This window comes from Artemia sp. Qi Xiang Cuo, chromosome 6, assembly GCF_049724085.1.
Source record: "Artemia sp. Qi Xiang Cuo chromosome 6, ASM4972408v1, whole genome shotgun sequence".
Lineage (NCBI taxonomy): Eukaryota > Metazoa > Arthropoda > Branchiopoda > Anostraca > Artemiidae > Artemia > Artemia sp. Qi Xiang Cuo.
In genome coordinates this window covers 57,244,238-57,316,326 of record NC_142799.1, presented here as the reverse complement: position 1 = coordinate 57,316,326, position 72,089 = coordinate 57,244,238, and the positions used below count along the sequence as shown (strand labels likewise).

The 72,089-nt window shown below is 35.6% G+C and overlaps 1 protein-coding gene across 3 annotated transcripts; it reads right to left on the bottom strand.

Moving 5' to 3' along the window:
• Nucleotides 1–16,836: 16,836 nt before the first annotated feature.
• Pgant5 (polypeptide N-acetylgalactosaminyltransferase 5) lies at nucleotides 16,837–70,200 on the bottom strand. Of its 3 annotated transcripts, none has more exons than XM_089090880.1 (10): nucleotides 70,182–70,200; nucleotides 58,535–58,984; nucleotides 52,983–53,149; nucleotides 45,252–45,459; nucleotides 41,081–41,191; nucleotides 38,837–39,014; nucleotides 36,444–36,624; nucleotides 30,253–30,392; nucleotides 29,243–29,461; nucleotides 16,837–18,441 (listed from the first exon to the last, which is right to left on the bottom strand). In XM_089090880.1, coding segments are annotated over exons 1-10 (1,851 nt in total). In that variant the 5' UTR covers nucleotides 70,184–70,200; the 3' UTR covers nucleotides 16,837–18,246. The 3 variants fall into 3 exon arrangements, with proteins under 3 accessions (XP_088947006.1, XP_088947007.1, XP_088947008.1); XM_089090881.1 differs by having other exon boundaries at nucleotides 70,059–70,192; XM_089090882.1 differs by lacking the exon at nucleotides 70,182–70,200 and adding an exon at nucleotides 70,155–70,173.
• Nucleotides 70,201–72,089: the final 1,889 nt, after the last annotated feature.

Sequence of the window (72,089 nt, the reverse complement as noted above, 5' to 3'; positions counted from 1 at the left end):
TATGACTCTTAACAACTGTAACTGTATGTTAGTGATATTCAGGACCTCTTATCGTATGAGAGATATAATAGGTCCAACCACCCTGATCTATGGGACTGATTTTACACTGTAAGCCCCTATCATGAAATTTCAGAGTGTGCATTTTGACTGTTCTATATCCTTTAATCCCCATATAGCTTATATCCGTTCCCTTGTCCTCCGCCAATCTTCAATGTTATACAAAGTTAACTCATTTGTTCCCCCAGATGTTTTGCTTTACCTTTCTTATTACTGTTCTGTCTGGGGTAGTACTAATAAATCTCTTATCTGCTCACTTCAAAGAGCCCAAATGAAGGCTACTGAAGGCTTACTAGCCTTCATTGCCCTAATGAAGGGCAATGAAGGCTACTTTTCTTCTACCTCGTTTTTACCCTTCCTCTGATCTTTATAATGATACTGGAATAGCTCCGCTGGATCGTATTGTGGGTAAAAGTTACCTTTATTTAGCACATTCTGCTTTTCTAGGTACACTTCCACCATCTCTGCAGCAATTTTTCTTTCTATCTGGCTCAAGTAGGTACTCTTCTTTTTTACGTAGCTCTTATCGCAGGTTCATTTTACCTAAGCGATCATCGACAGCAGGTCAGAGGTCTCCTGTTTATCAATCTATTTTACTATGGAACTCCATCCCTCCTGATGTCCCTCTATTTCTTTCTGCAAAGGCAGTTTCTCACTGGGTATTTCCATTATAGTATTTCCTCCCTTTTTTCTTCTTTTTTTTTGCATTCAATCCAAATTTATATGTCTTTTTTTCATTCAATATATTTTTCTTAATTTTTTTTTATATATTGAATCCTAATTTTCAATCTCTTCTTCGTTTATATATTTTTTTCAGTTATTTGTGAAGTTTCCTGTTAATTCTCCTATTTTCATAAATGTCTCTTGATCCATTTTTTTAAGTATGTTTTTTTCACAGTTTATAGAATTATCCAGTAAGTTTATCGCATATCATTTCTGGTCTTCATTCTCGGTACGAACAAAAAGCTCCTCCCACTTCTTTCTGCATTAGCGGGTTAGTCTGTTTCGGTCAATCAATGAGAAATGGTTAAAAAGTGCATTATTCGTAATAGCAGGTTTCCACTTGTTTCGTGTCCAAGAGAAATCTGACTTGTCTACCCGTGAATAGATATAATGTCGCTTATGTTTCTATCTGCAAAAATGTTCTCTGGAGCACTCGCACCTTGGCCCGGGTTTTTGTAATGGGTGAGATAGGGTATGATCATGCTGCTAATTCTATAAACTGTGGTTTTTTCTGTTTTTTTATGTGCTTTATAATAGTGTCTTATTTGTTTTGTTGGCCCTTTACAATCTGAGCTTCCTGGGCGTGTATAAACTTTAAGTTTGTAATTGTTTTGTTTTTAGTATTAATAAATTGATTGATAAATTGATTGATTGGTGCATTTTGAAGCCTTTGAATCTGATCTAGAATTAAGAAATCTGCTTGCATTATGTGTAGTGGGAAAAAGGCTTTAGTTTTTCGATAATTATTACCACGAAGCCTATTATTTCGATGTAGACTGTAACTTGATTCATTTTGTGGATAGCCTTGTACATTTCTAGTGTTAACACCAATGACTTTGGAAAGAGTGGTGGGGGAACTTAAACTTCCCGCTTCACCAATATTTTCATAAAAATGTTTCTAAACTTCAACCATTTTGAACGCAAACACGTAGTATAATGTCCACTACCCTTTTGCATACTAGTGGGTGATGATGATGACGTTGAGTTGATATCAATTCGTCTTCGCTTTTGTCTAGCTATCACCGGTGTCCTCGTCCTCGTCAAATCAATGTTTCTACTAAGTGTGCTAGTATCTTCTAAGCTTAATTTAAAATCTTCACCTGTTTCTTCTTCTTCTTCTTGTTTTAATGTTGATGCTGATGAAAATAAACTATGTTCATTAAATTTTTTTGAATTTTCCTACTGCTAATAAGACTTTTGGAGAAGTTTAATGTATTTAGAAAGCTGTATAGATGACTGTCAAATGATCAAAGTCCTTTAAGACTTGTAACCATATCATATATTAAATCAAGAAGATGATAACTCTTCCCTTGAATTATAATTCGGTTCCCATTGCTATCAACTTGAATATGATCTTTACCACTTTCCATGTGATATGTTATGAGTCATTTACTTTGTTCACGATATGAGTGTGGCATTAGATTTTCAATGCTCGACACTATTGAATTCAATTCCTCCTCCTCCTTCTTTAATTGTGTTAATGTTCCAGCAGTATCAGAATCTTGAAGAGATGTTTCTTTTTTGTCATCAATGACACTCACATTGACTGGTCTCACATGATAGAGGTTATCTTTGTCCATACGTTAAAGAGTATCTTGAGGTAAAAGTAGTTTTTTATCATCCCCAATATTCTCATTCCTAATGAATTTACTCAGATTGTGCTCAAAGTGTTCCACTGGTGAAAGAGCGAGTTCTATTGGAGTCAATTGATAGGATTTAGCCACCTAGAGAAAACTGTTTAACAGTCCTGCAATTATCGGCAGTAAAAGTGTAAAAAAGCTACCACCCGCTTGATTAAGACGTTTCCTTTTAAATTTGTTCCCTTCTTTTTACAAGCCAAGGCACGTACAATGGAACGATGTTGTTTTGCCTTTTGCTTAACTACTTCTGTCAGTTGAACATTGCCCTCGGTTAAATTTAAACAAAGTTCAGATATTAGATTAGTAAAATCATTGTCAATACCATGTTTGAGTATGGCTTCCTCAGAGGGGGTTTTGAAGTGCTTAGAACAGAAATTTCATGTAGTTTCTTCAGTGTCATGATGGCGACTAATAGCCTTATTTACTGTTTACGGGAAGATATACTGTAATTTCATTGTCAAAAATATCTGTGACTACACGTAAATCCTCGCTATTGAGAATTATTAGCGAGCTAGAATCACGAAAAACTCTGTAGATAAATATAGTAGGTACTGTTTAAAGCTAGTGTTGGCTTACATTTGCACTAGTGTAAGAGATCGTTTCAAACAAGAATAACGCAAGTCTGTTAACGGTATGAGCGAACAGTAAACAATTGTATTATTTGCTAAGACCATTGCTCAATGAATTTAGGTAAATAGTCACTAATCAGCTTAGAGTTTGGTTCAATAATATCGAAAACATCAAGTCCGTGCATGAATTGTATCTGCACAGATGTAGCAATAGCTTTTATTTTATCATATGCTTCCTGCCAAACACTGTAGCAATATTAGATTTTTTGGCTTTTCCATAAACATTTTATCAAAATTTTTAATTATTATAGTTAAGAGTGTTGTTTTGCCTGAAATTTATGGACCACACAGAAACGATCTGAATGGTGTTTTAAATTGATACATATTGCTGTTCGCTTCAACAGCTCACCTACAACTAACTGTAACCTTTAGATGTCTAATGAATGAATAATTTTTCTACTACTACTACTACTACTACTCCGTTCAAGAATAAGAACAAGAACAAAACCAATAAGGAATCATATTTTCTTTTATTTTTAACATTTTACAAATAAAACAATTAGAAAAAATACACTTAATTGAGATTTTTTTTATTTATTTATTTACATCAAAAACAATATTTATTTGAAATAGGCACCAAGAAAAAACACTTTTTTATTAAACAATGAATACACTTGAAATAATATCACAGTTTTTTTTATTTATAAAAAATTACAATGCACTTAAAGAACAACAACAACATTTTTTATTTGAAATGGGATAAATGGGGTTTTAATTTTATTAGCCAATCTGTCATCTAGTGATAGAATTATAGGATAGTGTGTATAGCACAGGTGTAAAATTGCGCCATTTGCTGTTTTAATAAGACTGGTCAATATCATGCGCATGCAGTCTTTCCCACCCAATGACTCAACTACATCTAACACTTGCATGGTATTACTAGAGTCTCTTTGGGCGTAAGCGTAAGAGACTCCGATGGCTTCATTTATCATGACACGATTTTTATTTGACGAATCGTACACGTCTGTGAGGTTGACTTCGCAGCCCAAAGCAATCTTGTTTCTCTGCAGGAGCGTGTTTTGGAAATTCTTAAAAGGCAAGATCGCTCTATCTCCACTAACCGTTTCCAAAGCCTGGTATCCATGACGTTTACAGTGTTTCATGTGATGCTTTAGCTTTAAATTAGACCGAAATCTGGACAGGCATGTTGGACAATAGTAGCATACACCCCACGCCCCCTTTACCCTCACAAAAATACCTTACTTATATCCGTAATTGGATTAAAATGTCCAATTGAATCAAGCTCTGAAGGACGCGTGCATAGAAGCCAGACCCAATGCTTCACTGATTCAATGGACAGAGCCCTCACTGGAAATATTGTACCTTTTTTATTAGTGCGATCACCCTCCTCAAATTCTGTTTCATACTGTAACACCGTAACACCAATCTTTCAATGTTCTTTATCCCGGTCAAAATATCTATCCCTTTTAATGTTACGCGAAATTGACAATTTAAACAATCGAAATCCAGTTTAGGAAACTTTGGCCCATCCCCATTAGCAGCCAATTTGTCCAACTTTTTCTTAGAAGCATTATCACACAGGGATTGGAATGCCGCAATCAAAAATGCATACTTGAAACACTGTAGCCTAGCATCGAAACAGATTCTTTGTATTCCTCTACAACCCTCTACATCTGAATGATATTTTTAATTCAATGTTTCCACTCCCCCCTCTTAAAATAAATTTATTTTTCTTAATCCAAAAATATTAACGTTTAAATTTTCAATAAATAAAAAAACCGACCCACTACCCCCTCATTATAATTATCCAGTTTCATTACGATACTACTGACCCAATCTAAAAACATCTCATAGTTTTCGAAATGCGGGCGAATTGGTAGCATCTCTGTATGCATATATATTGAATATAGATGGCTCGCATTTTCATTTAAATAAAATATTTTTAGTGCTATTGACGCTTTTAAACTGTCCCTTTTTCCCCACACCCGCATCTGTTGTTCAAGAAGGCCTCGAATCTTGTTAACTTAAAAGTTTATAATAGCCAGGGGGTCTGTTACTATGCCCTCTGACATTAAAGAATTAAAGGGGTAACCGAAAACGGCCGTGTAGACATTAGTATGGTGCAAGGCAGAGTTAGACAATAAAAAATCTGGTAGTGTATTTACTGGTGGCGGTGATATTTCACTATCATCACCACTAATCTCTTCAACCTCAACAGTGGGGGTGGAGGGTGGCATAAAATCTCCCGATTCAACAGCACCACCACCACTTTGTTCAATCGCGATAGTTGGGGTGGGGTGTGGTCTGAAATCCCCAAATTCATTAAGAATACCTTCCAGTGTGTTTGGGGATAGCTGATCAGCTATTGTGAATTTATCCTGAACTTTAATATTATCTATTAAAATAGTGGGGGGTGGGTTTTCGATTAACCCGCGAGTAAAATCGTCCAAGATAATACATGCGTTTGGCGAAAGCTGATCAAGCCCGCCAGCATCGTCTTGTGACACAATTTGATTTATGTTTATCATCATCAATAAATGTAGCATGCGAACACAGTTTAAGTGCACTTTGGGGAGTATCACCTAAATATTCGGTTATAAACCTATTTGACCATTCCGGGTCTTCAGTCATGTCTATGTCACAAGTTAAATCCTCTAGGCTAGTTATATCCTCAAAAAGATTGTTTAAGAAGCCCCTCTGCCACTCTATATTATCATCAATTACAAAACTGTCCTGAAAATCCACTGGTGGTGTTAGGATTTGTGCAGGCTCATTGACAATAATTGTTCTTTGAGCTGATGGAAGAGGCGATAATTCATCAATGTTAATCTATAAAAACAGGATTTATTTTTCATGCGGAATATCCACTATTTTATAAACTCTAAAAAAACTGTACCGACCCCCCCCCGGTCAAAACTTACTTTTCTCCTATTATTATGCTTGGTAAATACTTGTCCGCTTCAGCCATATAAAATAGCTGCACGCAACTTAACCAATATTATATTTCGCCTTTTTACGATATTAATTTCACAGAAAATAATTGAGCAGAAAAAATTCAGGTACTTATTTATTAGTTGGTAAACACACAAGAAGTAAAGTTTCGCTAATTCCAATGAAATAAAACAACGTATGATAAAAAATATTTGTCATGGAGTCAGTAATACCTCACTAGAAAGCGACAACCTATTTTTCGTATAGCATCTTTGATTTTTCGATTCGCTTCTAGTCGCGTGTTTATCGACTAGTAAATAAGTACCAAAAGTCCTATAATGTTTCAAAGTTAAAACAGTATCTGATTAAGATATAAATAGGGTTGGTTGCTCCACCCCCCCCCCCTCTTTTTCCTATAATTATCCCATGAGTTAACCCACACACAAATATCGTTCGTAACCTATTTCCAACCTTGCGGAATTGTTGGTTTATCATAAGAACTTGAACAAAAAAAGACCATGAAGGATTTTCATTTAAATAAAATAGAAATAGGGGTTTTTTGGGCCACCCTCCACCCCCTCCTCTTTTTCCCGTAATTAATCCACAACCTAATATAGGTAACTAGCAGATAAAGTCACTTACGTCAAGAAGTGGCGTCATCTGAGAAACACCAGTAGCTAACTAACTTCATAAATGTCCTGGTTAGCACATGGAGAAGCGTACGTAATCACGGATCCCCTGGTCATGTTCATTGAGGTAATCAAGTCTAGATTCTCTTTGTTAGGTCCAGATCTGTCGTCTACCTTTGGTCGTTTCAGGTCTGGACATTCAGCATCATTTTCCTTGAATAAAAAATTAAATTTTAGTTTTTTCACCAGCTAAGTCCCAAAGAGAGGGTTAGATAATTTCTTTTTCACCACACAGGTTAAAGAAAAAAAAATATATGCTTTTTCAACTAAGAGAGAGACACAATTAAAACTTATGGGGGTAAATTATTTCGTTCCTAATTCTATCTGTTTAAAATCTTAAATCATAAAAAAGAAAGAATTATGTCACCCTAAGAAGAAGTCTAAACTCTTGGTTAATAACACGAATACAATGTAACATAAAAAATATATAACAATTTGTGAAATAATCTGTCTCACGACACAGGATAAAAGAAAAAATATATGCTTTTTTCAACTAAGAAAAACATGGTTAAAACTTACGGGGGTAAATAATTTTGATCATAATTCCATTTGCTTAAACTCGTAAATCATAAAAAAGAAACATGACTCCCTATGAATGAGGGCGAGCTTATCCTATCAATATTTCAAATACGATGCGCAAAAAAAACACAACTTGCATATTAGTTTCAACTGATTTTGTTCAGAATATTAATGGAGGGCGCCACCCCCTCCTCAACACCAAAGCTCAACCCATACATTAAGGATATTTTGCACTTTTTAAAACACACACACTGTGTTTTTAAAACAATTTTAAATCTCAAATAGGCTCACGATAGATATCCCAATTATAACCCTTAAGTTTAATGGATTTTACATACCAGAATAGATTTAAAAGGAAGATACCGTCAGAACAATCATGCTGGCACTCGATTACCTGTCAGAAAGTTACATCCCAGATAATTATAGCTATGTATATGAAAAAAGTCTCGTTTTTATTATGAAGCAAGAAAAAAACATTTACTTACCAAAATTCTTTTGAAATTCTCCATTTCAGTACGAATAATTAACCAACAAGGCAAATAATATATTCAACTCGTTGAAATAGCTTTTTCAAACTGATGAGAAAGAGTTCCCTCACACATATTTTATAAAAGAAAACATGATTATTTTAACCTTCTGCCGAAACTCGTTATTTTTTCAAGGAAGTGCATTCACAATATGCATTAGACTTCGCATACATTAAGACAGGAAATTTAACCAATTTGGACCGATGAACCCTAGAAAACCTATCTGACAAGTCATGTTCGTCCCTGAATATCTAGTTCCAAAATATAGGGTGTTTGGTCGCATTATGCTATTACTCGTGATACTAATTGATAACATACTACTAGCCCAATGCCTTTTGATTTAGTTTTGAAGTCGTATTAAGTTATATGGCATAATGGGCCAATTGTATAATTGTGGGGGTTTGTCATGCCCAACATCCCTAAAGACATAGTTGCTAGACCGTCCTACTATGCTGAACAAAATCAAAAAATTTTCAAAATCTTGACTTGATGTGTATGAGAAATAAATCGGCTTGAGAGACGGGCTGATTATCTTCCAATCTCTTTCTACTCTTAAAAAGTACACTAGAACTTTTAATTTTGAATCAAATTAGCTTCTTTAAATGTTTCGATGGTATTTCTAAGTATTATAGAGCGGTGCTGCCTATGATATTGTTTATATACCTTTGTGAAAACCTGCATGCATAGTTTTTCGTTTAATTGGAACTCCCCCTAGACGCTTTCTAAAAGTTTCACCTCAATACTCTCAGCGTCATTAGTTACAGTAACTGTAGTCGTAGTATTAAAAGTATACATATAGTGCCTTCTGGCTAGTTCACAATCCCCGGCAACTTACTCTTAAAGGTCTAACTCAAGAATATAAGTTGTTATTGAGATATTGCTTTGTCACCTTTTTGAAGCTCCACATGCTTATATTGTGTTTTGATTTAGTTCAGCGTCCGCCTAAATGTTTCTTATATTTGATTACTGAAGACATTGTTATACTCTCTTTGGACTTTTGGTTTCAAAATGGCTATCTAACAATTTCGATCGAATGTGTTTGGGGAAAGGAGGATATCAGTGAGGGGGATGGGCTATTTTCTCTGCATCACGCTTGACTCTTAAAATGCAACTAGAACTATACATTTCCAATCGAATGAGCCTCCTCTAAGGTCCACAACACCACCCCTTCATACAAACCTTATATGCCCCCGAGGCATAACTTACAACCCTTACCCCCATACTCATGGGGATTGTGTCAACCCAAATGCCGTGTTATGAGATTTCTAGACTATTTTTGAACAAATGGCTATATCTAAATTTCTATCGGGTGTATTTAGGGAAAATATGACGTGGGGGGGGGGGGTATAGCTGCCCTCCGATAAATTTTGCTCTTAAAAATGGCCCTTAAACTTTCCCCATTTCCAATCCAATGAGACCCCCCCACCCCTCCCAAAGTTTATACGACCACCGTTTCCATAAGAACCTTATATTCCCTCGAGGCACAACTTAAAACCCTTGCCTTGGGGACTGTGGGGAGGTTCTCATCCTCGAAAACATAATTTCTGGACTTTTAAACAACTTCAAACAAAATAACTATCTCGGAATTTTTATTGGAATTATTTGGGGACATTATGGGCATGTGAGGGGGGGGGGGGTTACCCCCCAATCACTTTTGTTTATTAAAGAGGGCACCTTTCAGTTTCCAACCGAATGAGCCCTTTTTAAAATTCCTACGACAACAAATGGCCATCTTAAAATTTCCATCAGATGGGTTTCTGGAAAATACGACGTGTGTGTGTGTGTGCTTGTGCGTGGGTAGAGGGGTATCTGGCCTCTGATCACTTTGACTCTTAGAAAGAGCACTATAACTCCTGATTATTAATCCAATAAGCCCTCTTCGAAGTTTATACGACCACCCTTTCTATAAAAACCTTATATGCCCCCACGGCGTAACTTACAACCCTTGCCCTGAGGGATATGGAGGTTCATCCTCAAAGACATAATTTCTGGACCTTTCAACTACGCTGAACAAAATGGCTATCTCAAAATTCTTATTGGATGTGTTTGGGGAAATGATTGGTGTAGGGGGGCTGGTTGACCTCCAATAACTTTTGACTGTTAAAAAAGCCAGTAGAACGTCTGATTACCAATCAAATGTGCCCTCTCCGAAATTTATACGACCACCCTTTCCATAAAAGACCTTATATCCTCCAAGGGCATAACTTAAAACCCTTACCCTGAGGGTTGTGGGGGCGGGTGTTATCCTCAAATTCATAATTACTGGACCTTTAAACTACGCAGAATAAGATGACTATCTCAAAATTTTGATTAGAAATTTTTGGGAAACTGCTTGCCGTGGGGGGGGGGGGGGGTTGCCCTCCATGAGCTCTTTTTGAAGTTTCTATGGACATTTCTTCCTATAAGAAGTGTGCCCTCATCTAAACCAAACCAAAATAAATAATATATTGTGCTCACATCGCTCTTTACTTAGGCAGCACTATCATTCTGCCTATGATATTTTGCTTTGAGATTTCTATTATAAAGCATTGGAAGTACCAATTAGACGAAGTAAGCCCCCCCCCCCCTAAATCCAGCCTATGGGCGTCCATGAAAAATAAATATTATTTTCAAATAGTAAAACTAAGTTGATTGTCACCTGTATATTGTATCTGTGAGGAGAATTGTTGTTCTTGGAAACTCAAAATTTTTCCGAAAAAAAAACACTATTCAGAATATATTCCATTTATATTTAAACTTAAACTCCATTTTGCCTTAAAAATTCTTTAAGGGGGTGACAGTCGGATTTTTATTTTTTAAAACTATGTTTGTTATTATTTTTCGAAAATCTATATATTGCTTCGAATGTAATGAATTTCATCTTTAAGACAATTCAGTTTAGAAGCAAAAATTCTGTATATAAGCTACTCTGTAAAAACTTCTTCGTTTTAACTACGAATTTGATCCCTATAACTGATGTTGAATTGCTATATAGGGTATACGGCGCTTAGCGAAAATTTTGCTTCCTTTAAACAACTAAAGAGATTTGACATTTCTACGATAGTCAAGAAGAAGAGTAGCAGGTAACACCAGTGTAGAGAGTAGTAGTCGTTGTATTATGCATGTGTCATAGCAGTAATCACTATAAAAATATCGGTGATTAGTAGCAGCAGAAGTGGTATTCCTAGTTGTGCTGATATTAGTTACATTGGGGATACTTCCAGCAGGAGTAGTAGTGGTAGGAACATTAGAACGATCAGAAGTAATTTTGGTTGGAATATTTATTCTGGGGTAGTAAAGGGAGGAGTAGCCATCGTTGGAATTATCCGGGAGGGATTATCGAGAGAGAAAAACGCCTACAATTCTTTTGTGGGTTCAATACTTGCTGTAACACTAAATTCCCTTAAGTTATATAGTTGTCAAATAATTAATGTAATTGCCTTGTAATGATTAATATTTAATCATATGGCCATTCTCTAAGTTATATTTTGAATGATAATGACTCGAAAAAGGCAAAGACAAATAAAATTATTAGCGAAAACAACGCTTATTCATATCTAGGGAGTCGTAGCGTGTGGAACAATGAAGTTATTAAGCCCCTTTTTGGAGGAGGTTTTTAACCGACCTTTTTAAGCCTCTTTTTTATAACAAAAAAAACACAAAAAAACTATAGAGGCGTGGAAGTAAAAACAGTTAAATAACAATTTAAACAGCTAGCAAGGAGTCCGTAGGTATGGTGGGGTTTTTGAGCAAAATACTGAACAAGAGCCAAACGAGTCAATTTAAGGTTAGACACAATCGGAATGTCAAAATAAGCAATTATACAAGAAGTGATACAAACTTGATTACCGAGCCGAACAAAAAGGGCAAAAGGCTGGTGAGAACGGGGATCAAACACAAGCATTTCACTTTTTATTCTTATTAAACAAAAGCAAATAAAGTCATTAGCGAAAACAACGCTTACATCGTCTTTCAACAACCATCACGGAAACTCCTTGGGTTGTCTATGATAGAAAGAGGTACAAAATATTCATATCTACGGAGTCGTAGTGATAAGCATCGGGTCCCATGGTTTGATTTGTGACTTCCTATTGTACAGATCATCATAATAAACTTTCCTACGAACATTCATCTATAAATCTTCCGTTTTGAAATGCTTTATTTACATAACCCATCCCACCACACTGCTATCAATATTTCTAAATAGCACATTGATCTAAAATTGAAGACACTGAAAAAGAAAATCTCCGTGGTTTGATGGGGTTACTCCGAGACACTCACTCATAGCATGGCACAGTGCTTCTACATGAGTACTTAGCCTTGCTATTCCAAATGTGCAGTGTGCAGGGACTTCGAAGATACCTGCCAACTGTGACAGTTACCGCACATCCAATATCCAGAAGAAGGATCGAAATTCAGTGCTTTGTAGAAGCTACAGACCAATCACCATTTTGTCGATTATCAGAAAGGTATTTGAGAAGGTATTGCTGTCCCTTATTATCTCGCATGCTTTAATGGGAGACAACCAACTTGAATTCTGGAATGGATTGGGCTGTAGACACGCCCATTCGCTGCTAAAAACAATCATAATAACTACATCTATGATCGAAAAGCCGCTGTTTGCGTGAACCATCGCATTATCCAAGTTCTCCATGATTGCCATACTCACATCCGTCTTGTTTTGAGATGGGAAATAATCGGTTGACACTGTAAGAAAAATCTTTCTGAACCCACTGAGCTTTTCAAGGCAGTTCGGCAAGGGTCTGCTCTAAGCCCCATCATTTTCAACCCTGGAAATCATTCCGTAATATAGACTCTTACGAGGGACATTTTTTCAAATTTTTATTTCCTATGCACACAACTTGTTGCTCCTAAGCAGGACACTAAAGAGTTTACAAGAAAATCTTTACCTCCTAGTAACCTATACATAATAATAGGTCCACAAATCAACAGAGAAAAAACGGAATCTACCGATTTTAGCAGTATTAACTCGACCAATCCTGATCTCGCCCTTGACAGTACCAGAAAACAGAAGTCCCAGTCGCTGAAAATCCTTAGTATCACTTCAGACACTTAGGTCAAACCAGACGCTTGTTAACTGAATCTTTCTGTAAACGTATCCCTTCGGCCCATGGAAGAGCTGTCAAATACAAGTGATCAATCAGTTGGTTTGTTATGTCGAAATTTTTTAATGCCGCCGTCTCCCCCAAATCTGGCACATAATTTCCCTTGTGGTCAATTAAAACGGTCTAATTTGAACGGAAACCATGAGTAAGTGCCTTTGTCTAGAGCCAAAACAAATGGATGGCAAATAGTTCCCCTCCCAATCGTTTTTTGCCCCTGTGCATTTTATGACAAAACGTAGCGTCTGGCAACAATTATATGGTAGCCATTTTGGCAAAAAAAAGCCAAAATATGACTCCAAAGGTAGCGCGACCTTTTGTAGCACCCAGACAAAAGCTCAAAATATTGTAGCACTGATCGTTTTATGTAGGAGGATCCACTAACAAATCTTCAAAGGAAGTTGGTACAAGCTAAGACTATCTCAAAGCGAGTTATTGGTTTTCAAATTGGCATTCTCAAAGCCTATTATTGGTTATATTGGTATACAAAGCCTATTATTGGTATACGTAATAATTTAGAAAATATTTTGCGAAAAAGAAGATCTTCACAGAGGACTAAAAAGTCATATTGAATATTTTAAATATTAAACAAGTCATAGCAAATATTCCTAACATTAACCAACAATAAAAATATGGCAATTATAAATGAACAACAAAATAAATTTTTTTAAATATTTTGAAAAAGGAGTTTTTTCAAAAAAAAAATGTAAACGAGTTATATTTAACATTTTTAAACGAGTTATAATTGCATATTGCTATATAATGGTCATATTTCATAGAATTATTCACCAATAAACGCAATTTGGAATCTCAATACTTTTATGCCCCCTCAAAAGGCTCCATGGTGAGGGATACAAGGGGACAAAAAAAACAATATAAATAACAACCAAAAAAAAAAAAAAGATAAATCGCCAAACAACATAGGAGATTAAAAAGAAACCATACCTGAGGCCTAGGAGTCAAAGCACACAGAAGGCCACCATATATCATGAAATAAAGATTCAGGGGACATCATCTCCACAGAGGGAAAAAAATATTCTGTTTGATTCTTAACTAAATAGTCCTTAAGAATCCTTTTAAAAGTCCCAAACGAGTGGCATCCCTGTATTAAAGAAGGTAGGGAATTCTAAACCTGATGACAAGCAATGTCGGGGTTGAAATCTGACCGTAGAGTAGGGATAGAAGGAATGCAGTTTTTATATGAACGACGAAAGTTGTGTGAAGCTGAATCAGAAGTAAACTGAGTTTTTGAAGATTGCCACGCAAGCTGACGAAAGACAAAAGAAGCACGGAAAGGATGTAGGTTTTATAAATAGCTTTAGATCAATAGAGTATATCATAGCACATGTTATTCCTTTGTGGACCAAAATTATTTTTCTATGCCACGAAAAGTTAACACTCAGATAACGGTACAACAGACGGAACGATAAGGCAAACAATTTTTCTGTTTGTAAGTTTAATCAAAGAAGAATAAGAAGAATAAAACGCATTTTTTATTTTTGGTTACTATGCATTGTGGCTCGATTTTTACTAAGTTGCAGCCACTGCTACAGCCACACACAGGAAAAAACATCATTATTATTGGGCCGATCTAGTAAAGAACGAATCCCATAAAATCAGGCAGCAGTCACTTAAATGACATCATACTTAATATGACACCATCTTGTAGATGACGATGTAGTTTTCGCTAAAAATTATATTTTATTTTAAGATTATTTGAGATGGTGTATGCAAAATATTCATCACTATCAGTAGAATTCTGAGATATATTTTTAAGCTTAGCACGGCAGCGTAGCTAAGCTATAATAAAATAGAAATTCTCATTAGCGGGTTAAACATTTGCAAAGTATCTCAATAAAAATATCTTTTTTAACTAACGCCTCCTTCCTAAAAGTAAAAACTCAACATTCTGCTCCAGCGTAAATTTTATCATATTAGCTGCCATAAAAATAAACAAAATACAACAAATATCAAAATCCAGAGCCAAAACATTCCAACACCATATACCAAAATGTAAAGAAAAATGTAGCAGATTTAATAGAAAGAAAAAAAAAATCAACATGACACACATCTCTTCTCAAAAGGAACAACCAAACCAGACTAACAGTAGAAAGATACACTTTATAAAGAAAAAAGAGATAACAAAAGTAGCAGAAAAAAACACTGATAAAAAACGCGATAGAGAAAACAGTAAAATATAAATAACGACTCTTAATATAATTTTCGACTTTTTTTATCGAGAAATCTAGTACTGAATTAAAATATGCATATTTAAATGTTTTTCCTTTCTTTCATTATTAACTGTCATAACCATAGAAGTCATCAAAAATAATCATCTTAAAGTTGCTAAAGAACAGCCGTAATTAATAAAGTAATAAAACAAAAGTACAGACTGTCTTTAATAGAACTCAGTAAAAACTAAAAAATATTTCCACTTTATTTTTTTCCTTTGTAACTTATACAATAGCCCCTTTACGCCCTGTTTTGATGTGGTGTAATGGCTTGTCTTGATCAGTGAATAATAATAAAAAGGACCCTTCCTTTTTGGGCAATAACGTGAAAAACAAATATGGCTAAAGTAGAACTCTGTTTAACTTGTTCATATTGATGTAATACATGGTAGGTCCGAAATGGTTATTGCTTCAGAAGCAGACAGAGGCGTGGTCTTTTCTACATTCAATAAACCGAGGTGATTCGCATTTTGGTACCATTTATCGTACCTATATGAAAAATTATCTTCTTTTTTTTATTTCCATTCTTTTCTAAGTAATGAATGGCTTTTCTATTTAGGGACAGGTCAAATAATTTCCTAAACCTAAAGGCCCGCATCTGCCAAACTAGCAAAATTTGGTCGTAACAATGTTCCGAGCGTGTGCCATGAGGTAACAGAAAATTGTTGGTGAATTTTTATAGCAAAATAAAATGTTATTGATGGATTTTGATCGCAAGTTCAAATCACGATAAAACTTGTAAATTTCTTCTTCTGGAAAATAAATGGAGGTGGTCTTTATTTTTTACTACTACTACTACTACTACTACTACAACTACTACTACGACTACTACTACTACTACTACAACTACTACAACTACAACTACTACTACTACTACTACTACTATTGCTCTTGATAATGCTAATGCTACTGCTACCGATGCTACTGTTACCGCTGCTAGCCTACTACAGCTACTACTACTGCTGTTACCGCTGCTACTATTGCTGCAGTTGCTGCTGACGATACTACTACAATCTACTGTAGTAGTACAATCTACTGTAGTTTTTTTGTTTTTGTTTTTTCAGATATTTCTGCAATGATATTTCTAGCTATTATAGAGTTGTGCTGACTATGATATTGCTGATATGCCCTTTTGAAAACCTACATGCATAGAGTTTTTTCGTTTAACTTAAACTCCTAAACTTTCCCTAAAGTTTTCAACCTTAGCGTCATTAGTGACAGTAACTGTAATGGTAGTATTAAAAGTATATACATGGTACCTTCTGGCTGGTTCAAAATCCTCACAACTTACCTTTAAAGGTCTAACTTAATAATATAAGCTGTTCTTCGGACATTGCTTTTTCACCTTTTTGAAAGTCCACATGCTCATAGTTTGTTTTGATTTAGTTTAACATCCACCTGAATATTCTTTAAAAACTTTACCTTAATACCCTTAGCTTGAAAAGTAGCAATAGTTTTGTAGCAGCATTAGTAGCAGTATGCGCATTGCCCCTTTGGTTTCTTCAACATCCCTTTCAACACACGCTGAAAGTTTCAGCTTAATACCCTCAACCATTCCTGAAGCATTTCCGATACGTCGGCTTGACAACCTGTGTGGGCATAGTGCGTTTCGAATTACAGCCATATAGTTTCTATATATCCCGAATTTTACCCCTTGATATCCTTAGTTTTAATAGCAGTATTAGCAGTAGTAGTAGTAGCAGTAGCAGTAGTAGTAGTAGTAGTAGTACTAGTAGTAGTAGTAGTAGTAGTAGTAGTAGTAATTGTAGTAGTAGTAGTAGTAGTAGTAGTATTAGTAGTAGTGGTAGGAATATCTGTAATAGCATTAGTAGTAGTAGCAGTAGTAGTAGTAGTAATAGTAGTAGTAGTAGTAGTAGTCGTAGTAGTAGTAGTAGTAGTAGTAGTAGTAGTAGTAGTAGTTGTAGTACCAAACGTATAAACGGCTGAAAAGAATATTTTAACTGGCAGCTGGTATTCCATGTGAAAGGCAGGGGAAAACTGAGCTGATGAAACAAACTCGCAATAAAAAACTGTGAGTAAAGAGCAACTCGTGCTAATAGTAACCGAAACTCTAAAAAAAACAATTCCTAGCAATATGTACATAAAAAAAAATTTGCTTTTTATGTGATTATAAATATGTATAATTCACGAAGTTTAAAATTACTCAGAAAAAGGAGGAAATATCCCCAAAATGGGAATTATTATCTTCTTCATTAGTAATGATGACTTCTGTTGTTGCTAGAAATTCCGATTAGCTAGTAATAAAAAATAAATAAATAATAAAATCGAAAAGTTCACATGAATATATAGTGACAATAAATCTATGACCACATTTCAACCAAAAAATTACCGGCTCTCAAAATACTGCATTTTAAAATACAGTTTATCCTGTATTTTCATACAAAAATATTTTTTTAAAGGTTTGCTTGTAACATGAAGATGAGTATCTTCATTTAGGGCATTAGCCTAGTCAGCCGGCAACGTCCTGTTTTAGATTTTATAAGAACAAAACAAAATAGTTGGTGTCTTTCAATAGGTGACGTTAACCGAATTCCAAGCTTCTTTCTTTACTATTTTTGCAAAATAGAATTTTCCATAATTTTTCCCCAAATATCCGTATTGTATGTAGAAAAATTAACTTTCAATAAAATTTGAATTTTCATAAAGTTTTACCAATCAATGCAACTTCTGAAATTTCAATGAGCTAGTAACAAAAAAAAAGTTTTCACGCGAAAGTATAGTGACGTTAAATCGATCTCACAAACCAAATTTAACGTTCTTGCTTTATTATTTTTAAACAAATAAAATTTTCGACAATTATTTCCCCAAAATATCCGTTTTGTTGGAAGAAAATTCACTTTCAACAAAATTTAAGTTTCCATAAAGTTTTATCATTTTATACAATTTTTTAGGTTATCATATATATAGAAAAAAAAAACATATCAAGTAATTACAAAAAAAAAAAAAAAAACCAAATACCTGCATAATTCAGCTTCTCTCAACTCTCAAAAGAAATACATTTCAATAAAAAATACAAAGAACTTATCACGCATAAATAAGTCAGCCCTAAATTAAAATATCAACAACTAATTTATCTCACTAAATGGTGTGTTTCCTTAAGAGGAACTATTTTCTTGGCACACACCATAGGTCTATTGTGAGCACTGAACAGACCCACACTACTACAGCGGAATGTATTTGATTTGCCTAAAATATCTATCAGTATCTTTCAATTTATCATAGAGCGTTTTCCTCATCTTGGTCAGACTGAGAACCGGCTTGCCATTTAAGCTTGGATTTCATCACCCAGTATTGCCCATTTGAACCATCACATCGCTTTAATATGGGTAACGTAACATCCCTAATTTCAGGTTTAGAAAGACAACGTCCAGAAGATATGTGATGAATTGAACCCGTGGAGTCATCATACGTCTGTAAAAAGAATAGACTCGTTGATAAATAGAAGATTATAATATAAGTCCTGCTATTACACTGCATTATAATAAAAAAATAATGTTACTCGTGTTCGAGAAGAGCAAAATTTGTTTTCGAAAAGGAAACGAGTGACAGAAAAAGAGAGATCAAGACACTGAGGGAGGGGAAAAGAGTAGAGAGACAGAGTTTGAGTGTGAGAAAGGGAGGGGGAGACAGGGAGCAAATGAAAAAGAAGGGTAAATTATAACTATCCCCGTCAGAATTTATTTTCCTGTGTTTTTAAAAAATATATGTAATAGAATACAATAGAATAGTTTTTATCGAAATGTTGATCGTAAATTTTTGGGGAAATGATGGGCATGGGGGAGCGGGTGATTCTCCTCCGATTACTTTCGACTATTAAAAAGGTCAATAGCCTTCTCAATTTCCAATCTTAAAATTTCGACAAACCTTTCTATAAAAGCCTTATATGCCCCCAGGAAATATTACAACTTTAGCCCTAAGGGCTGTGGGGGGGGGGGGGGGGTTGTCATACTCAAAGACTCAAAGACCCTTCAACTACTTTTAACGCAATGGCAATATCAAAATTTTGATCGGAAGTTTTGGGAAAAGATTGGCATGGGGGGGAGGTTATTCGCCCTACAATCGCTTGTGACAAAATTTTCAAAATTTTGATTGAATGTGTTCGGGAATATGATGGGCGTGAGAGGGAGGTTAGTTACCCGACAATCACTTTCGACTATTAAAAAGGGCACTAGCCCTTTCAATTTCCAATCGAATGAGCCCTGTTTGAAGTTTCTACAGCAACACTTTCTATAAAAACCTTATATACCCTCACGGCATAACTTACAACCCTCGTCCTGCAAGCTACAAGGCGGAAAATAAGGTGAGTTGACAGATTCGTATAAATCTCTGTAAATAAAAATGACTATATGTCTTTACTTATGTATTACTTGCTGTCTTGTGTATTACTACACTGTTCTTTCGATAGCCAATAAAGTTTAAGAAGTTGTTGAGTACATTCTTGCGAAGGTTTTAGATATGGAATCCCCCCTCCCATAGGGCCCTCTTAATCTTTCGAACACTTTTCGTGCAACAATACCTGACGGGCAAGCTAAACATCCTAGCCTGATTTGTCAAATATTTTAAAATTAAAATTACGATCATTATTTTAACCAATGATAGGTTTCTATTTTAGTAAATATGGCACAGTCCACATTTCTGACCTATGAATAAAGTGAATATACTATTGGATGCCATTTTTTTATGTTCCTTGCTAATATAATAATCGCTTTTGTCGCAAATTTAATTTTAAACCCTTTTTGGATTCTTGAAAATAATAATTTTTTTCTGTATTTTTGGGTACAAAGAAAAGGTTTAAAACTTACATTGGTTTCAAACTTACGATTTTATTGTAAATCCATTTTGTTAGGGTTAGACAATTCACAAGCATTGATTTGCCACGATTAAGTTGATAAAAAAATCCAAAACAATTTCGTAATTTTTCCATCTGCCATGTTTCTTCCGTCGGCTTTGATATTTTTCGACATTAATTAAAAAAAAAATTTTCCACAAAATAAGTTTTTCAAAAAAAAGTAAAGAACTCCAACAAACCAAAATTTAACAAAAACTGAATCAAATAATCTACCAAGCATACAACTACCACAGATCAGTATCAATAAATAAATGAAACCCAAAACAAACAGAAATTAAGATAAAAAACAGAGTCGAACTCAAAACAAGCAAAAATTAATATAAGTACGGTTCTAAACCTCTATGCTTTTTAATGGCCGGAATATTATTTGTACTTTACTGAACGAAAATTAAAATCAATTTACTGAAAAAAATGTGCATTGTCAGTTTAATATACGCATACTGATATTTATTCTTTAAAATATTAATTAATTTTTGATTTCTTAAAGTTATAAGAATGAAAACATTTAAAAGAATTGTTTTTATTTCTGTTCGTTTTATATTGTCATAGTCTTTTTCAGGGAAAAATACTGAGCCTCTTCTAAAGTTAAACAACCATCCCGTCCATAAAAACCTTAAATATCCCCTGGGCATAACTTACGATCCTTGCCACTAATCTCTGGGGTTTGTTTCAACCCCAAAAGCCTTGTTATATGATACTTAGACTATTTTGAATATAATATCTATCTCAAAATTTCTATTAAATGCATTTCGGGACAAAACGACGTGTGTGTAGAGGGGCGGATAGCTGCCCTCTGATCACTTTGACTCTTAAAAAGAGCACTAGAACGAATTTTATATGACCATGCTTTCTATAAAAACCTTATATGCCCCCAGGACATAACTTACAACCCTTGTCCTGAGGGCTGGGAGGATTCGTTATCTTCAAAAACATAATTTCCATACCCTTCAAATACGTTGAAGAAAATGACAATCTCAAATTTCGAGTGGATGTGTTTGGGGAAATGATGGGCTTGGGGGGGGGGGGCATTTGCCTTCTTGATCACTTTCTACTAATAAAAAAGGCACTAGTCCTCTCAATTTCCAATCAAATGAGCCCTTTTGAAGCTTCTACGACAAAAATTTTATAAGAACCTTACACGCTCCAAGGGCGCAGATTACGATCATTGTTCTGAGGGCTATGTGGGGAGGGTTGTCATCCTCAAAGGGATAATTTCCAGACCTTTCAACTACGTTCAACAAAATGGCCATATCAAAATGTTGATCGTAAATGTTTAGGGAAATAAAGGGCATGGAGGGGAGGGTGATTCCCCTCCGATTACTTTCGACTATTAAAAAAGGCAATAGCCCTCTCAATTTCCAATCGTAAAATTTCGACAAAGCTTTCAATAAACGCCTTATATGTCCCCCAGGGCATATTCCAACTTTAGCCCTAAGGGCTGTGGGGGGGGGCGTGTCATACTCAAATACATAATTTTCAGACCCTTTAACTACGTTCAACAAAATGAAAATATCAAATTTTGATGGGAAGTGTTTGGAAAATGATTGGCGTAGGGGGGGGGGACCCGCCCTCCGATCACTTTTGACAAAATTTTTAAAATTTTGATTGAATACGTTCGGGGAAGTGGTGGGCGTGAGAGGGGGGTTAGTTACTCTCCAATCACTTTCGACTATTAAAAAGAGCACTAGCCCTTTCAATTTCCAATCGAATGAGCCCTGTTTGAAGTTTCTACAGCAACATCAAGGAGGCACACTTGTGCCTCTATAAAGAGGCGACCCACCACAATGTTAAGCGATTTCAGGTCCTAGAGGTCGCAGAGAGACGGCGGTAATTGCATTTTGTAGCCCAAGCTCAAACTAAGAAACTTGCAAAATTTCATCCTCCTCCGACTTTATCTTCATGGGGTAAACTGGGCCGGAAGTTTGGACCCTCCCACCACAGCCCCCCGTTAACGATGTCCGATTGGGCTGAAATTTAGAGGTTAAGCTTTCCTAGGGCCCGGGAGCTTATCCTCGAAATTTCAGCTCAATCCGATCACTCCTTCCCTGTTTTCAAAAAACCAAATATAGCCACTTAAAATTCATCTCTTTTTTTTTTCTTAGCCACGCCTACAGGCCACAGTTGGCAACGGATCCGGTTGAATGAGGACTCATTCGAAGCAGAATTCGACCTGTTAGGGCCTTTTGATATTTTCAGACCGAAAAAATTATCCCCCGAATTTACATTTACGAAAAACCTCGTTTTCCTATATTAGCCCATGTTAATTTTTCCCTCCACAACCCCCCTTTAACGTTGTCTGATCGGGCTGAAATTTAGAGGATAAGCTTTCCTGGGGCCTGGGAGCTTATCGTCGAAATTTCAGCTCAATCTGATCACTCCTTCCCTGTTTTCCAAAAACCACATATCAAGATTTTTGGGAATTTGCTTGCGTCGAAAATACCTTCTATTTGCTAAACAACAATTACGCGTGTGTGTGTATAGTCCAGCGGCTGAGACTTCAGACTGTCAGGCGGAAAACTCGGGTTAGATTCACCATCAGAGAAACTTTTTTATATACTTTGAAAAGAAACTCAGTTTCTTTTTTAAATTATTTGAAAAAAATTACGTTTTCTAAAGAGTTAAAGAGGCTGAGTTACAAGGTCGACCCTTAAAACGTACAGGGATTAGGAGGCACAGTTGGGGGGCTGTTAAAGAGGCTGAGTCACAAGTTCGAACCTTAAAACGTACAGGGATTAGGAGGCACCCTGTACGACGTGATTTGAGTATTCAGGAATTAAAAGCCTTAACACAAGAATGTTCAAGAGCGGGGGTTTGGGGGCGGCAGCCCCCCAACTTTAACTCCTGACACGATCAGCTAACAGTTAGTCAAGCAATAATAAGTAATAAACTGTACAAAAACGTGCAGAAATTATTTGAAAAAAACTACGTTTTCTAAAGAGTTAAAGAGGCTGAGTTACAAGGTCGAACCTTAAAACGTACAGGGATTAGAGGCACAGTTGGGGCTGCCGCCCCCAAACCCTCGCTTTCGCAGCCTTTAAATACAAAAAAAATTTAAACTGAAAGTAAGGAGCGACATTAAATCTTAAAACGAACAGAAATTATTCCGTATATGAAAGAGGCTGTGCCCTCCTCAACGCCTCGCTCTTTACGCTAAAGTTTTTATTGTTTAAAAAAGAGTTGTGAGAAAGTCAAACTTTAGCGTAAAGAGCGAGGCGTTGAGGAGGGCACAGCCTCTTTCATATACGGAATAATTTCTGTTCGTTTTAAGATTTAATGTCGCTCCTTACTTTCAGTTTAAATTTTTTTTTTTATTTAAAGGCTGCGAAAGCGGGGGTTTGGGGGCGGCAGCCCCCCAACTGTGCCTCCTAATCCCTGTACGTTTTAAGGTTCGACCTTGTAACTCAGCCTCTTTAACTCTTTAGAAAACGTAGTTTTTTTCAAATAATTTTCTATAAAAACCTTATATGCCCTCACGGCATAATTTACAGCCCTCGTCCTGAGGGTTTGAGGGTTTTCATCCTCAAAGATCTAATTTTCAGACCCTTAAACTAAATTGAACAAAATGGTTATCTCAACATTTTGATAGGATGTATTTGGGGAAATGGTGGTCGTGAGAGGAGGTTAGTTGTCCTTCAATCACTTTCGACTATTAAAAAGGACACTAGCCCTTTCAATTTCAATCGAAATGAGCCCTTTTTGAAGTTTTTGCGACAACGCTTTCTATTAAAAACCTTATATGCCTCCAGGCCATAACTTACACCCCCTGCCCGAGGGCTCTTGGGGGTTGTCATCCTCAAAGACCTAATTTCCGGAACTTTCAACTACGTTGAATAAAATGGCTATCTCAAAATTTTGATTGGACGTGTTTGGGGAAATGGTGGGCATGAGAGGAGGGTTAGTTGCCCTCCAATCACTTTCGACTTTTAAAATGGGCACTAGCCCTTTCAATTTCCAATTGAATGATCCCTTTTTGAAGTTTCTAAGACAACACTATCTATAACAACCATATATGTTCTCAGGGCATAACTTACCACCTGTGACCTGAGAGGTGTGACGGGTTTGTCATATTCAAAAACATAATTTTCAGAACTTTCAACTACGTTGAACAAAATGGCAATCTCAAAATTTTGATTGGATGTGGTTGGGGAAATGGTTGGCGTGGGAGGGGGATCAGTTGCCCTCCAATCACTTTCGACTATTAAAAAGAGCACTAGCCCTTTCAATTTCCAATCGAATGAGCCTTTTTTGAAGTTTCTACGACAAGACTTTCTATAAAAACCTTATATGCCCCCAGGGCATAACTTACAACCCTTGCCCTGAGGCAGGGGCGTCCTGAGGCTCATTTTATTGGGGGGGATCTTCGTAGATTTTACCGAATTGCTACCTGATTTATGCCGAATTTTCTGCAGAATTATAACCCTTGCCCTGAGGGGTGTGGAGGGGGGGGGGGTTTGTCATCCTTAAAGACATAATTTCCAGAACTTTCAACTACGTTGAACAAAATGGCTACCTCAAAATTTTGATTGGATGCGTGTGGGGAAACAGTGGCCGTGAAAGGTGGGTTATTTGCTTTACAACCACTATTACTTATTAAAAAGTGCATTTTCTGAATTTCCAATCAACTAAGCCCTTTTTGAATTATCTAGAAAACCGCTATCTATAAAAACTGAATATTATAAAACGGCCTAATTTACAATCCTTCCCCTTCCCCTGAGGAGTTTTGGAAGTTTATCATCCTCAAAGATATAATTTCCAGAACTTTCAAACGCGTTGAAAAAAATGGCTATCTCAAAATTTTGATTTGATGTGGTTGGGGAAAAGGTGGACATGAGAGGGGGGTTAGTTGCCCTCCATTCACTTTCGACTATTAAAAAGTGCACTAGCCCTTTCAATTTCCAATCAAGTGAGCCCTTTTTAAAATTTCTACGACAAGGCTTTCTATAAAAAATTAATATTCCCCCAGGGCATAGCTTACAACCCTTGCTCTGAGGGCTCTGAGGGGGTTATCTTCCTGAAAGACCTAATTTCCAGAACTTTCAATAACGTTGAAGAGAATGGCTATCTCAAATACTGATTGGATGTCTTTGGGCAAATGGTGGGCGTGAGAGGGGGGTTAGTTGCCCTCCAATTACTACCAACTATTAAAAGGGCACTAGCCCTTTCAGTTTCCAATCGAATGAGCCCTTTTTGAAGTTTATACGACAACATTTTCTATAAAAACCTTACATGCCCCCAGGGCATAACTTACAACCCTTGCGCTGAGGGCTGTGTGGGGGGATGCATCCTCTAAGACCTAATTTCCAGAACTTTTAACTACGTTGAACAAAATGGCACTCAAAATTTTGATTGGATGTGTTTGGGGAAAAGGTGGGCGTGGAAGGGGTGTTAGTTGCCTTCCAATCACTTTCGGCTATTCCAATTTCCAATCGAATGAGCCGTTTTCTAAGTTTCTACGACAACTCTTTCTATAGGTAGTGCCCTTGTCTAAAACAAAGAAATAAATAATACATTGTGCCAACATCGTTCTTTACTTAGGCAGCTCTGTTGCGCTGCCTAAGAATTAGACACATGGGGAGTCTTTAAGCAGCTTAACAGAATAAGAAGAAAACACGGCGGAATTCTTTTTAATTATTTTATATCCTACTTAAACGTGACAAATCAATACTTGTGGATTATATAATTTTAAAAAATGGATTTATAATCAAATAGCAAGTTTGACACCAAAGTTTTAAACCTTTTTATATTAAAAACTAGAGAGAAAATTATCATTTTCAAGGGTCCAAAAAGCGGCTTAAAATTAAATTTGCGACCAAAGCGATTATTAAATTCGAATAGACTTTAAAACAGGCATCAAGTGGTATTTTAACATTATTCGTAGGTTAGAAATATGGACTGCTCTATATTTGTCCCTATTTTAACCAAAAGAAATCGAGAACTTCACTTTTCAATTTTAGAACGTTTAATACAATTTTTGCTCGATCCCCTTTCTTTTCTATTATTTGAAAAAAAAACTACGTTTTCTAAAGAGTTAAAGAGGCTGAGTTACAAGGTCGAACCTTAAAACGTACAGGGATTAAGAGGCACGGTTGGGGCTGCCGCCCTCCAAACCCCCGCTTTCGCAACCTTTAAATAAAAAAAAGTTTTTTAAACTGAAAGTAAGGAGCGACATTAAATCTTAAAACGAACAGAAATTATTCTGTATATGAAAGAGGCTGTGCCCTCCTCAACGCCTCGCTCTTTACGCTAAAGTTTTTTATTGTTTTATAAAATAAAGTTGTGAGACAGAGTCAAACTTTAGCGTAAAGAGCGAGGCGTTGAGGAGGGCACAGCCCCTTTCATATACAGAATAAGTTAAGTTTGCTATAAAATTTAATGTGGCTCCTTTTTTTCATCTTAAAACGATTTTTTTTTATTGAATGGCTGCGAAAGCGAGGGTCATTGTCAGGGGTAGCCCCCCCAGATGTGCCTCCTCATACCTGTGCCGTATAAGGGTCAAACTTGTAACTTAGCCTCTTTAACTCTTTTAGAAAACGTAGTTTTTTTCAAATAATTTCTGCACGTTTTTGTACAGTTTATTACTTATTATTGCTTGACTAACTGTTAGCTGATCGTGTCAGGAGTTAAAAGTTGGGGGGCTACCGCCCCCCAAACCCCCGCTCTTGAACATTCTTGTGTTAAGGCTTTTAATTCCTGAATACTCAAATCACGTCGTACAGGGTGCCTCCTAATCCCTGTACGTTTTAAGGGTTGACCTTGTAACTCAGCCTCTTTAACTCTTTAGAAAACGTAATTTTTTTCAAATAATTTATGCATGAAGAGAAGACTTCCAAAATGTGGTGCACAATCAGTTTCAAGTGCAACCCGCAAGATGTCCCTTATCTGGGTGTATCTTACCAATCTCTTAAACTAGGAAAGCCTCTTTAACTCCTTAGAAAACGTAATTTTTTTCAAATAATTTAAAAAAGAAACTGAGTTTCTTTTTTAAAGTTTAAATTCAGTATATAAAAAATTTGCTCGGATAGTGAATCAAGCTAGAGTGTTCCGCTTGACATACTGAAATATCATCCGGAGAGCAAATAAAACACAATTATAATTGTTTTTTTAGTAATCCGGATCTTTTTTTGCAAATCAAATTCCCACACAACTTAATATTTGGCTTTTGGAAAACAGGGAAGGAGTGACCAGATTGAGCTGAAATTTCGAGGATAAGCTTCCAGGCCCCAGGAAAGCTTATCCTCTAAATTTCAGCCCGATCAGACAACGTTAAAGGGGGATTGTGGTGGAAAAAATTAACATGGGCTATTATAGGAAAACGAGGTTTTTCGTAAATGTAAATTCGGGGGATAATTTTTTCGGTCTGAAAATATCAAAAGCCCTAAGAGGTCAAATTCTGCTTCGAATGAGTCCTCATTCATCCGGATCAGTTGCCAACTGTGGCCTCTAGCCGTGGATAACAAAAAAAGAGAAATGAATTTTAAGTGGCTATATTTGGTTTTTTGAAAACAGGGAAGATGTGATCGGATTGAGCTGAAATTTCGAGGACAAGCTCCCGGGCCCTAGGAAAGCTTAACCTCTAAATTTCAGCCCAATCAGAAAACGTCAACGGGGGGCTGTGGTGGGAGGGTCGAAACTTCCGGCCCAGTTTACCCCATGAAGATAAAGTCGGAGGAGGATGAAATTTTGCATGTTTCTCAGTTTGAGCTTGGGCTACAAAATGCGATCACCGTCGTCTCTCTGCGGCCTCTAGGACCTGAAATCGCTTAACATTGTGGTGGGTCGCCTCTTTATAGAGGCACAAGTGTGCCTCCTTGATAAAGTCGGAGGAGGATGAAATTTTGCACATTTCTTAGTTTGAGCTTGGGCTACGAAATGCGATGACCGCTGTCTCTCTGCGACCGCTAGGACCGGATATCGCTTGCAGGCTGTTATAGGAAAACGAGCCCGCGTTTTCGCGGGCTAGCCCACTTATAGCGGGTTCTTATTGGAAAACGAGGTTTTTCGAAAATGTAAATTCGGGGGATAATTTTTTTGGTCTCAAAATATCAAAAGGCCCTAACAGGTCGAATTCTGCTTCGAATGAGTCCTCATTCACCCGGATCTGTTGCCAACTGTGGCCTGTAGGCGTGGCTAAGAAAAAACAAGAAATGATGATGAATTTTAAGTGGCTATATTTGGTTTTTTGAAAACAGGGAAGGAATGATCGGATTGAACTGAAATTTCGAGGATAAGCTCCCGGGCCCTAGAAAAGCTTAACCTCTAAATTTCAGCCCAATCGGACAACGTTAAAGGGGGCTGTGGTGGGAGGGTCGAAACTTCCGGCCCAGTTTACCCCATGAAGATAAAGTCGGAGGAGGATGAAATTTTGCAAGTTTCTTAGTTTGAGCTTGGGCTACAAAATGCGATTACCGCCGTCTCTCTGCGGCCTCTAGGACCTGAAATCGCTTAACATTGTGGTGGGTCGCCTCTTTATAGAGGCACAAGTGTGCCTCCTTGATTAATCACAAAACACTCCTTTTTTACGCATTCTGAAGAATGTAAAAAAAAAGACCCAGTAAGGCTTAAAATAACCTGAAAAGATTTAAACTCTGGGTTAAGCGTAAAGTTAGCAAATGTTCTAACTTCGCCGAAAATTGACGAATTTTGAATTTTAAACTTTAAACAGAGAATAAGCAATTCTAATTGATACTGAATCAAAAACTTTTTTCTGTTTCTACTTATATTTGTATAAACACGCTACAAGTGTGTGGAATATGCTTGGAGAATCTGTGTTTCTCATATGGACAACTGTGGGTGCTAGCTTCACGCGTGGAAAAACCTTCAATTTATTCGCATATACACCAGACAAAAAAAAATCGTACATCCGAGAGTACTCAAATGAATAGATGTAAAATAACTACAATTTATTAACCTGGAATTTCCTTTCTTTTGATATGGCAGCAAGCCACGATGGGTAAACTAGAGCAAAATAAAACTAAACCCAATACGGGGTGGTGGGGGCATCCCACTATATGCACTAGTGCATGAAGTCTAAAATAGCTTTCTTCTCTTTTCCTGCCTTGATGTCTTTTAACAAGTTCTTTTTCTTTCTTTTTATGAGCTTCCCACTTAATATGCCGCTAGTTTTGATTAGCCGATACAAGAGAAATGTTCTAGAGATAACATTCTAAAAAATAGAAAGGATGGCGAATAATTTCATAATTATCCTAAGCCAAGTTGGAGGTAACCATGAAATGATTCTAAAGTCAGCACTTTTCTACCACTTCACGCTGAAGCTCTCAACATAGTTACCAAACCCAGCTTACCTGACCGTAGGCAACTATAGCAGTACCTATTTTTCCATTTTGAAACTGAGAATGAACTCACCCATGCTTGATTTCCTCCGAGACCATGACATCGAACCAGCTTCACAGTGCGATCATTACCTGAAGCATCTAAGCAGTTATCATCGGACATTATCTGCTGCCGCTTAGTGTAGGCGAATACCTGATTCCCGCCAAGACCATGGCAATAGGACACGCCCACATTTTCATTACTTTTTCTTCCCATTGTATCCAAACAGGTGCCTGCATCAGCATTTCGGATCTAAAATATATTATCAAGTAATAGCCTCTCTATGTGATAAAGCCGCTCCAAATTATCCGAGAAGTCAATTTTCAAACAATGGCCCTTTAGATATATTTTAGAAATAGGTGCGCACACTATGCTTAGCTAAAATCTGGAAGTAGGGGGCAGGACCCCAAAAATTATTACATGTCTTAATATTTATAGGAATGTTTTTACAATTATAGCATTTAAAATTTCTTGGGATATATTGTACTATAGATAACTATATTAATAAATGTTAGTCAGTTTTTTTTATTTTTCAAAACAATGTTAAGATTATTTTATTCTTAACAAAGCCTATCCTAATGAAGAAAGTGTAGAAGTAAAATAAGTTAATTTAATAGAGAAACTATGGAATCAATGAGAACTATTATCATGGTTAACTGGGATCTTACAATTTTGACACAAAAAATGCATTTAATGAAAGGGATTTTTATTGATAGGTGATTCTTTTACTATCAAGGATATGCAAAAATGTTTCCAGCCGTATTGGTTCACAAGTTGTTTTGACAAGCCATTGTTCAAAATTCACTTTTAAACTAGGGGATTTTCAAATTGTAACAAAAGTAATTACTTGCTCATATATCAGAAAGAATGTTTTGAAGGGAGGAAATCAACTTTAATGGACAAAATAATTTTTGAGGTGTTATCAGATATAAGAACTAAAATAAGTTAAACAACCTCACCTCACCCAAACAAGAACTAATATAAGAACTACAATAAGAACTAAATAAGTAAAATAAGAATTAAAGTAAGATAAACAAACTCACCTCCCCTAAATAATAATAATCCAATGGCATCGGTGATTCCGGATATACAGTCTCGAGGAACCAGCGGAAAGAGCGACACTTCAGGTCCTTTCTTAACTTAACTCGATCTGATACATCGCCAAGGTCTACACTACGCGCAGCTGTGAAAAAAAATGGCAGGTTAGTCGCACATTTCAATAAAATTCTCTATCGACAGGAATGACAGGCTATATGAGATCAAGGCTGTTATTCCGTATTTGGTATTTTGTGCAATTTTTGTTGAAAAAAATAAATATAAAGACACTTTTACATCATCCAATTTTATATTTTACTTTACATTAAGTGAAGTTCTTGTAAATAATCATCTAACAACAAACTGATCATTAGGTTTAGACTAATTACAATGTAATGCATAAATCCTAAAGTAATACATTAAAATATTAAGAATCCATTATTGGATTGTCCTTGAGTTAAAAATAAAGCACTTAGAGCATACGAACATATCAATCTTTAACAACATATGTTTACTAAAAACACGAATTGTTCTTTTTTTTTCTCCGTAAATACAAAATTCAACAAAGCTGTATTTTTGTTGAATTTGCTTTGAAAGTGTTTTAAATCATATATTCTGTTAAAGATGGTGTTTAGTCAAGGTAAATCTAAAGGCGCTACAGTCTACTACTTTTTCAAATAAATTTTGATGCCCACGCCCCTTAGACCAGTGCTCATCTCGGGTTCTCCGAAACCCTAGAGTCCTGCAAAGATACTCATATGATTGCAGGAAACGGGTCTTTATATATATATATATATATATATATATATATATATATATATATATATATATATATATATATATATATATATATATATATATATATATATATATATATATATATATATATATATATATATATATATATATATATATATATATATATATATATATATATATATATATATATATAATATATATATATATATATATATATATATATATATATATATATATATATTTGCAATCAATATAATCACCGCATCTTCCAAGAATATACTTAGAAAAGGAGTGAAATTAGGAGCTAGATAACTCCTATCCAGGGTCTAATTTATGGGATAATATGAATGTCAAAGATATGTCATGATATATTTTGATCCGAGATCATATCCCATCTTTATATGATTTTATTTTTGATTCCTTACTCAGGTATATATTTTAAGTAACAAAGATTTTAACAAAAGGCGGAAACAGCTTTTCGCTAACTAAAAACAATTGTATATAATATGGATGAAATATTGAAGAATGGATTTAAAACCACCCAACTACAGTACCGGCAGGCAATTTTAAGCTTTTACCTTCACTCTTTCTCTACTTGCCAGACTTGGAGGATTTTGCCAAAACAATTTTTTTTAATTTTTTATCTGCCTTAAAATCTGTTTCCCTTCGACTGTAAGTCGGGTTGTCAGGATTCGGGTCAGATGGTTTAGTGTTAGATTTTCTTACAGTTTGCAATCAATATAATCACCGCATCTTCCAAGAATATACTTAGAAAAGGAGTGAAGTTAGGAGCTAGATAACTCCTATCCAGGGTCTAATTTAGGTTATAAACCCAATTCTATAAAAAAATTCTATAAAACAATTTAGTAACAACCAAACGTTATATTCACCAACAACCAAATATTTTCCAAGTTCGTGAGAAGTCCGTGTCTTAACACTTTGTACTGTGGATTTATCCCTGAAATTGAATTCATCTAGTTCAAAGGGCACACTCTTCGTGACAAAAATAATTAATCATGATTTGCTTTTCAAATACTACATAATAAATAAATTTGATCAATTCTTTAAGAATAGAAAGATCCCCTTTTTGATGGTTATGAGCATGTAAAGGATTTAATTTGCACTATGAGCTATTTCAGTGTGAAAGCACTACTATTACTAATAAAAATTCACTGCAGCACCAAGCCGCCTGGTGCCAACACAACAACGGAGACTTCTCCTCCATCACAATTTATTCGAAGTCTCTTTCTTTACACCCTCCTAAGAGGTTTTAATTTCCCTTAAAGCCTTCCTTACGAACTCCTTCCACCCCTTTCGGGGATTAATTACTTTTCGTTTGATCCTAGAAGATTGCCCGACAAGGACAAGTTTTGGCAATCTGTCATCCTTCATCTGCAGAACGTGTCCTAGTCACCCCAACCTTTCTCCCATCATCGCCCTAGAAGTATAGAAGTAGTACCAAGTAATTAATGATAACTTGCTTCTGAAACGTGCCCTAAGACTTTCCTAAATTTAAGAAAATTTGCTCTTTACCACCTCCTCAATTTTCGAATTATTGTCAAATTTTCAGGTATTTTAAAATTCAGACCCTCAAAAAGCTAAAAAAAAACAGAAATTTCTAAGCATTTCCACGGCTTAAAGAAAGAGTTTGACTTCATGCTCATGCTTAGATGACTGATTAAAAACCTGGGTTGATACTGTAGTAAAATTCCTTCCACCCATCCATCCAAACTTCGGCTAAACGGCCATTATTATGGTTCACAACCCGGGAAGTTCCGCCAGGAAAAGAATAAGGTGTTGATTTCCGGAATACGTGACCTACATGACTGCAAGTGGATATTTCAAGCGTCCCGCCACACATCCAAACCTGAATATAAAAAAAAGATAGCGAAAAAAGGGTTAGTTGAAAAGCAAGCCAAACAATAAAAAGAAGCTAATTACAAACCATCTCTCAAGATCAGTATTGTTGACATTAAAAGAAATCAGAAACACTGCAAGTGATATATCGGCTGAAACAATTTTAAGTATTTATAATTGACCTATTATTATACATTTCTATACTTTCAATTTTTATAACAAAAATACTTTTGAACTCACAAATTGAATTTTTCAAATATCTCATCTAGTTAAAGTTGCAACTATAGTTACACACGACCAAAATTTATTCGGGTGGGGATCAGGACACTACCTAAGAAAGGACAAAAAACCCTCAAAAGTGAATTTACAGGGTCTTCAATCAGACCGTTCACATGCATTTCGAATTATTATAAATTGCATTATTCCATATAATTTTTTCATCATCAGAGTTCTTATTGTTCTCGCCAATTTTGTTTTTTAAAAATAAGAAAAAAGGATTTACAAAGATATACAATTGTTTCTGAAGTTTTTTTTCTCTGAGATTTTGATTTTTGATGATTCTCTAAATACTTTATTCTTCTGAAAGATTTATTTTCTTTTTTCACTCAGAGATTTTTTTTTTCCATCGAGTTACACCTGTCACGTTTGACATATATTCATTAAAAATTTGTAAGGAAGCCTTGATCATTCGGTGATTTTGTTTCCATTCGGTTTCAAACGTCTCTGTTATTGCATTCATCAATTATAATTAATAAAGAACTCTCTTCATTATGTATCTAAATCCCATCACTGTCTTAATCACAGCAATCTGTCGGCTGAAAAACACATCCAATTAAATCATACTTTAACAGGGATGAATAAAAAATTTTTTTTTAAGAAACTAATCTTTAATTCTTAAGATGACAAGCGCCTCATTTAGAATGAAAGCGAAAATGAAATTGGTAAACTTGGTACTTGATTCCCTATTCCTCACAAAAGAACCAAATATGTTTGTAAAAGGTGGAATATATTTTTAATACTAGTGATGTGATATGCAGGATATTAGAGCTTTGTATTTCCGTTATAGTAAATGTCTTTTGTATCTGCCTCGTTGGTATAGAAACCGTAAGATTATTCGAATAATGCAACTGATATATTGACGTCTTATAATAAGTTGTACTCCAAGTTAAAAGAAGAGGCTTGCATGCGGATAGGTCCTTTTTATCCTCTCGTGCGGTTGTTCTGATTTGCATTTGTTGTTCTTTATATTTAATTATTTGAAAAAAAACTACGTTTTCTAAAGAGTTAAAGAGGCTGAGTTACAAGGTCGAACCTTAAAACGTACAGGGATTAGGAGGAACAGTTGGGGGCTGCCGCCCCCCAAACCCCCGCTTTCGCAGCCTTTAAATAAAAAAAGAAAAAAAGTTTTTTAAACTGAAAGTAAGGAGCGACATTAAATCTTAAAACGAACAGAAATTATTCTGTATATGAAAGGGGCTGTGCCCTCCTCAACGCCTCGCTCTTTACGCTAAAGTTTGACTTTCTCACAACTCTTTTTTTAAACAATAAAAACTTTAGCGTAAAGAGCGAGGCGTTGAGGAGTTTGACTAAGTTTGACTTTCTCACAACTCTTTTTTTAAACAATAAAAACGCTAAAGTTTGACTTTCTCACAACTCTTTTTTTAAACAATAAAAACTTTAGCGTAAAGAGCGAGGCGTTGAGGAGGGCACAGCCCCTTTCATATACGGAATAATTTCTGTTCGTTTTAAGATTTAATGTCGCTCCTTACTTTCAGTTTAAAAAACTTTTTTCTTTTTTTTTTATTTAAAGGCTGCGAAAGCGGGGGTTTGGGGGCGGCAGCCCCCAACTGTTCCTCCTAATCCCTGTACGTTTTAAGGTTCGACCTTGTAACTCAGCCTCTTTAACTCTTTAGAAAACGTAGTTTTTTTCAAATAATTTCTGCACGTGTTTGTACAGTTTATTACTTATTATTGCTTGACTAACTGTTAGCTGATTTGACAGCTTGCGGGCTCTTATAGGAAAACGATAAGAGTCCGCTTATAGCGGGCTCTTATAGGAAAACGAGGTTTTTCGTAAATGTAAATTCGGGGGATAATTTTTCGGTCTGAAAATATCAAAAGGCCCTAACAGGTCGAATTCTGCTTCGAATGAGTCCTCATTCACCCGGATCAGTTGCCAACTGTGGCCTGTAGGCATGACTAAGAAGAAAAAAAAATTTTGAACTTTAAGTGGCTATATTCGGTTTTTGGAAAACAGGGAAGGAGTGATCGGATTGAGCTGAAATTTCGAGGATAAGCTCCCGGGCCCTAGGAAAGCTTAACCTCTAAATTCAACCCAATCGGACAACGTTAAAGGGGGGCTGTGGTCGGAGGGTCGAAACTTCCGGCCCACTTTCACCCATGAAGATAACGTCGGAGGGGGGTGAAATTTTGCACGTTTCTTAGTTTGAGGTTGGGCTACAAAATGCGATTACCGCTGTCTCTCTGCGACCGCTAGGACCGGAAATCGCTTAACATTGTGGTGGGTCGCCTCTTTACAGAGGCACAAGTGCCTCCTTGATATTGTCATAGGAAAGTTTTTTCTTTTCTTTTTTTTTCTTTTTTCTTTCGTTTTTGTTACTCCACTTTATCACCGCATTAATGGCTCAGAAATAAATTATTATTATTATTATTATTGTCTTTCCAGCATTACCTAGCCTGGTTATAAAAATGTGGGCCTATTTTTCTCTTTTTAGAAATAAAGAGAAAAATTAAAGGTGTAAAAATAATGTGAAAGTAAATTGATAAAGGTGAAGAATGTAAACATTATTTAAGATTTACTTTGAGATATTGAAAAAGCTAGTTCTAGCTTACGCGAAAGAGATTTTTTACAAATACCAGATTACGAGTTACCAAGTCAAGTTAAATCAAGTTTGACAATTTCCCTTCGCCGATTCTTTCAAGGCTTCTCAATAAAGTGTTTGGTAAATTAGGCTTTCTAAAAGCCTAAAGACGACTATTATGTTATGTTAAGAAACACGAATCTACATCGAACCTTAAAGAATTACGTTGGGAAAATTTCTTTTTTATTTGAGTTTACCAACAGAAGATACATAGAGTGCTAGAAATTAATGAGTTAGAACTACTGACTATGGGTTAAACTAAAACAGGCGGCAATAATTTAGAGAGAATCAATTTCATTAGGGAAGGTACTGCAGCATTAGAAAAACTGGCTTTTGAAGAAAACATGTTTGACTTTTCAAATTGAAATTTATTATTGCAACATAATCCTGATATTTCACAGAAATTAGGAAAATTAACAGATTGATAAATATAAACAAACTGATCAGGATATGAAGATACCATACCAAAATAAGCAATTGCAAAGGAACTTCATTTTAACGTTAATTTAAACATCTTTCACGAGACCTAAACATATCTTTGAAAAGAAGGGAAAAAATACTGAATCTGAGATGGTTAAAGCAATCACACGACTATACAATAACAACAACTATTATAAACCAAGCAGCAATATTAAATGTTAGTAAGGCTTAATATAACCCAAAGCTAAATCAATTTTTCGACGGCTTCAAACAAAAAATACCTGGACTCATTTCATAGAAGAAAAACTTCCATTCATCCATCCAAACCTCAGCAACACGGGCTGCATTTTTGTTGACAACCTTAGCAACACCCCCTGGGAAACTGTAAGGGGATTTATCTCGGAAAACGTGGCCTACGTGGGAGCAAGGAGATATCTCGAGTATGCCACCACACTGCCAAACCTAAGATAATGTAATTAAAACCACTGCGTTTGTAATTCAATTATTGCTTTTCGATAAGCAAGATTGACATAACTCTTAAAAAACATCCGCCGTATACGCTTTGGAGCAGTTTTATATTTCGGAGGAGACCGAGGCTGGTCATTCTAGACTTAATATGATATTTAATATGCTATAAAACATCTGTACTTCCCAGAGGGCAATCCCCAGAAAATAAAGAGAATAATAACTTCACTCTTGAGACCTGGGCCCCTGTGTATCTGTCCCCGGAAATATTGTAGACCAAGTCATTTTCATTTTAATGCGATACTGCTATTTTCCCTCCCCATGGGAAAATTTTCGGTCGACGGCCAAGTACAAACGTAAATATTTATAGGCCGCACCGGATTTTTCCACCTTTTTATGTCAACACTCTCTCCCCTTTGAAGCAAACTTGAAATGGCGGTCGTCTCCATGCCTACCACAAATGACAGCTATGAGCATATGTTAACATTGACAAAAAAAACATTTATGATTCCTATTGACTTAAATTAAGCAATTGAATGATATTAATTACATCAAACTTAATCGGATTAGGCAATAGATATAAACATGTTTATTGGCTAATGTTCACCCGGTTTCAATAAAATTGATTGGTAATTTAGGGGACGTTACCCATTACAGAATATCCCCATAACCACTGCGATATCAACAGTTTAACGAAGTAAATCAATATTTCTTTTTATAGTAATCAATAGCGTGGCATCTGCAGGGGCAATGGATCTTTTGCTTATCCTGTTTTCCCATAAATTAAAAAAGACACCTTTTAGTGTCAGAAGTGAAAATTGAAAATTAAAAGCCAATTCGTCACACCTTCTATGTACAAGATATCTACCTCTGTTCGATGTTTAACATAAGGAAAAAAGAAGAAAGTGGGAAAAAGTTATTAGCTCAATAAATACACTGATACACAGGATCTTTTAGAGCTATAACGACTGTAATTTCTTGAACTTTAAGCAAGGCCGTATCTATGGGAGGTTACTTGGTTTGATCCGACTCGTAAAAAAGGTAAGAACAAGGCATACAAACAACTTTTTAATTCGTGTTGTAAGCCCCCCCCCCAACAAAAATCCTGAATACGGCCTTGACTCTAAGAGAACATTACAGCTTGATTTTTGTGCGTGTCTAACAAATTAACTGCTTTTTACACAGCTATGGAGATTTAAACACGAATAAGTAATATTAAAAAAGCAAATAAATATTCCTGCAAATCCCGGAATTAAATAGCTCAATATAATAGGATTATCGATTAAACTAAGTTATTAGTTAAACATAAATTTGTATTTATAGTTGACAAGTACTACACATCAAAGTCAAAAGAAGGAGAAATTTCAATGTGGAAGCGGTATTGAACCTTCTCCGAAATAGCAAAAATTTATGATGATCTGTTGATTAAAATGCCTTTTTCTTATAACCATAAGGAAGTTCCTTTTTGTAAATCAGAACTTCTTTGCTCTTGAAACACATTCTAAACAGTTTCAAGCTATACTTTATGGCAGTTTTTTAAGCAAGTACATTAGAAATAAAATAAAAATGTAATAATGGACAGACTAGACATATTAAAACTAGGTACTCAAACCGTTACAGTTTAATCATGTTTCATATAATCCGTACTTTGCATTCACATGCTAATATTAAAAAAAAACAAATATTTGATCATAAATCGAGTAAAGTTTACACAAAACAAAAGCTGTTTTTACATCTCAAGTATTTTTCTTTTCTATAAAATAAGGAGATAACAAATTCATTTAGAAAATTTTCACTTGATTTTTTTAAGCTGATCTTAAAGTAGTAAATGGGGGATAGACATGGTATAACGCACCAAAAGATTTCCAAACCATTTATTACAATTCAAGTTTTACTTTGTTTTCCACATTTTCGTTTTTAACTATTTTTGCAAGATAGTTGTCTTTTCAAACACTAAAGTATCATTAGCTTAGTAAGTGACACTTAATAAGCTTAATAAGTGAGATACGACAATAATGCCGTATCTCGATCAGATTCTTCCCGTTTAGTCTTATCTTTTAACCTACCAATGAATTCCCCCCCCCAAGAATACACTTTTGGAGTAGCACGGTATAAAAAATAAAAGGAATGAAACCAACCCTAACTGAAACTAAAGAGACCCTAAACAAAACCCCGAATATACGCAACTCTGAATAAAGAAAACACGAACCCGAAATGACATTTCAAGATTTTCACCACCCCAAACATCCATTCCTTCGTCGTATGTTCCGAGCTCTTCAAAATATTTTCTGTCAATAGAAAACAAGCCTCCCGCCATTGTCGGTGTTCTCAATGGTGCTGTCCTATCCCCATCTCGTCTATCCATTTCTCTCTGTGGGACTCGATACCTGCAAACAAGAAAGTTTTAAACTAATTATATACTCTAACTATATTGGCATATGATTTGAAATAAAATATTTGTAAATAACACAATATTACTAAGCTTAGAGATGCTAAAAAACTTCAAAGGTTGAAGTAAAATCTATTTCCTGTTCGTGTTGCTACTTCAACTAGCTCAATACAACTAGTGGTGAAAAGAAAGTAAATTGACCTAACAGACAGCTTGCTTTCCTCAATGTCACCCCGAATCTTTCCATGCAATGCTTAACAAGCATTTGAAGCATCTATTAGCTAAAAATCAGGTAGCTTGGTAATAAAGTTGAATCTTGTTGCAGAATCTGTCAATACAAAAAAAAAAGAAAAAACAGTAAGATGACCAAGCTAAATTCATAAATCAAAGTTCGACAAAAATGTTAATTTTAAGGCAAAAACAACCAGCGATGTAGCTATACGAATACCTTTTGGTTAATCGTCTTATACACCTTTTTTCGTATATACTTTCATTTTCTTGTGTTTCTGGGTCTTGAATGATTTTTGTTTCCTTTATTTACTCTGCTCTTTAAACTTTTTAAGTTTTCATGTATACAGTGTGTTTTTTTCTTTATTTTGTTTAACTCCACATGTGTCATTTTTGTGTATGATCTGGGTTAAAAATAAACTATTATTATTACTTATTACTAACCATTCCGAAAAAAGACTGATTGACTACCCAGCCAACGAAGGATACTTATTTACCATTTTTACCAGTTCATAAACAGGAAGTGGTTCTTTATTTAATATGCAATTTTGCCGACCAGAAACGTAATTAAAAAAAAGACGAATATTCTCCCACATATCAAGACAATCTTTTCCTCGTCAGGCCGTGCAGAATCCGCCTGCCGATGTGAATTTCGACTCCGGTCAAAAGCAAACTCCAACCAATCAAATCGAACCGAGCTTGTGAGGTAATATTCAACTAAATTCCTTTCTTAAGGCTTCTTTAAATTAATTTTTTGTTTCATTGTAGAATATAATTTTCATTGTAAATACACAACAACCGACCTGGTGTGAAATCTCCACGGCGACAATTTCATAGCTGATATCTCTCGAGTAAGTCCAATTAGTTTTAGCTCATATAAAAAATAAAAGAAATATTCACAAATTTGGAAAGAAAAACACGAAAAAATATCTAATTACACAGGTATTCCCATTTAAATCAGACATTCTTTAAACAAAACTTAATTATTTCTTGGCACCGATTCATGAAACATGAACGGTAACACAAATTATCACCGTGGAATTTTATAAATTATCCTTTGATAAAATGAAGTAGTTTGATAGCCTTTTGGCAAAATGTTAGATCTAATTTGGTCCCTTATCAACTATCTTACAAAAAAAATAATCTTTGAACAATAACTAAATGCCCGGTCATTCATTTCATTGCAGTAGCCATACTTCATAAAGAGAACAAAGAAATAACAAATGTGAACGTCTATATAAATCAAAGCCGCACGCCTCGATCCTAAACAGTGATTTAAAACCACAAATAATTTGAAAGGTTTCTAACAAGTATTAACAAAGAATTCATTTCAGGGTGGGAGCAAATACAAAAAAAAAACACAGTTATTTTATAAATGATCATATGAAACACTAGGGGAAATTATTAAATGCCGAGATGTTTTGAAGTTTTTGGGGGCAGGGCATGAAAGCCAAAGTCTCTTCTCTGCGTTACGAACATACCTGGCTCTACTCTTTTACGAAGATTAAAATTTTTCCTATAACTCGACTAAGCTACCACACAGAGGAATTTATTCGAGGAACGGGGATGAAAAAAGGAGAGATGCAGACGTGTTATATGAACAAAATGGGAAATTATGGGGGTATTTTCGGTATCATTATATTTTGGAAGAGAGAAAATGCCTTCTACCCAATGTACGTTCCTGATGGTATTTCGATAATGGTCAGCAGCAACCTCTTTTCCCTCCAAAAAACAGGGTTTAGATATAGTCCTAGTAATCAGTATTCTTTTCTTCACTGAATTAAAAGGAACGAAAAACACGCTAAAAATAAAAAATAAGATATTCAAGACACTTACCACCTAAAATTAAGCTTCCAATTAAATCCACCCCAGGTCAAATCCGATGCAGTTATGTATTCAAATGTTTCATCAGAAATAACATCAATAATCGGGCAAACGACAGTTTTCCTAGAATGAGATGAAATATACAATTTGTGATTGTGCAATGATATGCCAAAGAGTGGGCTACACATAAGGAGGGACAATGCAAACTGTCATTAGAAAGAATTAAAAAAAAAGAGTGAAAATGCATGACCATGCGAATTTGACCATGCGAAGTCCTATTTTCGGTCCCAGTTTTGTTTTTGGCGGGAGCGAGAGGCCTTCGGTTTGAAAATCATAATTTTTAACAAACCCTCTCTAAGTGCAGATGATATCTTTCCAGTATACTCCAAATTGTTCCTTTTTATAGGCACGGTATATCATGGTAAAATTATGAAAACACGTCTCTTTGTCAAAATCTAAATGAGGATTGATAGCCTCATTAACTGGGCAGGATTCCAGAGGCCATTCTTGGTCGTTACTTGCAGACATTAAGGTGGAAAGATCTTAAGAAGAACATGCAATAACAACAAAAACGTCTCAAGCTACAACAGAACTAAAACCAGACTGGACTCTATGATACCGCTTTAGTCGCCCCCAGAAGATCTGTAGGCTGAATTGGACATGTATCTTTTAACTGAATAGACCACCTGAGACTTCATTTTCTTTTATATAATGATGATTTTTACATAGGCATCCAAGACAGAAACATTGGAAACATAGCTGGCACCAGGGCACAACTCTTTATTTGAGCCCTTACTCCAATAAAATATTTAGTACCAAAATGTAATATACACCTTAAAATATCTACAATATATCACAAATAATTACTACCTAACTACGCTTCTACAAAATACTATAATATTTTTAGGATAGAGGGACACAGTCTTTAAATTTGAGACAAAAAATATAGTTGGGTCACCTGGGTCATAACAAACCCTCTAGCCATGCTATGATTCAACAGCCTATCGCTCAAAATAATTTCTACAAACAGATGTTGAAAACGATAAAACAAAAAAATGAGCTTAATAGTAATACCCAATAGCTAGCCCTAGGGCATGTATGTAGCGTATTATTCAGCGGTAAGAAACGATTCAAGGAGCTTCGTTTTCGCAATTAGCGTTTAGTTTCTTGCACAAAATATGATGAATAGAATACCATACCATTTCTCGAATTAAGAAACAAAAACAACCCTCTAATGTGTGGTATTTTAGTTGTCAATCATTTTAATCTTATCTTCAGATTATAGCTGGATTTGAGGGCTTTTCAGAGCTAGTTAATGTTACTATTCTAAATTAAAGCGCAAAAAAAAGAAGGGTTTTGGTTAGCTTTCAAAGATATTCGAATAGTTTTCTTGGGGTGTGTAGTTCAGGAATTATTAAGGCACTCTAGCTTCCGATATTCTAATCTCGGTTTGCTGACTCATCTTCCAATTCTTCTACCCTTTCTTCAACTGTGAAAAAAAATACATTGGACCTTGGCTATTCTATTCTTACATTTCGCTTTTACTCCACCATTTTTACTAATAATGTTAATATTATTATTGTTATAGCATTTTTAACGCTATTGGTATTAATATTCTTCTCAGCAGTGATAAACATAGAAACTTATCACCACCAATTATACAACCACCAATTTTAGAAGCAGACTAACAAGAGAAACTACAATCAATAAACATAAGCACAAATTCCGTAAATTAGATAAGTGCTTTATTATGAGTGATCATTATCCGCCTGAATATTTTCAAATGGCGTATTTTTAAAGTACTCAAATACTTTCGTTTTTTTTCTATCCCGGTTCTGCATCTCCAAAAAAAGCAATGCAATCATAGTAAAGGGGATAATTACAAGATTAAGCGTTAACTTACATTAAGGTTAGATTTAATGACTGAACATTTTCTTTAGAGCCCCATTAACAATGAAATCTTACAAATACCAAGGTTTAGCTAGCGCTAGAACTGAGCCAATTGGGTTTATAGAGTTTTCTGATAGGCTGAAGAATTCTGATTGGCAGAAATTAGCACTAGCTTAATCTTGGTATTAGTACAATCTTATAGTGAATGGGCCTGTAGCACAAAATTAATTCTAGCTTGTTTTCTTTTCCTTGTTTTAAATTTTATGAATTGTAAACGCAAATGGAACGTAAGTACTTGAAAAAAACGGGTCCTTTTTACGACATGAAATAAACCTATTCAAGCATAAAATCAACTTGGTGTAAGTGATGAAAAACTTGAGAGCCATAGCTAATTAGAGTAAAGCCAATACCGGTAGTCTCTGTGACAGGCAAAGCTGGTTTAACTTTTTCAGAATTGTATAAATTGATGTCATTTTACTTGTTGATAGATAGTCTATCATCGCATCTTAGGGCAGAACTAAGGTAGATAGACATAGAGTAGTTAGGTAGTTCAAATAGATAGGTATAGGTAGTTCAAATAGTCAGGTCAGTGAGCCATTTGAAGCAATTGGAAACCCCCAAAAATAACTCAAAGATTCCAAGCACAGTCCCTACACAGAGGCGTATCTAGAGTTTTCAGCGCCCGGGAACCATGTTGGTTCCCCCCTCCCTCCCATCATTACCAGAACATAGGTAGATCATAGCATTGGCGAAAAAAACACAGTTTGCCAACCCCTCAGAGGCTCCACCTGGGTCAGCCATTCACCCCCCCCCCTTCGATCTACAGCGCTGCCCCTATCTACCAAGTCCACACTTTAAAAGAAAATAACTTTTACCACTGCCTTCTACAGAAATTTTTTATTTAATGGCGTTATGCGCTCTCCGTAAATAAATATATTTCTAACTTAATAAAATTAATTTTTAAAAGATTGATGGATTTTTAAATTTTTGATCCTTCCGAAATATGAACCCTTCAAAAATAAATCAACCATCTCCTGTTTTTATGTTTCTAAGATAGCCGCATAGTATCCCGAAATGACAAAAGTATTTTGTCATCATTTGTTTTATATTTAAGACTTTTTTTTTAATATGACCTTGAAGACTCTTGTCAGTAAATCTAGTTGTAATAATGTGAAAAAGTCATGTAAGAGCATGGGTCCCAATCACGTTTACGAACAGAAAGAAATGTGAAAAGAGACGGAGAATTCAACAATATATATATTCAGGTGCATTACTGTACGTTAGAGATAATCCAAAAAAGAATAAGAGAAAGAATCATTGAAAATAGTGTAAAAAGGAATTCAGCCACAGACATAGCCTTTCTTCGGATTGAAAAAACCACGAATATATTGCATATATACATAAACAAAGGCGCGCGAATATAAAACACTGGGAGGAGAGAGGGAGGGGGGAGGGGTTTCCGATACTTTTTTTAAATAGAGGGACAAACGCGAAAAGGTGAATTTTTATACCAATGTTTTTTTAGGGCACTTTAGGCCAATCAAGGAATGAGGGGGCTATACTATCCTAACCTCTCTCCCCCCCATATCTTGGTTATAGGTTTGTAATAAATGAGGCAAGCAAATACGAGTCAGAATGTCCCAGAGAAAAAAAGAGAATAGGGAAGAAAAGTTGAACTAATGAACTTTTATATCTTAGTTAGGTTTAAGCAACATATACTAAAATAATAGCCAGTCCTGGTAATACCTGTTTATCAATTGAAAAAAATATAGTATACACTCTAAAATAATACTTATTATATGTTCACATAAATAAAATAAGCGGACCTCATCAAATATCATCTAGATCAACTGACAAAATAAAAAAAAAAAAACAAAAATAAAATAAAAGGGAACTGAGCTTTGATTGGTGAAAAGAAAAAGATTATTTTTAATCTCTTTCCCAAAACCACTTTAATAGTAATTTATTTTATTCTCTGCAAAAATTAAACCCATTAGGGTATTGGACGTCAGGGTATTTGTGACGTCATTCATGTAGAAAATTTGTTTTTCCAAGACTAAGGCCATAAATCGATTTTCTCAAAGTCGCGACCTATCTACAGTATATCGTTTTTATTTATTTTTTTTTTTCACCGAGAAGGATAGTATACCAATTTTCAAAAAAAATTATAGTACCATTTTTGAGAAAGAATTTATAGATCAATAAACAAATATATGTATATGTATACAATTATTGTTCGTTTAATATAAGCAAATGAACAATTTAATGAGAAACAATAATAAGAAGAACGCACCGATTCTGAGCAACTCTGGCCAGAAGAGGTTCCAACCACCCTTCTGTACATTCACAATGGGCATCAAGGAATGTTATCACCGATCCCTTTACCGTTTTGGCACCAAGCAATCGAGCACGAATCAAACCCGATCTTTTACCAGTACGGAGAACATGAACAGGGACCGGCAAGTCCTTAACGTAGTCTTCAAGCTTGCTTCCCAGGTAATCTAGAATATGTAAAAAAAAAATTGTCAGTACAGGCGAGGCATTTTTATTCAAAACGAGGATTTTTTCAAAAGAGGTGAATTTACTATACAGTACAGAGTATTAACCAGGGGAGGGGGATCCAGTTCAAAACCCAGAAAAGTAAAAAGTAATATGAAGACGTGTATCATAGAAGTAAATGCTTAATGACAAAATACCTGATTCAGCAACCCCCCAACCGAATTAAAAAATCATTTTTAATGCCATACCCAATTTAGAGTTCTCCCTCTTAGGGGAGAATCCCTTGCCATTCACTTCTAATAACAGGTATATTTGTTGAGACCTTCGTCTGAAAAAAAATACACTGTAAGACGCAATAAAGTGCCTTACAAATTAGTAAGAATACCGCCAAAAATAATTAAAACTTACAATATTTAAGTCATTTCTAGGATAAAGGAGTCAATCAAAAGAACATTTTTCCAATAAGGGCTAATTATTTTTCTTTTAGCCTACTTAAATAACTATAAAAAAGGAGCGTGCATTTAAAAGGCACTAAATAAAGGTATAAGGAACAAAGACTAAAACAAAATGGAAAAAATCTAATAACTGTGCCTTTTTCTGGGGGAGGGAGAGATCTCTTCTAAGTAGGAAAGAATACTCAGAACTATAGATGAAATATTATATAGCCTTTAGTAACTGAAACCTCCCTCTTTGGACACAACGATGAAAGATTACACAGTGGAGGGCTTATGCGTGTACAACACAAATTGAAACATATTTGTTTCTCAGAACTGGTAGAATCATCAATCAGCATGATGAAAGGTAAGTAAGATAGAAACAGTGATTTTTCTGCCTTTTTTCTCCCTTGAATAAAAATTTAAATTTTACAATACGTAATTTGGATACCAATATATACACACACACAAAATCACTTTTCATGCTTGATTTCAAATATTTAAGGTAAGTTAATTTTCAACCCCAAAATGCCTAGAGCGTCATATGCAATATAATGAATATATGTCTAACAGTTTTCTTTTTATCATAATATTGTTGAATAAATACTGTTGAAAATTCTAAGAATTCATTTTTTTTCATTATTATTGCAATAATCAACTTTGCTAGTATAATGTCCAATAGCTTTTATCAACGTTTCCCTCTTTTTAAATCGATTTCCTTCAAATGTATAGGAAATCAATAGCCCAAAAAAATATAATCTATTTATTTAGTATTCTGTAAGGCGCAAATACCACACTAGCTATGTAGAGTTTGAAGGGCAACAACCAAGGTCGTATCCAGGAGCGGGGTTACCGGGTTTGAATCCCACCCCCAAAATCTGTGTCCAACTCGTAAAAACGTAACAAAAATGCACACAAACCAAGTTTTGATCCACTTTTATAGTGTAAAACGCCCCCCAAAAAATAGCCCCCCCTCGAACAAAAATTCTGGATACACCCTTGGCTACAACACCACAATTGTTTGTGGAAATTGATATTTGTTTAGATTTGGTATTTCTGTTCATTGCAATTTTTGGAGTTTTGGGTTCACAATTGATTTAAGACAATTTCTGCCATTTTCAAGCTTTAAATCCACTCAATACTTTTTTTGAAAGAACTTGGCTTGTTTAATTCAACTGGTTTAATAAAACCAGTAAATCAGACTTTATAATTCAGAATAACATACATTTGGCATTTCACCAACAAGTTTGCTAGAAAGTAAAAGCCAAGTCATAATTGAAATGGGTTATTTCCGCAAACGAGCTAAGAAAAACATTTTGCTAATTAAAAAGACGGTTTTCTCTGATGTGTTTTCAAAATATATCCTATTTATATTTTATCACAAAATCAGCTAACTCTTGAACAACATTCCAAATTATTCGAGAAAGTAGTCTTTATCAACGTATGGGATCATGGTCCACCCATGATCACCTTGGGTTTCACCAAAGATCCATCCATGGATATCAGGCCCTCCGAAAATTTATTTGAGCCTCGCTGAAGATATTTCAAATCTAGATAGTTTAGGCTAAAAATAAAAATTATCTTCAGTTTCTTATTATTCGCAGTCTCCCCCCCCCTAATGTGGAGAAAAAATATTATATATCCCATGCCCCTTGACTATCCGTATGTGAACCCCTCTTACCCCCCCTCCCCCAATAAAATGCTGGATATTCGCCCATGCCCCCACCCAATTAGCACCACTGACAAAAATATCGGAAGCATAAAAAAATCCTGTAAATAAAAAGAGAAAAAGGGGAAGACAAATTAAAACTTTCCCTTTTTTATGTTCAGTGGCGTACAGTTATTATTTTAGACGATAGTGTAAGTTCTCTGAAATAATAAATGTAAAACCAAACGAATTCAACGGTTATAATTTTCACGTTTCCCAGGGTGGGGTGGGGGGGGGGCTTTAAAACCTGACACCATTTCTAATAACAGAGAAGGTAAGGAAAAAATTCTTACCAGAACAGTACTGTATTTTTTACCCAGTATTACAAAAATTACAAATTCTGAAAAACTTACTGAATTTTGGGTACCCATCTGACTCACCATATTTAATCAGTAAGCTGTACGAAAAATTTTGTCCAGTCCCGCTTTCTAGGGCTATAGTAAGAGAAAGATTGAAATAGCTAGGACACGTTCTAGGGCCAAACAAGACAGGCCGTCCACGAATGGAATGGGAGGATGTCGTAAGGAAAGCTTTAAGAAAAATTGGAACTTCTTGTGAGGGTACCAAGAGGTAGGCTTTGAACAGATAAGAATGGAGGAGGAGCTTCCGTAGCTGTGTTGGCCTCGTGGGGGCTCGGTGCTTCAGTAGGTTGTTGTTAGTAGTAGCATTACAAAAAGTTGGAAATTTTAGCGAATTTTTAACCTTCAAAAAATGCTCATGTCTATTCTCGTCGTGGACAACCGAAAGGCTTTCACTTTTTTTGTGTTCACATAGAAACAGTTAATATTTAAAAGAACAGTGTAAATGATCTTGCAATGTAGTGAGAGACAGATGCTTGACTAGGAAATGATTACTGAGAAAAAGCAAGGCGGATTTTTTGACATTAGGCTGATAAATGGAACACAGGCGCAATGGTGCAGAAACTCATGCAGTTCTGTTATGCTTTGATGGACAAGCTGATTTCCTTGGTAGATAAAAATAACAAGTTATAGTTGCAAAAATGGCTACTTTAACCAGCCAATTTTGTCATATTTCTATTTAATTCATTAGCATGAGAACTTTAATTCAATCAAAGAAAATTAGACTACTTATCAAAATAAAACTAAACATTAGCCTATATGGACGATGCCTCGCCGACAGGACATTTTTCACTGCTCTTCGCATTTTTCACCTTCTTGTTTTTTTTTGCTATCTGCTCTTTTTTTGGGGTAGCTAGAAATCGACTAAATTAGTTTCCTTAAATAGGTATGTTCGTAAAACATGTTCAAGCCATACTCGACTGAAAATTTTAGGCAAAAGCATTTTTGGAAGCGTAGAAATGATTCCTATGAAATTCTAAACTTGTATTTCGACGATAGCAGTCAATAGGGAAACCCTATGTTAAGAATCTGGATATTTATAGAGTTTTGACATTAACTGGGTAAATATATCCCAGTGGGTAGGGAAATTTCCTCGTGCTTGAACTTGAAGCAATTGTCATATATGTACTCTGATTTGTGGCAAGGTGATCCCAAATACAGTCAAAATTATGGTCTTTCTAAAAAAAAGAAAAAAAAATCATGGACCCAATAAAGAGCCATAAGCGCAAAAAACACACCTACAAGCAGATAGAATCACTTAATTTGAATTTCGGACCCCCTTGAATTTGGTCCTCGGACTCCCTTTTTAGGCAGCCTTAGAAAAGAAGTAGAAAGTCTTTTATGCTCCTTGTGAAGCATGCGATTTTGCGACAAGCCTACTGCTGTACGAGACTAAAAGATACTAATACAATTGAATTCATTAGTTCTAGATCCATCCATTTACCAATCCAGAATTAAGATATTGCAAAGACTTCTTTCAAGAGAATGATCTAAACTCGCTTTAAAAATAGAAGAATTTTCTTATTCTTATATATACCTGAAACCTTTCCGACGGATATTTCAAAAAAAAAAAAACACAAAATTTAAAGATGTTGCATTGATAGTATTTCTGCTCGTTTTAGGTTTATTTAATAAAATCTAATTTTAAATTTTATATTCGCTCTTTACTTTTTAAGGAAAAAATTTAGTTCTGTTTAATTCCTTTGATTTTTAATAAAATAAATAAATCTGACTACATAATCCAGAATAAAACACATTTGGCATTTCCTCAACAAATTTGCTAGAAAGCAAAAGCCAAGTCACCACTTAAACAGGTTATTTTTGTCAAGCTAGCATAGAAAAACAGCTTACTAATTTAGGAAAATGCCAAGTTACCGTCAAAGCAAATTTGAAAATTCTAATTATATATATAGAGATTTAGATAGATAAATCTAAATCTCAAGTACTGATTGATAGCCAAATTGTCATCTTGGGTTGAGATATTAAAACCGTATAAAACCATAAACTTGCACATAAACCTTAAACTGTAAAGTACCAAGGACAGTGAACATGTAATCTGACTGTTTGATTGGTTAAGTGGTAACTTGCACAACTATATGTGCCTAAAAAATAATCAAAGAACCAGGAATTCAATTCTCAATGAAAAGACCACAATATTCAGTTACGCAGTTCCTGATAGTAGTGGGCGCTAAATTTACAATAAGGTAAGATGGATGAAAAATCACCTAAAAACACATGGCACCAAAGAGCTTAAGAAGACGTAGTTGGCTTTGGAAATCAACAGATTGTTATATTTAAGCTTTCACAAACTAAAAATGATGTTAGATTTAAATGTAAATAATACAAGGCGCAAATAGTCGTGTTGAGCAGCAAATTATATAAAAACAAGCCGTGAAAATACTCGCTCTGAGCGTATGGGGCATCAATTATTTTAGGGAATATATACGTCTGGAGCAACAAAAGGGTTAACTAACTAGTTTTACCGATTTATTTTCAATGTTGCAACGCTGACAAAAATGCGTCAATGGCCAGAAGCTTCATAATTTTCCAAAAGCCAAAAGGAAAACCTTAGAAAATTACGGGTTTAATTATGATGCCCCCTGGACCTAAAATGGGTCTAGGGGGCACTTTTATGTTGATGTATTTTGTACTTCAATTGCTCACTGGAGGTGGCTTAGGCCTCTATATAGAGGGAAACAACAAATCAAAATTGTAGCTTTACGTTGAAACATTAAACCGTAGAATAGCCAAAAATCAATAGCAACAAAATTTACACAGGGATCGTAAACGTTCATTGCTCAATAAGTGTGTTTTGGGTTTCCATACAGAGGGAAACTGTAAGTAGTGAAATGTGTTTCCCAGCATATAGTTTTCTTAGGATCACTAGTAAATATGTTGGGATCCTCATATTTACAGGTAGTGTGATGTCGGGTTGTAGCTTTGTATTGTATACCTACGCATACTGAAATGCTGGACTGAATAATTCGAGAGCAAAAAGTATGCTAAAGACTTAAAATAACAATATAAATTTGTTTCTGAAATTTTTATTTATACTATATTTTACAATTTAACATTGATTAAGATTTAAACTCATACAAGTTTTTTACTGGTTTGAAACTATGAAATTATATTTGAAAGTAGGATCACTTCTTTATGGCCCCATAGAGAGAAAATTTTCACCCAAAAGCTAAAAAATTAGGTTCATAAATATGGATATCTAATACCATCTTACTCTGAAAATACCATAAATACCTTCAGATAGCCTTTAGCAGCTCCAAGTCCCAATTATTGGACGACTTGATCCCCGCTTCTCCTGGGGCAAGGACGTTAAGTAATACAAGTTGCCCTTTGTTTACACATATGGTTTGTTTTTGGGAAATGGGGACATATTTGACGCTGAGTCTCCAAAAAGGCTTAGGGGTATTGCAATTAATTATTTGCTTATTCTGCTTCAGAGCTCAATAAGCTGTAATTCGTCCTTTTACAAATTGAATAAAGTAAAAAACAAGTTTTTTCAACTGAAAGTAAGAAGCAATATCAAAACTTAAAAAGAACAAAAATTATTACGTATATGAAAAAAGTTACCCCTCCTCAAGACCTCGTTCTTTACGATAGTTTTTATAAAAAAAATTTAAAAAAAGCTTATTTATTGTAATTAAACGACCCTTGTGTTTCAGGATTCGTTCTTAAAGGATTCGAACACAAAGTCAAATTTTAGCGTACAGAGCGAGGTCTTGAGGAGGGGTAATCTATTTCATATACGTAATAATTTCTGTTCGTTTCAAGTTTTGATATTGCTCCTCAGTTCAAAAAAACCTGTTTGTTTTTTTTAATTTCGGATCGTTTTTTAAAAATGCCGGGAAATCCGGCTCCCCCTCCATGGAAAATTCCTTCCCCCACGGGAAATTCCTACATGGAAAGTTCTTTCGACATTAAACAACCCCAATTCTATCTTAGCTCACTTTCATTTGAAAAATACTTTAATTTCTGAATGTTTTTAAAATCATGCGGGAAATCCCCTCCTCTGTGGAAGTTTTCCCGCAAATAGCACCTCCCCCGCCCTCTAGTAGAAAGTTGCTCCAACAAAAAGTTCCCTCTGAAGAATTTCTCCCGTGGAAAACTCCCCCTTGTTGAATTATTCTCGTAGAAAATCCTTCCCCCCCCCCACTGAAGGATACTCTAGACAATTTCAACCCGGTAAAAATTTTCCGTGGACGATTCCCCTTAACATCTTCACATGTAAAGTTGAGTTGGCAATGAGAAAGTAAGACAAATAAATATAATTTCGTACAGGACTTCTGGCAAATCCCCGAGTGTAAAATTCCCCCTGGAGAGTTCGTCCTCCGGAAAATTCCCTCCCCACGGTGGAAATCCCCTCCTCCCCCCCCCCCAAAAAAAAATAGTTTCGGTGCGATCACCGAACCGATAAAAAAAAACGCATCCATGGTTTTTCTTCTGGCAAAAAATACGAAATTCCACATTTTTGCAGATGGGAGTTTGAAACTTCTACAATAGGGTTCTTGGATACGTTGAATTTTATGGTGCAATTTTCATTAGGATTCCTTTACTTTTGAGTCAAGGGCGTTTCCCCCTTTTTTTCGAAAATCAAGCAAATTTTCTCAGGCTCGGTGCTTTTGAAGGGTCACACTAAACTTAATGAATCTTATATACTTGGAATCAGCATAATAAGCCAAATCTTTTGGTATGTCTATTAATATCAAAATTCCGAGTTTTAGATTTTCGGTTACTATTGAGCCGTGTCGCTCCTTACTTACAGTTCGTTTCCGCGAACTGTTTGATAGAAACATTTTTGTATATTTGTCTATCAGTATAAGCTAACTATATTTTTGGTTAGTTTTAAATGTTCCAGGGTTTGTGAAAAATTTATTTTTATGTTCAAACTGCGGTCGGTATAGCACAATAAATTACGCTTATTTAATAATTTAATGCATTTAATTGCAATTAGTTCTGTGAGGGCGGGGCAAGTTGAGGGAATTAAATGGATAGCTTCCAGGGAGTCTCACCTCTTTCACTTGCATCATCAACCAAAATGATTTCTTCAACAAGTGCTCTTGGTGATCTGTTGATGATACTCCATACAGTTCTTAATAAAGTTGTCCATGCCTCATTATGAAAAACAATTACAACACTTGTGGTTGGTAGCTTAGCTGGATGTTTTTTATGCTTACATCTAAAATAAGAGCAACTAATAAATTAAATTTATATTTGCCCCTTAATGATAATGATTAGATAGTTGTAAAATAATTATTGGGAAAAACACTTAGTAGCTGACCAAAGGTGGTATCCTAAAAGTATAATCAAAATTGATATAAAAAGGGTGGATTTCTTGAAACAATAAACGATAAAAATACCATAGTTACCAGAGGTGTCAATTCATGAAAATGTAGCGACAAGGGCGCATAATGAAATTCCCAAATCTAGAAGCAGGGTATTTTTGTATGTTTTTTTTCCAATGAAAGTATCAAAAAAGGTGTTTTTAATCTAGGGAGAGATGAAAAAAATAAACAGGAGCAATCCCCCCCCCATTGACGCCCAAGAGACTCAAAACTTTCGATTAAAAAGTCAATTTTTATAAATGATGTCTTTTCCTTGATTATAAATCAAACTTGTACTACAGAAGCGGAAAATGGAAATGGTGAGAACTGCTGTGAAGAGCCTATATTAATGATGATCTGTACCAATATATTGTCATTTAATTATATGTCCTTTTATCTTGAGTCAGACTAAGCATTCATAGATAAAACTACAGTCCCCAGCTTCTACCTTTTTAAATTCAAATAGTATGTCTTGAATCTATATTCTGATTGATCAATCACAAAGTTTATGCTACTCTGATTGGTGAACGACAAAGTTTACGCCACTCTGATTGGACTGAACTGATAAATTTGCCCACCACCCACATATTGAAAATACATTTTGCAACATCCCACCCCCCAAGTAAAACAGATCTTGAATTGAGTGCCAAGGGCGTATCCAGGATTTTTGTTCGGAGGGGGGGGAGGGGTAATAATGTTTAGCGCATCAAAAATTTGTTTATATGCATTTTTGTTGTTTTTTTACGAGCCGGACAAAAAAAATCGGGGGGAGGTCAGACCCTTTCCTGGATACGATCTATATTGACGCCACCGAATAAAACAATAGTGTATGTCTCACACACAGTAGACAGAATATACCAGTAAGCTTATCGCAGATCATTTCTGGTCTTCGTTCTCGGTGCGAACAAAAAGCTCCTCCCACTTATTTCTGCATTAGCGGGAATGCGGGTTAGTCTGTTTCCGATTGTTTCAATGCACTTTGATGGAAAAAATCTTAAACATAATAACCTGAATGCCCGCTAATCTGACTTCGCCTATGTTTATATCTGCAAAAACGTTCTCCGGAGCACTCGCACCCCGGTCCGGGTTTTTATAATGGGTGAGATAGAGAATGATCATACTGGATATTTATATGAACTGTGGTCTCACATAATAAAGTGACGCCACAAATTAATCTTTCGTGGGCAGTTAAAATTGAATATTTCAAAAGTGATCCGAGTCAAGTTTGCATTCCCATGTAGCGTATGCGACTTAGAGGCTAATTTATTTTTAATTTAATATTACAGCAAAATACAGAATAATGTCTAACAAGCCCGGAAATGAATATACATTTATTTTTCAGGAGTATGAAATCAATTAAGCTTAAAGTGTCTTGACCAAAGAGCAGGAAGCTTAGATGAAGTTAAGTAAAACTTCACCTTCTAACTACACCACCCAAAAAGTCAAGTCTATCAAGACTGTAAATATTGATTCGAAAACCTAAAAAAGTATCAAGATCACACAAAACCACTTAAATTATACATTGAATAGTCATTCACGACTACAAAGAGTAATGCGGGTAGCCAAAATCGATTAAGTTCATGAATCATAAGTAACGTGTGCGGAAGTAGATGGCAAATCAAATAGCATATTATAGACCTAATCTGTTGGAAGCAATAAAGACCAATTCATAAAAAGCTCTATGAGAGGTTGCAGGAACTTCAGCTAGGGGAGGGGGGATAATTACCCCCTTCTAGATTTCGGAAATCACCACTTTCGGTATTTTACTGAAAAACACCATTTTTGATATGTTCATTGAAAAATACCCTTTTTGATATTTTCATTGAAGAAAATCGACAAAAAAGAACTGATCCCCCTACATTTTCGTGAAATGACGCCCCTGAGGTTGGACAATACTGAAAAATTAGAAGTTGGGGAGAATGTAGAGCTATTTATATTCTCCTATGGACATTCCCTCTAAAATTTACAATACAACTCTCAATAAACTAAACAGTACTACCAACGACGCCAATATCACGAAAATGTATGGACGATGAGGGGGGGGGGGGTATTTTAATTTCTTAACAGACACAAAAAAAGTATTTTTCAAGATCTAGGAGGGGTGCAATTTGCTCGTCCGGTGTTGGTTCCCATGCAAATTGGCGCATGAAGAACGACCTCCATGTGCCTCTGGATATCTGGCTAGCCACCGGAGAACCAAATGCACCTATGGACAGTTGGGTTGGCAGTTCTCCTCCTGAAACTTCTATTGCTACGAATGGAACCAGAAATTCAGCCTTGGATATATCATCGCGAATCCCTTCTCGCCCTATATTGTTGACTAAGGCGGCACCAATGTGGCCACCTGGAATGTTCTGAGACTGAACCAACCCAGTTCAAAGCTTCTATTAGCCAAATAATTAAAGAAATATAAAGCTACAATTGCTGGAATCACTGAAACACATCTATCTATCTGGTGATAGTGAGGAATACATTGGTGGAGAGCACACACTGCTCTGGTCTGGTGGTCAACAGAAACAAGGAGGCGTTGTCCTAGTGCTGAACAGTACCGCACGCAAGGCCCTCTTGTCATTTGCAACAGTAGCAACCAGAACTCTAAGAGCAATGCTCAATGGTAAACATGGAAAAATAACCATATTCACCTGTTACCCCCCCCCCCCAAATGAAGCCGAGGAAGAAGATAAGGGTGACTTTTATAGCCTTTTAAGGTCTGAGCTCTCGTCAGTACCTCCCCACGACTACCTCGTCCTTCTAGGAGATATGAATGCTAGCATTTCAAATGAGTCCGGCCTGTGGGATTTTGCTGTTGGACCCATAACAGTAGATAGCCTAAACGATAATGAAGAGAGAATGCTGAACTGCTGTCTCGCCCACAATCTTAACATTGCAAACACATCCAAGCTCTAAGAGGCCACCAAAAAAAGGACATTGGAGCCACATATAAGATTCTCCGTGAGCTCTCAGGTCAATACACTCAAACTACATCGTATCTTCATAACGCCAGTGGCAAGAATATTTACGACCAATCACAGTGCCTCCGCCAGTGGGAACACCACTTCAAGAAGCTACTAAACTCAGACCCACTTGACTAAATTGACGACCAGATTACTGATGCTGCTTACAATGCTACACCTGCCCCCCGATGGCACTGAATTTACAGCAGAAGAAATTAAAGCTGAAGCACGAAAGCTGAAGAACAACAAAGCACCAGGAGTATGTGGCCTGACATCAGAACTGCTTAAAAATGGCGATCCATCCATGACCCTCTGGCTACAAGTGCTGTTTAATACTGTGTGGCGCTCTGAAATGATGCCATCAGACTGGAAGACAGGCTTATTTGTGCCAGTCTACAAGAGGAAAGGAAGTAAAGCAGAATGTAATAACTATCGTGGAATAACTCTGCTCTCGGTACCCGGCAAACTCTTCGCCATGCTGCTCCTCAAGCGGGCAACAAAGTACCTCCATCCCCTTCGTCGCCACCAGCAAGCTGGGTTCATGCCGGGTAAGTCCACTACTCAGCAAATCCATACAATTGGACAGCTGCTAGAGAAAACTCTAGAATATAAAAGGAAGGCATACATTGCCTTCGTGGATTTTCGATCTGCTTTCAACACCATCGACAGACAGTCACTGTGGCTGATCCTTCAATCTGCTGGTGTACCTAAGAATATTGTCAATCTGTTCAAAGAACTATACAATGAACTGAAAGTGCGTCATTGTAAATGGGCAGCTCCCTTCACATTTTCAAATTAGAAACAGTGTTCAGCAAGGCTGCGCTGCTGCTCCCGAACTCTTCAGCTGTGTCATGGACCATATTCTCAACAAAACACTGCTGGCGCATCCGTTTGGCATCGGTTTTGCTGGAGGAATTCTGTCAGGTGTTGACTTTACTGACGATGTTGCATTGGTATGCGAAAATCTCACTGACATCAAAACTGCCCTGGAAACATTAGCATCTGCTGCAGAAAAACTTGGTTTAAATGTAAACTGGACCAAGATCAAAATATTGCCTGTGGATAAGACACCATACAGCCCCCTGACAACCATAAAAGTATGTGGCCAAGATGTTGAAATAGTCAAGCAGTTCACCTACCTTGGTTCAATTGTCTGCTCAAACGGAAATCTAGATGCAGAACAGCAAGGGTGACAAAGGCGAACGTCGTTTTCGGCCGCCTGCTGAGAGCAATATTCCACAAACCCCAGATCAGCGGTCTCAAGAAAGCAAGTATCTACTCTGCCTTGTAAGCAAGTGTTGTGTTGTACTCGTCAGAGATTTGCTCTAGACTCAGTCGGAGATAATGAAGGTATATGCTGTCCAGATAAAACACCTCCGCGAAATTGAACACGTTAGGTGGCTCGACAGGTATGGAACATGGATATCCTCCGGTCCTTTAAGTTACCACCCCTGTCCGAGCAGCTTGAGTCCCACTCGCTGCGTTGGTATGGTCATTTACTTCGCTTATCCACTGAAACAGCTGCCCAACTTATATTCGACTTCGATCCAACTGCAAACGGCAGGAAACACCCCAAAGGTAGACCACGTAAGAGATGGGTGGATATCATCCGCAATCAACTCACAGCATGGGGCATTGACCCCAGCGAAGCTCCTAGCCTCCCCTAAAACAGGCCACTCTGGAGACAACTAACAGTGCCTACGTCTGGTTCCCTCTACGCTGGTGACGCTGCCGAGCAAGAGCTTTAAGTAAAAAAAAGTCAAGTTCTATTTTCTTCAATGAAAATACAAACAGAGTATTTTTAGAAGTCCAGAGGGACAATTGCCTCACTCCCTCCCAAATAAAATGGCGTTCAGTACCCAGTGCCATGCATACTACCACTTTTAAGTGGGAACATATTAAATATACCCATGCCTCTTCTACAATACCAAAAGCACAACAGCATGGGAGAGGGGCTAGACTATGCCACAGGTCAATTTTAGATCTCCCGAAGCCATTCCACAACCACAAAGTGGGTATTTGTATGTAGGCTATTTTTTACACATTTAGGGTTTGGGATTCATTCCTGGGATTCTCCTCCCCCTCACACCTGGGCACGGACTTAATGAAAAGAATATCAAAGTAAATTTAAACCGAGCCAACACCAGCAGGCTCAGTGCATACTTCTAAATTTGACTTGCCCCAAACTCCAGAAAACACCATGTTGCACTAAAGGCATGATCCTGTCAGTGCACCAGCAAATAATAAAAAATAAAGAGCAATGTAATAAAAAAGATTAAAACCAACCCTTCAAGTCTCACGTCAGGAAGTGACCTATTTAATGACATCATATCTGATGCAAGAATATTGAACTGGTTCAACTTAAATTTTTCTTTCATATAAATTTCCTGTTCTGAAGGAATTGAAACAGCCTTCCCCATTTCTCCAGGCTGTCCATCTAATTCAGGCATTATTGGCGCAGGTTTCCAACTTTTTAATAAACGAGGTGGATAGGTAACATCAAATTTATTATTAAATTCACTGTCCATTTCAATCACTTCATTTGACTTGTGAAGAATTTCTCTTTGGGGTTTGTGTTCTTGCACTAAGGGTTCAGCAGCACTTGAAGATTCTCCTATGCCAACAGACCCTGAATAGTACATTATCACTAACAAGTCAACAAGGATCCATACCAGAGAAGTCACTGCAATGATCCGGCAAGTTTGCATTCGAATTTTTCCTCTTAACATGTTGATCCTAAAAAAAAATTGTTAGCTTAAATTCAGATTTTGTTTAGCCAATTGTTAAGGGGTTGGGGGTATGCGGGCTGAAGAACCCTGCTTAGGTACCTTTTAGACTGAAAATCCTTGCGTGATTTTGATTGTACAAAGGTGTGACATAAGTAGAATGTGTGAAATTCGTTGAGATGTTTAGATCTTGGATATCTTATGTGGCACAGTTTGCCTTTTCTTTATAATCAGAGAGCACAAAAACCCTTCTTTAAGCATTATGGTAAAAAAACTTTTTACTAAAACAATTTTTTTCTGAAAATTCAAATTAACTTTGAAAAGGGACAGTTAGAGAGAATACAGCCCCAGAGGCCTTTCTATGATTTTGGAGCATTCTATGATACAGATGAAAATCTTTGTACAACTCTGATCTCAGCATGGTTTAGATGTCCACTTTTTTATTCATCTATGAAGACTGTTTTATATCCTTCCCTAGAGGCAGATTTGTTATCTTCTGACTGTTCTAACTAAAATGTTGATGAACTTTCAATCTGATTTCATATAGGGCTACAGAGGTGCTTAAGAACACGTGGGTGTTGAAGGGATACCAGACTGCTTCAATTGGTTTTGGTCCTTTAAGCTAAGGTCAATCGTCAGATTTATTACACTTTATCTATACGATCTCTGCTTGCCAAAACATGCGCAGGGGAGGCCAGAAATCACAAGATTTCGGTGATTTTTTTATGAGCTTGCCCCCTCCCCCAACTAAATTCCCGTTTGTATCTCCTTCATAAAAAAGGCCAATACCCCCTCTGTTCCGTTTGATCTAATTATAAATGTCACCTCAATAAAAACTGAAATCCCTACAGATTCAACTTCGTTTTACACTTAAATTCACTTTAAATACTTAAATCAAGTTAGGGTTCTTTTCAAAATTCTGTTTTTAACAATAAATTAGACCAAATATTACCTTGAACTTGAATAGTTGCCTTTTGTGCTATTTGTTGGTATTTTCACACTAAGATTTGTTGTTTACAAGATTCAGCTATTGCTACAATCATGATTGGTAATTTCCATAGAAAAAATTAACTTGCGGCTTTTGAAGCTTACAACCTGAAGCTAAATCTACAATATGACAGTCCTGAAGTAAATTTCGTGAATAACTTTTATTTTCAAAAAGCTAGTACTTAATTTTTTTTGCAAGTTACAAATATAAGGCCCAAATTACAATATGAGCAGCTTAGAGCAAAAGACTGTGCAGACTATATATCTCACAATTAACTTATAATTTCCTCCAAGTTTGTATGAAAAAATTTATGAGATTGTAACTTTAATTAATATTGTAATACAGAAGTCTGGAAGCAAAAAAACATATCAGTATATGTCAAAAATGATTTCTAATTCGTGTTAAAATAAGTGAGAAGGCGTTTTGAGGTCAATATTCAAAATTTCTGAGGATACAGCTGCAATACAGTTTGTGACAATTTAAACAACTCTATTTCTTATTACCTATTATAACTATATTTCCTATGCTTATTAAAAATATAATTCTGGGGGTGGGGGGGGAGACGTCGTTTCTCATTAAGCAGCCTGAAGTGGAGGAACTAGAAAAAGTCAAAGAGAGAGAAAAATTGAACCAAATTGAGCAATAGACAACTTATATTCTAATGATAACAAGGCATATAGCAAAATTAGACATAAAAGTGTTCAAATTTTAAGGGTATGATCATAGAAAATGATTAGTGCTTGTAACAGCTTTTACTATGGTACTAACAACTCCCTGCTGTACCAAGCCACCTGAGGCCAACACAGCAACGCACGCTCGTCCTCCATCCCAATCTATTCAAGGCCTCTCTTTTACACCCTTCCAGGAAGTACCCATTTCCCTTAAATCATTTCTTACAACATCCTCCCACCCCATTCTGGGATGACCAGCTTTTTGTTTGGTTAACAAGGACAATCTTTGGCAATCTGTCATCTCTCATCCACAGAAAATGTCCTAGCCATTTCAACGTTTTGCAGGATTGAACCACATTTTTCATACAGCTTACTGTATGAGATATGGTCAGTCAGCCAGCTACCCAAAATAATTGGAAGGCAATTTCTCTGGAAAACTTCTAGCAAATCCTCCTCCGTTTTTCGGAGTGCCCACACTTCAGAAGCAAAGTTGACTACTGTCATCCCTGTAGCTTCTCATATTCTAATCTTAGTCTGCAGACTTCTCTTCCTATTCTTCCAAACTTTTCAACTATGATAAAACACCCTGAGCCTTGGCTATTCCACTTTTAAGATCTTCACTGCACCCACCATCTTTACTAATAATACTACCTAGGAATGTGAAGCTGTCCACTAAATTGATCTTCTTGTTACCCAGCATCACCTTTTCACCCCCATTTATTCCTAATCTTAGTCTAACATAAATTTTCAAACCTATTTTTGCACCAAAAACTTGCATAGCCTCTAAACAAATCTGGACTTGTAACAGCTGGAGATAAAATTAAAGTATGGGGAAAGGTGAAAAATAGGGTCAGGGAGGACCAACTACCCCCAATATCTTGTAGCAATCTAGGCCTCTGAGTCTGAGATTTCTAAAGATAAACCTTGGGATCAGGTAAAAATTTTAGGTATGATGAGAATCACACCAGAGCTTATGTCTTATGCTGAAGTAGGCCTGCAATGTCAATGAGGAAGGAGCCAAAGTTTCATATGGAAAATCAACATATGAAAGAATTGCCAAATTGTTATAAGTTTGTATCTTGATTTAGAGCGCCAGTGGTTTGGTTTTATGTCTACATATTCAATAAGTTTTCTTTTATTTTAAATCTATTTATTTTATTTTATTCAATAAAGGAGAAGCCAATGGCTTGTCATAATACTAAACTTTAAACATTTTTCAGCTGGTTTAAGACTCAATTTTTTATGTGTAATCATGGCTTCTTATTACTATTAACTGGTACTGGCTGTTTAATTATTAAATTAGATGAGATGGAGTTAGATAAGGTTTGAAAATGTTGAGGAAGGTAAGGAGGACGGTTCAAGTCATTTTATGTTGATATTGCCCCATCCTTGGCTCTTGGTACCATCATTTAAATTCTTACAATTAATATATTTTGGATTTTGTGGCACACTAGTGCTGGATTCAAGAGCAATGAATTTATTTGATTGTACTTGACTCCTTTGGTTTAAGAATCGATTTTAATTTTGCAAGAATAATCTTATTTGCAATAATGGAAATTTTTTAGAAGTAATTTTACTTCTAATCTTGTTTAAATACCTTATCAATAATTAATAGTTATGTATGAATAACTAGTCAAACTAATATCATTCAGTGTCATGGGGTGGGGTATAAAATTTGCTGGACATAATTTTGAGAAGTCATCATAAGTCTTGCCCTTGACTTAATGCTCCTGCTGGTGGTCCAGTGTAAACACATGACTATTCATCTCCAATCAGAATGGTCCTGTGCAAGCATGATAAGTCTTGTATCTGTGAACAAATAAAGAGGGGGGGGGGGGATAGCTTCAAGTAATAAAATAAATGTAATATATTGCAGGTAATTATTTGGTTAAAAAAAATAATAATAAAACTGTTCCTACCTTACCTTAAATCACTCAGGATATAAATACCTTTATATATTTTGATAGATATAAAGTTTAAAATAGATATCTTTTTGCAACAAAATATTCAATAGGAGGCTAGGAATTGGCGATCATGCATTGTGTATGTGTGTATGTTTTTATTGCACACTATAACCCATGTTAATAATTTTTGTAATTTTCTACATTTTAACTCTTTGTCCTTTTTCTGATTGTTTGATTTGCTACGTGTTTTAATACTCCACGTTTATTAATATTGTAAATGAAAACATTGGCATGTGAAAATATAATGAATTTGTTCCTATCTATAGCAACATTTGAATTACTTAACACAATAATTTTCTAATGTGCATTGATAATTTGTTATAGTAATTAATTGCATCTTCAATCACACTGCAACTCCTTTGCACCATGAATTGCACCCTAGTACCACTGCATACATCCTTGCACAACAAGTGGCACACTTTCTACACATTATGCTCCCACCACATGATGTTTGAAAATGGACATGATTAAAAAGCCTTCCTATGCCCTAAATTGGGTTGTAGATCCACCCCTGAATGTTTATTCACCTTGCTCAATAACTTTCTAAACTAGCAAAAAGCCACTAAACTACAGTTTTGCCCTGAAAATTTGCTCAATAATAGCAACAAAAAGGTTGTTTCAAAGAGTTAGCAGGTTCCTTACCCTCTCCTCTCCCTCAAAAAAAAAAAATCCTAGCTATGCCACTAAGATAAAAGCCCAAGGAAACCAAAGCCAACTCCAGAAGGCTCTTATAAAAGAAAAAAATTCTCTAGAGCCCTATAAATTTGGATTTAGCAAAGGTGTGAGGGTCAAGACACTTTTCTTGGGTTTTCAAAATAGCTGCCGATGCACAATCTCTGCAAGAGGACCTTGACAAGCTCAATAGTTGGATGTCCAACTGGCTGATGGAAATCAATATTGACAAAAGTCACAAGCTAACGATAGAGAAACCTACTATCCACTATGAGTATAGCCAAGGAGAATTACCGATCACATTATGGCAGGAGGAGCGGGACTTGGGAGTTGTAATTGACAGCAACCTTGACTTCCAGGCCCACTACAACAGCATTATTGGGAAAGCAAATTGTATTACAAGAGTTTTAAGGCACAACTTCACTTTTGGAAATGGTAAGACTCTTTCCCTGCTCTACAAAGCTTTAGTACAGCCAATCCTTGAATATGGTCATTGCACTACACGTCCCTTTTACAACAAAGACATCAAAGCTCTCAAAAAGTTCAAAGACAAATAACAAAGTTCTGTCCAACTGAGAAACGTGCCTTACAAAGATAGGCTCTGCAAGCTCAAACTTCCTTCACTAGCTTATCAACTGCACCAAGGAGAACTCATTGAAGTACACAACGCCTACGAAAACATCCAGGCTACTGATGTTCTCAGCTTCAGCCACACGAACCTTTGTGGTCACAACCTCAAGCTTCAAGAGGAGAGGTTCCAAAAGGGCATTGGCCATTGGGCGTTCAAGAACCAAGTAACACAACACTGAAACAAGCTCCCCTCTGAAGTCATCAATGCCAACTCATTAAAATCGTTCAAGCAGGAACTGGACAAATACTATGGTGAAAGTGCCTACAATTTGTTTCAATTTAAAAGATTTTTGTAGAGGGCCTGTGGCCTATTTTTTTTGCATTATATTATTATTATTATTATTAAAGCAAAACTTTCATAAGCAAATTTAAGTTACAGCACAAATAAGCCCAGGAAAAATGTCTTATGTTTCATTTCTTTACAGAATCCTAATAAGTTTATTGGTATTTTGTAGAAAATTGATTTCCTTTTCAAAGAAAAATCATAGTTTGACTTAAAATCCTATTCAAATCATTGGAACTATGTTTTCAAAACCCAGAGGCATCAATAATAACCAAACATTGACCTCCTGTACTCTCCCTAGTGCCCAAATTTGAAGATACCTAATCAGCCTAGATCAATATGTCACCAATCCTTAGGCTTGGGTGGGGGTCAGTGGTGTGATTCTGCAAGCTCAGCTTCTGTGAGTCTGGTAAGCTCATAGTTAAACAAATTGCCCAAAAGAACTGAATTTCAAATGCCAGGTGAGGCAGAAAATGCTTGGTTGTGCTGCAAGCAAGTACCCTAGAGCATTATCCCCTGCACCCCTGGCAATGGATCTGGAATTATGAGTAGAGAATGCTGAGGGAGCCTGCATATGTCTTTTGTCTGCAATGCTTACAGAAGTATATATGCTACAAAAAGTAAATATAGTAGTTCCAAAAAGATAAAAACAAACTTTGCTATGCTTTATGAAGGGTTATCATGGGACTTTGCTGGAGACAAATTGTCCAAAATGCAAACAAAATCATAGAAATGAACATAGAATTAGCAATCATCAAGTTTGAATCCCAATGTTCCTGCTCTGGTACACGTTGGCTTTTAGGAGTAGACAGCAGGTCAGCTTTGTTCTGAGAACAATAATGGTAGAAAAGGGGGCAGGTGGAATGACAGGGGAAGGTCACCTTCCTTAGAAATGTCTATAGGAAAAAGTTATGTGCGTTCGTTTCAGACTCCTCCAAGAAGTGAAGGAGGTGGCCTGATCTGAGAATCTTAGAAAGGTGATTACAATTTCATGATGACACCAGCAGAGAGTGACATTTTGAGCTTTAAATCCCAAAAGTAATACATGTGTGTGGTATTGTAAAGCATTCATATCTGGGACTTTTATATCTAGTACACCACATCTATCATTTGTTTTTCATTTGTCAACTTCAATATTAATATAATTGCTTCCAATATTGACATTACTATAGCAAAAAGTTCCAACTTTTGCAAATATTTCTGCAAAATGTGAGGTTTCAATGTAATGGCATTTAAAAAAAAGCTAGAAAAGCAAATAATTATTTTTTTTTATTTCTTTTCTTCTTGATATTTTCTTTTCCCAAAAGACTCCAAATTAAAAAAAAAAAAATATAGTATGCTACATATAAAAGGAAATGCTAACCAAGCTCTTGAAAAATGTTAATGTTCTTAGGTACAAAATCTTCTTTTTTGTATTTTCACATTGTGTTCAAACTTTTAATATTTGTTTTGCATTTATTTATGTTTGCTAATGGATTTATAGTCAAGACCATGTTTCTTAGTTACTGAAGGAGTGAAAAATATTTAAAATTTCACAGTTTCAAGCACAATTCAGTGGGACATAAAAAAACACAGTATTGCCATGTTACAGTTAAATATTGTAGGAATTATGCTCATTGTGATTATTTTATGAGAATTTTGAAATTATTTACTCAACAAATGGTTTTTTTTTGCACACACTTGGGAGATGGAAAAAATGGAGGTTAAAAATGAAAAAAAAACTTCCATAGCTTATATACTACAAAACATTTGGTTGAAGTTGTTATTAACTGCATTAACCACTGTTATTAACACTGCATAGTTTTTTGTCTGCTATATACAAACAAAATCTACAAGATGCTTATCCAAACATAGCAATTGCCTTGAAGCTGTATTTAACTATGTATGTAATCAGTTGTATGTAATGAAAGAAGCTTTAGCAAATTAAAGTTAATTAAAGCCTATCTTAGAGACTGGATGGACCAGCAGCATTTAACAAACTTGAGCATAATCCATATCAAACAAGGTAGGACTTAGAAGCTTCATATGAATATATTATAAAGACATTTGCTTCAAGAAAAGCATGCAAAGTTAAGTTTTAGTAAACAGGATGAGATTGATTATAATTTATACTGTTTCATCAATAAAATGTTTTTATGTTGGGTCCTGTCTCAAGCCAGGTAAAGGAGGAGGGTTGGGCAATAGATTAATCCCCTTAAAACCTGGATGATTTCTGAAACAATAACAAAAAGCATCAGACCTATCTTTGAGAGGCATGGGAAGACCAAAGTAAGTTAAAGTAAGAAAGTACATAGAATCTTGAGTTTTTCTTAAACCTTGTGGTAGATATTAGGATTTATATTAAAAAACTATATTAATAATAGTAAAATAATCAAATAAATATATTCTTTATAGAAGTAAAATACTCATAATTTAATATTTATAATGTGTTTGATGATTAGGGGGGGGGGCAAATGTAATTCTTGCCCTGGGTGCTAATGGGTTGCAATCCATCCCTGCTAGCATGCTTCTTTCTGGAGAGCCACTATATTAGATCTGTACCAGTCTACCTTGTTCCTACCTCAGTTATGGAATCTTGTATATATTATCAAAAAAAAGGGTATCATTTTAAGAGCTCAAATAAATTTTAAAGAAATCAGCACCAAATGGTAATTTTTACTCACTCTGTCAGATTCTTTTATAAACATGTTTTTAAACTTTTGGGTACTTTTAAACTTCTATGGACTGTTCTAACTTTTAGGGCCTCATCAAGGGCAGACAGGTGGCTTCTCTCTTTTAATATATAAAAATGAGTCAGTATTCATTTTATTCACAATAATCATCTGCACTAATATACTATGACTCATAAACAGACATCATCCCCCATTCCTCTCCCAATTCACATCAGGGGTAAAGACCTGGGAGTCACTATAGATAACCTTCTAAAGTTCCACAAAAACTCTGCACAAACTGTTTCCAAAGCAAATTCTAGCCTTGGACTTATTAAGAGAACACTTGTCAGCCAATCACATGGAATCTTCTTGAAGTTATACAAAGCAATTTTGAGACCAGTTCCTGACTTTGGAACCTGCCTTGCTGATCTTTTTTACAACAGTAATATGCTGCTGATAGGTGTGCAAAAGAGGGCCACCATGTGCATCTCTGGACCTCTGGACTTGGCAAAAAACCATATAGTGAAAGGCTATCTACCCTAAAACTCCCATCTTTGGCCTTCTGATGCAAGTGCACTGATATGCTACTCACATATAAATTTGTCAACAAGCACCAAAACAAGCTCTTTACTTAGGTGCCCAACATAAGACAAACATGAGGTTACTCTAAGAAGCTTTACAAGTCCAGAGTTAACTGTAGAATTAGACAAAAAAATTTAGCTAAAGGGTCACCAATGATTGGAACTGTTTAAGTGAGAAGACAGTGTCTTCACCATCAGCCAATAAGACTTAACAAAGAATGGGAAGCAAAACCTTCAAGATACAACTGGAGCTACCCATCATCTGTGTCCCATAAATAATGATTAATGTGTATGCATACATAAAAAAGTTGGGCTAGGGTGCTGATGCTGCTTGTCATGCCCAAGCAACTCACATACTCTACCTGAAACTGATGGTGTGTGGCAGTGTCTATTCTAAACTACAGAAGAATGGTCCCCTTGATCATACCAATCTGTGGCCACTGTCACCAAGTGGGCTGCAATTGCATCTATCCTAGCACTCTCTTAGTCAGAAGGTGTGTCACTGGGCTATAAACACAGTCACCACCCTCTTTTTTATATTTTGTGTAAAGTGTTTTAATTGTCATCTAAACAATAGAGCCAAACATATCCAACATTGGGCCTTATTTCACTCCAAAGTGCAAATAAAGGTATAAGTCTGGAATTGGGGCTGTTGAGAAGGAAACATGTTGAGAAAGCAACTCTTACTTCACAATATGCAGAATAATTGTAGTTTACACATTTAAACTACAGCTCCACTTTACTTTGCCCTCAACTGTGCCCATATACAGTACAGCCCAAATTATATATAGCCTATTTCCCATGTGATTATTTTTTTATTTTGTCATGGTTTCAAGTTATGGATGCAGAGGTTGAAACAAGAGTGATGCATGGCAAAATTCATAGGAAAATATATAATTTAGGGTCTATATTTGCATATTAGGGGGGTTTGGGGTAAAATATAGTGATGCTGTAGTTGAAAGTGCTAACTACAATTATTCTATAGCCTATATTATGAAGTAAGCCAACGGAGTATTATCTTAACATGTTTCCTTCTTAATAGCCCAATTCCAGACTTACACAATGTTCTGAAAAAGCATAAAAAAGGCATAAAGTGATGTATTCACTTTCATCTGGTTGATAGCTACAGATTTACTGGCCTATGTTCATCTTTTGGTAAATTTCTAGGGGGCACTATAATTTAGCTAGGATGAAAGTGAAAACATCATTGATGCCTTTTTTTATACTCTTTCATAATACAATAATTGCTTCTGTTGCAAATTGCATCTTGAGCCCTTAAACCAGTCCTGAATGTATTTTATATGAATTATGAAAGAGCATAAGAAAAGCATCAAATGATGTTTTCACTTTCATTCCAGCTAAATTATATGGCCCATTGGAAATTTACCATGAACTTTACCCCCCTCCCACCCCCCTAATGTGGAAATATATACCCTGAATTGGAATATAGGCCTGCTCTGAATTGTCAACAGCAAAGTTTTGAATCACAGAATTCAGTTCTATTTTTGTCAACAACATTTGAAAAACTTGAAACATTATGGAAAATGGTTTGAATTGAAAATCAAGTATTTTGATGGTTAGGTTATAACATCTTTGTTTGTTTACAAAAATGAAATACCTTTGGGGCCCCTTTAAGGGCTCAAGATGCAATTTGCAACAGAAGCAATTACTGCATTATGAAAGTGCATAAAAAAGGCATCAAATGATATTTTCACTTTCATCCTAGCTAAATTATAGTGCCACCAGTAAATTTCTCATTATTCATATTATTGACTTACAAATAAAGAAAACATACCAATTGATGCCTTTTTTTACAGCCTGCTCTTTCTAAATATAGCCTAATAATCATTTTTGTCAGAAATGAATTTTATACCCCCAACCCTATATATACCTATTCAGGATATATATTTGTACATTAGCAGGGTGGGGGAAAGTATAAGCTTACCTCTCATTTATATCAGAAATAAAATTTACCCCCATCCCCCTAATGTGCAAATATATACCCTGAATTGGCATATATAAAGGTGGGGGTAAAATTCATTTCCAACAAAATGATTATTATATTTGAAAGAGCATAAAAAAAAGGCATCAAGTGTTATGTTTATTTTATTTGTAAGTCAATAATATGAATAACAAAAAATTTACCATGCCACATAGAAATTTAGGCTAGGCTACTCATCATTTAGCTGGCAAATTAATTGAAATAGCCTATTTAAGACTTTACTTAATTTTTTCCTAGCTAGGTTTAGGAAGTGGCATAATTTTTTCAAAATTCTGGGGGGGGGGGGGCAAAGAGGGAGCCAGTTTTCCCAAATCAAGTGAAAATGACAGTAAAAACTGAAAAATGAGCCACATAGGCTTATACTATAAAGGTAAAGATATACTAAAGAAAACTGACCGATTTCTGTGAATTATACAGGCTAGGCTTATCTGAGTTTTGACAAGATTGTTGAAGAAAGTAAATTTCAGCTGGGGGAGGGGCAAACTGGGGTCTGGGAGGCACACCAAGGTCTGGAAGGGTCAGTTGCCTCCCCTGCCCCAAAGCAAATTACACCCCTGACCCAGGCCGAGACTATCGTTAAAGTTTTACTAGCCTATTTGATCCAACTAGCCAAGGGCCTAGAATTTAGATTTTGGTTCCTACCTGATTATAATCTTCTTTCGAAGAAGCTATAATGATGTAACTTTTATGGTTATCTCAAATATTTCGAAGTTAAGCTAGCATTAAGTATAAACCTACTAGGACGACTTTAATAAAAGTAAGTACATTTCTCATAGCATTAGGCAAGACTTCCAACTATACAAAAATCTATCCAATCATATTCAGTTCCATTGATCTTCCATCGGCATCTATAAAGCTATAGACAGCAGTGTATGCGTCGGGATCATAGACAAAATTCCTTGATATTGAGCCAGCCTTATGGAAAATTAAAATTTTTTGAAGAAATTCTAATGCCATCTTACTTATAATGGGGGAAAATGTTAAATTATGCCGAAGTAACGATTTGGTTCAATATTACTTTATAATATAAATTTTTTAAGGCATAGCAGATGTTTTTAACACATCATTATCTCTAGAATATAGCGAAAAACTGTCATTTTTCTATTTTATTAATTCCGTTAGCCGTGAGAAGTAACTTATTTTTTCCTTTTAGTCCATAGATAAAGGTAAGATTGAGAATTTCTGATCTCAGAATATCAGAGTAAAAAATCCAAATTTAGTGCCTTCCATGGCTAACGGGGTTAATGCATACTTAGAATAAAATCTGTTAGCTCTATTCTTGAAATTACTGCATGGTGAAAGCACGTGTTGTACTGTCAACTGTTCTTGTGTCATCTTAAGACCGTAACCTTGTATTACTGCTTTTATTTCCTATTATATAGTTTTAATTTTGTCAGCTCTATGTCTTATTATGAAATAGTGATTCAAGAAATCACTTGAATCACTATTTCAGGCGATTTCCAAAATTTAGCCGTAAAAAAGGCAGAGTTTTGACCAATTAGCCCTTAAACCTTTTCAGGAGTAATTCTCTCGCCTCCATTTATGTATCAAGTATGATTAATAATAACTAAATGTATTTCTTCTCAGATATACTTGACACCAGGCAATGTTAAGTGAGGAGTATAATTTCCTACCGAGGGAAATGACAAATTGCTTTTATGCGACAGAATTGCCCTAAAACTTAAGAATAAGAGCATAAAATCTCAGATTGTTCGCTTTAGAATAAAACAGTTTGACCAGGATAATTTGAGAAATACCTCTTCTAAAAATATATAAAAATAAACTCATAATTTGTAATTTGGTTCACAGTGACTGAAACTTAAAAACATAACTTTTCTTTGATAACTAAGAATCAAAATCAAATACTCTTTTTTTACTGCTCCAGGTCCTGAAAAATTTAGTCACTTCAACCCTTAAATATTGTTGGAATAAGAGCAGTTTCATGAAATTTCTTTGCAATATTTAAAATAATTTAAATGTTGAAATGACGTCAATTAAATTGTAGCAAGTTCCATGATAGAAACTACACAATTCTGATACGCACTCTACTGCGATGTGTTCCGAATGTGAAAGATCTTTTAATCTAGTTTTCACTTTTAATTTGTTTTAAAATGTAGATTAAGAGCCACTTTTGTCAAGAGGGCACATTAAGTGGTTTTCGTTCCAACTAGGCTAAATTTTGGATAAAACTTAGATTTGACTATTTTAAAGTTAGTAAAAAATGGTTGTATATAAAAAAGAATATTTGATAAATTAGAAATTAAATAAATAGACTTTTTTAGTTATTTTTAGTGTTTTTATTATATAATTTTTAGTTTTATAGTTTTTAGTTATTTTAGTTTTTTAGTTATTTTACAGAAAAAAAATTAAGAATTTTGAAAAAATAGATTTAATAAATTTTAATTAGGCCTGTTTTGAAGTTTTAGAGTTTGGTGGAGTAACATTGACTACCTTGGGGCTTGAATTCCTATGAAACCAATGTTAAAGCAAAAAATCTTCTTCTATTATAAGTTTCCCATAATCTTCAGATGTCAACACTTTAGTTTACTTGTAAAATACCTTTACACTAGTTCCTGCAATCAGCAAAAACTGCCTATCCAAGAAGTAGGTCTACTTTTTTAAATCACAGACGAATTGCATCAGAAATCATTCTTATTTGGTATCCATTAAAAT

Coding starts and splice junctions, on each gene's coding strand:
- Pgant5 (XM_089090880.1), bottom strand. Junction 45,460..52,982: donor TGATGATGCAAGTGAAAGAG/GTGAGACTCCCT, acceptor TACATATTCTAG/ATTACCTGGGAAGCAAGCTT. Junction 39,015..41,080: donor TGGAAGCTTAATTTTAGGTG/GTAAGTGTCTTG, acceptor TCTTGTTTGCAG/GTATCGAGTCCCACAGAGAG.